This window comes from Poecilia latipinna, unplaced genomic scaffold, assembly GCF_001443285.1.
Source record: "Poecilia latipinna isolate Pla-1442-1.1 unplaced genomic scaffold, P_latipinna-1.0 Scaffold1927, whole genome shotgun sequence".
Taxonomy (NCBI): domain Eukaryota; kingdom Metazoa; phylum Chordata; class Actinopteri; order Cyprinodontiformes; family Poeciliidae; genus Poecilia; species Poecilia latipinna.
Genome location: NW_015114543.1, coordinates 1 through 69,154, shown reverse-complemented (window position 1 = coordinate 69,154; position 69,154 = coordinate 1). Strand labels below are relative to the sequence as shown.

Below are 69,154 nucleotides of genomic sequence, written 5' to 3'. Positions count from 1 at the left end.
GTGGACGGACAGATGGACGGACGGGTGGATGGATGGTTGGATGGATGGATGGACGGGTGGACGGACAGATGGACGGACGGGTGGATGGATGGATGGACAGATGGATGGACGGGTGGACGGACGGATGGATGGGCGGATGGATGGATGGCTGGCTGGATGGATGGATGGATGGACAGATGGATGGATGGACGGACAGATAGATGGATGGGTGGACGGACAGATGGATGGACAGATGGATGCATGGACGGACAGATGGATGGATGGACGGATGGATGGATGGCTGGATGGATGGACGGATGGATGGATGGATGGATGGATGGATGGACAGATGGATGGATGGACGGACGGCTGGCTGGCTGGATGGATGGATGGATGGATGGATGGACAGACGGACAGATGGATGGACGGATGGATGGGCAGATGGATGGATGGACGGACGGACGGATGGCTGGCTGGATGGATGACTGGCTGGTTGGATGGATGGATGGATGGATGGATGGTCTTGGTTCTGTGGTTCTCATGCAGCTGGACTCTGGTGGCCATTTTAAATGATCCCCTTCATCCTCGATAATCTCATCAGCAACCAGAGGAATCTGTTGAGCATCCGCTTTCTTTCCCCTGATCAGGACTAGCAGACTTAGAAAATACTTTGCCTCCTGTGACACCTGACCTTTCACCTCCTGGCTCAGGGAGAGGAAGATCAACAGAATGTGGGAGGAAGCCTTAGAGAATTAGTCATTTAGTCTACTGTTGGCTTAGTCTGTGCAATAACCTGCTGCTGCTTGTCTGTTTATTTGTCTGTATGCTTGTGTAAATGCTTACTGTGTGTGTAAGCATGTGAGCCGTTTGTTTGTGTGATGCTGTCCTACTGCTAGAGTCTTAATTTCCCAGAGGGAACATCATCAGGGTATCAATAAGATTTTTATCTCATTATCCTAAACTTATTTTTCCCTAATGTTATTTTCTTGTCAATCCTTGTCCAGACTTGAAAATTAAATCCGATTTCATTCTTTTCCAGACGGCGTCAGATGCCAAAATTAGAACAAAATTACAACAGGGACGAACACACAGTTTGTTTAGATTATAAACAAGTTACGAGAATCTCTAGTGGGTACGACAGAGGTCAGATTGTATCTAGATATACACATTACTAATACTTCACCGATGTACTTATCCAAGTGCATCTTAAAGGGACCCATTATGCTTCCTGGAACAGGTTAGGAAACGTCTGTGGTCTACCAACAGCTTTGAAAAGCAGAAGTAGAGCCTCCTGCACAACCAACAAGAATGAAGCAAGTGGTTTCTGGATGTAAATCAACAACAAAGCAGTCGTCTTTTCCAGCAGCCATTGTACATCTCATACAGCGGTAAAACCAGCTGAGCAGCTTGGAATGCTAGGTGACGGGATGACATTGCTAGGTGAGGGGCAGTGTCTACTAATTTGAACTTTAAGTTAGAGCTGCAGTATATAACTTTTATAAAAATAGATTTTTTTTACATGTATGTTAAAATTGTCACCATGTTGTAACAGTACAAGACAAATAATCTGAGAAAAATGTTGATCTCCGCCCTTTGGTCCAACTTCTATAATGCATAATTCAGTCAAAAACAACCAATCAGAGCCAGGAGGAGGGTCTTAGCGCTGTCGATCACCGCTAAGACCCAGATTGGGAAGATAAGAATTATGAAAAAAGTGACACTAAAGTTAGAAAACAGCTTTTTAAGATTTTTTTATGCAACATTGTTACTTGTGTAAATATTGCTTTCTTTGTGATTGTTTTAATTATTAAAGCTGACTACCTTTGTGATACAGATTTATCAAAATTGTAATGTAGTTTGCAGCTTTTTCTAATTATGTGAACTAAAGTGGATTCAGTTTTCAAAGATGACTGAAAAGTCCAGCTACTGTAAGCAGATGTCCAGCACATGGTCAAGCATGGAGGTGGCAGGTTGTCCTGTGGGAATATTTCCTCTAGTAGAGATGGATGAACAAAAGTAATCAGCAAGAACACAGTAAAGTTATGTAAACAGAACAAAACACACACAGACATGTTGGGAGTTTTCTGAAATGTGAGCAGGATTATAAAAGCTGTTGTAGCAAAATTAGATTTCTTTGTTTTTACAAAAAACACTGAGATGTTCCTCCCTCCACTCCAAATCCTTCTTCATTTCTCCATCTTTTTATTTACCCACATCAGCAACCTTTAATCTGCTTTTATTTCTCGCTTCGCTCTCAACCCTGCTCCTCTCACGACTCTCTTTACTTCTCACCCAGATCGTCCCTCAAAACACACACACACTCTCTCTCTCATACACACACACACATTTCTGCCTGAACTCAAGTGTTGTTGTTTTTCTCTCTGATTTGATGACACCAAATTACAGACTGGATGAAGAAGTTGCATTCCTTTCCTGTACTCCCCCCTCCGGCCCTGACCAGCTGAGAGCCACGCCGTCGAGTCGCTCGCACCAAAAGAAGTGCAAACATAAGAGCGGTTCACATAAAGACAAGCCACAAACACAATCACAGAAATGGCCATGAAGAGCGTGTCTAACAGTACTTAACTCTAAATTTAAAAGTCTCTGAAATTATGTTTTGAGAAAGAGGGCAACACTCCTCGGAAGCCAACATTTCACCAACATTGGCTTTACGGAAAATAGTTAAATCCTAGACACCAATTATACAGTTACAACCAATTTGTTTTTGCCTGTTTTTACTCACCAGTCGAGCAAATTCAATGCAATTAAAATGTTTGTAAAAGTCCGTAGTTTAATCACATGCTAGCTGACTGAAAAGACAGAGAAAAACGATAAATTGAATGCATTCAATTTGTTTCAAGAAATAATTTACATTTCTAATTCTGGTTGGGATGTTCAAAGATGTATCTGTAAATAAGATGATAAACTGCTATAAGTGAGTAAAACTTTACGATCAGCTTTCTACGCATCTGATATTGTAGCATACATCTTTATATTTCCAGGCTGCCACAGATTTTTGGGACATGTCGTAAAAAGTACTGCATTGTACTTTTATGACAGTGCATTGCTTCGGAAATCACATAGCAATGACCCAATTAAAACTTTCCTAAACTTATAATACAACTATGAAAAAACTCTGTCTGCATTGATGAAGATTCACTCACATCAGCATGTCGAATGCTTAAAAATGGCTGACATGTCAGCGGCCTAATTTATCGAGCAAACAGACCATCTCTCACCAAACATAAATTAGAGAACACAACACAGAAGTGTTAAATAGGGCTGCATTCCACTTTGGTATGTTTGCATGTTACTGGTGAGAATGTGTGCTAAACCATAACGTGACTGAAACAAACTCGGCACAAAAAGTAAGGAAATTTGTGTTTGGCAATTTTAATTTTTGTTAAAGCAATGCTTCTTGGTAATAAATCTTACACCGCTGCAAAACCCCATTTAATTAATTTTAAATGGTGCTGTATTTGTTAGAAAAATACATTCCGAGAGCTGAGTTGTAAGGAAAAATTTGACAAACCCTCTCTACTAATGTTAAACAGCTTCTGTTGGCAGTAGTGTGATGGGGTGGAGTGGCATCTTGCAAACTGGAGAAAGCAACGCCTGTCGTCATTTGACACAATCTAAATGCAGAGGTAGCAAGACGAATTTCTGCAACCAGAGAAAATCTATACCTTAACTCTTAAGGACCAAAGCAACCAAAACACAACGTTTATCAGAGACGTTTAACACTCCAGTCAAAAACTTACCCGTACAGCCACACTGGTGGCTCCCACCATCCCACAGCAGTGAGGAACTTTAACCATTTAGTCCACATGTGTCAAACTCAAGGCCCGGGGGCCAAATCTGGCCCGCTGTAGCTTTTTATGTGGCCCTCTAGACTCCAAATTACGTGAATCTCCACATTTTCTTGCTTGATGTCAAGTTATAGTCTGTAATTGATACGGCAAATATTTAACATGGTAGCACAAATATTGTAAAAATTCCTTACAAACATTTCTAAGTTGGCACCACAAAATCTGTAAAACAATCACAAAATACTGGAAGAGCAGCTATGTATTGATAATTTAACAGTTTAATTGATTTTATCAATATATTCTGGCACATGCAGCCCTGTAGGAACACTCAGATTTTTTTATACAGCCCAAAATAAAAATGAGTTTCACACCTCTGATTTAGTCCATTAAACGACACTCGAGCTGTTCACTGAATATTTGGCATGAGATGGTCAGGTGATCAAAATGTATGGAAATAAAAACGCAGAGTAAATAAAAATAAACTAACTTCTGCTGTGGGACAAAGTAAAATTTACACATTCGCCACAGTACATCCACAGGAGAATACAAATACTTGACTTGCACAGGACTTATTTCACAAAATGCTCCTAATTTATTTTACATCTTGACATCAATAAACATTTTTTATATGACAACATAAATGCTAAGAGTAATGCCAGCTTATGAAACAACCAGTAACGCATTGAAACCCCGGCACATCTGGTTAAAGGTGAAATTATTCAGCAACAGATTGACTTCTTAAAGAGGTGTTCCTGTTTTAATGGGAACTTTTATTGAGCCATGTCTGTTCGTGTAATCCTGTAGGGATAATATCAGGGCTTTTAAGAGACTGTTCTGAGTCACATGATGCAGAACAAGTTCGTAGCCGTTAGATAATTGAAGACCTCGTTATTTGGCTGGTGCTGACTGATGCGTCCAGGTGCTGTCGTGTTTACATCCCCAACAACCTGCCTCAAACCTGTGCAAATTTATACAATGTTTAATAGCTTACACATTGGAATTATATGGTAATATTGGTAAATGTTGGCCAAAGGGTGTCTCAGTCAACACAGTTAACACCTTTTTACTCCAGAATCTAGACCAATTGTTATGGTGGGACCAATACAAAATGAAAGCTGGTTGAGGCCACCGATGACCAAAAGCTTTTCCTGTAATGGTAAGTTGTTTTTCCACCATTAGCAGGTTGAGCAGCGTGTACACTAAGATGGTTGACAGCGCTCAGACCCTTCTCCTGGCTCTGATTGGTTGTTTTTGGTTGAAGGCAGTTAATTTCTTCATACAGCAACAGTAGCTCAGCGAGGAGGTGAAGGAGATCGATCTTTTTATAGATTATGTCTCAAACTGTCACGACATGCTGACAGTTTTAACAAATATATAAAAAGTTACATACCGCATCTTTAAGTTGGTGTGAAACGGTCCCTATTTACATTTCATCCGATGAGCAGAACTTCTCTGAGCAAACGTGCCTTCCTGCCTCACCAGTGAAAACTAGACAAGTACAGAACAAATTAGTATTCATGCATCTTTCCCAGCAGGCTGAGAGGGAACATGTGACGCCAAGTGCAGAAGTTTCCAGCTATCCCAGCACAGCCTCACAGGCGTGCCACTAATGCAGAGGAAGACACTGGTTTGTTCTGTATTCAGCTGGACTCATGGAAGAGGAAATGTTGTGCTGTTGAAAGAACTGGGGCCATGTTTTGAAACGGTGACCTCATCCCCAACACCACCCTTTCCCCAAGAAAGGAAAGCCAGAGAGAGAGAGACGGATACCCGATGTGACTGACAAGAAGGGGAGGGAGTTAGCAGCAACATCCTCTCTCTGACAGAAACTTTCACAATCTGGCTGCTTTACGTGAGAAAAAAAAACCCATTCAGAAACCTCAGCATGCACACATTCACAGAATCAGATCCAAGCCATGAAAACGCCTCCAGCTCCAAATGCATACCATCCTGTCAGTCATTTCTGTTACAACGGCAGAGTTTAACTGTTTCAAGCCCCCTCGATTCTTCCCTTCACAGTTATTCTAACTTTAATCCAAATGCTTTGCATAAATCTTCACATACAGATGAGCCACAAATTATTCATACCCCAGGGTAGAGTTATTAAAGTATTTTACCAACATGTTTCTTCTGGTTGGAAGTAATAAACGTTCTGGAGCAGCCCAGCTATTATTGAATCACATAGATAAAGATTAGGGTGATGACAAGGAGGCTTTCTGAACTCAGACTGGAAGCACATTGTGTAAAATGATGTTGAAGTTACCAGCGAAAGCCTTTATGAAGGTTTCATTGCTCTTATTTAAAATAAAAAGTTCAGTTGATTATTGAAAAGTTAAGAGAAGAAGAAACTTTATTTTCCTTTTTTCCTAAATTAACACTCCTCTAAAATTGTTTTCTTATATTTCCCATCAGAAACAAACTTCTTGGTTGAATGAAAAATATCTATTACCTATCAATCTACCAGGGTTTTCTCGTTGGGTTAAAACAAAACAAACAGCTGCTAATGCCGACTGTCTGCAGGTGAGGAGTTTCGTTTCATGTCTTCAATCATAAGAGGACTTTCAGTCCGACACTCAGCAAACACTCAGACAGGAGGGCCTCTCTGCTGCTGGGATAAATCTGCCGTTTCCTGAAGGAAAGCCTAAAACTCCCTCAATAAATCCCCCAACATCAGAACAAGCATACAAACATAACTCCATGCACCCGTTAGAAACCTCCCATTGTCTCCCAGTAGGGGATGTGGAGGGGGGTCCTGTCAGGAAAGGCACTGGGTCATCCTGAAAGCTGCTTCCTGAAAGCAGCAGGAAATCAGAGGAGAAGACAAGCAAAAACTGAGCACTGAAAAAATACTGCGATACAAAGACACACACACACACACATGCAGGCATCCTGCAGCCAGAAACCATCCAATACCACATGACGCGTCACGTTGCTGTTAGATAAAACACTTTCACATAGACGCTTTCAAACCTTTAAATAGGCCGCATCGATACCAATGTCTTCAACATAAACCAATGTCACATCGCTAATATCCTATTCCTCCTCCATATAAACAGGAAAAAAAATAACTTCATAATGACAATCAGGTTAAGTTTAAACATCACATGCATCCTGACGCTCCTCCTTCTTCCTTCCAGCAAACACAATCGGCCACATTCAGACCCCACAATGAGGCATTATGCCTCTTTAGTTGCTGCACTGTTTTCAAACTGTTTTTGTGAAGCTTCATTGTTTCCTCCAAAATCAGGCCCCCAATGCAGTCCATGCCGAGTCTGTGCAGGTCCAAAATGTCACCAAGTGAATTCAATAAAGTCACAGAGGAAGTAGCAGCCACTTGGAGAGTTTTAGGATGAAGAGGCACCATTTGGATGTAGAGTGGCTCCTGCAGAGCGACTGAATCAAAGGATAAAAAGAGGCCCTTTTCCAGGAAAAATGCACGTTTTGAGGTGTTTTACGATGAAATATTTTACTTTCCGTGTCCGGTCTGTAAGTGCAAAGTCGAGCTCCTTTAGTTTTTTACTGCTGAAGTTGTGATTACTGTACTTTTACGTCTATTTAACATGAAACATTATCCTGCTGCTTCTCGGTTAGTTGGAATTAAACTCAAATATCGCCACAACATTCCTTCAAGGCAGTGGTTTCCAAAATTTGGGGTCGGATCCCCACTGTGGGCAGAAAAACACCAAGTGGGGGGTCTGGAGATCATCTCCAGATATCTAATTAAATTTTTAAAATGAGTGCACATTTTATTGTAACCGTTAAATGAAATAAAGTGTGATAATCAGAACGCGGTAGAACAAACTTGATGAGTGTCGGGGCACTTTGTGATGCCGCTACACTCTTGGCATGCTGGTTTTTTTTAGTGTTTTTCCAGCAAAGTGGTGCTAGATCAGAGCTTGTGCCATAACTGGTTTTTAACTGGTTCTATTTGGGGGGGAAAAGGGCAAAGAACCAGTTTGGGTTTCCACAACCAAGTAGGAGCCACACTGTTGCATTATTAAAATCTCTCACACATTAAATATTTGATTCTACCTCAGTTAAACTCCAAGTTTGTCTTGAACTTTTCAGAAGCTTTACTTCCAGAAATCAATCGTTTATTAAAGGTTTTTATACCAGAAGTGCCGTTTCTGAACTGCCCTGACAATCCTGACCAGCATTTCCAAACCTTTTGCAGTGGATCTTCAAAGTGTGAACTGTCATTTTCATGTAAAAAATGAGTTAAATTGTTTCAAACATTTCAGCGTGAAGCAGCCTGTGATATGCAGAATGTTTCTCATCATAAGAGAGCCTTCCTCTCAGCGGGTGTTCGACTTCAAATGCACATTTTGTATATTTTTAAACTAATTCAGTTGCACATTCCTTTAGACTGCAACACACCATTTCTCTAAAACCACACAGTATTTATGTTGTAATTTTCCCCCTACTGTACAGGATTTTTATTCTTTATTATGTTTTTATTTTGTCTTTTGTGAGTTTATTTGCCCGTCACTTTGCTGCTGTTACACAGGAATTTCCCTCATAATCGGACAGTAAAGGATATTTTTATTTCTATAAAAATAACTTTGGTGTTTATTTAAACCTGAAATAGTCTAGGCAACAAATCTCAGCTGCTGGTATTTTGTACGATGGAAGGCTTGGAAGCCACTGCTCTAAAGTATGTTTCTACTAAGTTTAAACAACTTAAGAGAGTATATTAATAAACTCAGATATTTGAGACGGTGGCCCAGATTGTTAAACTGAATGCTCACAAATCAAAATGTTTCTCAGTGTGCTGTCAGTCATGTGAAAATGGGAACCAGATAAACAATACTGTCTTCCCCAACATGACAAACTGAACTGTCATGGATTATATTTATTATAAATCCTATCAGATAGAACTTTATTCAAATCTAATTGGTCTCATTTCCGTCTTCTCCAGTCACCTCCACTCTGAGGTTTCTGGCTGTATAAATAAGCAGAATAAATGAGCTTAAGGCCTTTCTAAAGTGGTTCGGCTGACCTAGATATCTGCTTCATACATTTGTATTTTAAGAGGAGACTATGACCCATTTATCTCCTTCATAACATCAGCTACTAGACTCTCCAGATGTTTTATTGTCGTAACTACAGAACAGGAACAGATGTCAGCCAGTTTCATGCCCAGAAACAACTGAGATGTTGCATCTGATATCGTGTTATTTCCTTAGCTGGTGGAAATTACACTGGTTCTGCCTCTGTTTGATGGAAGGGGTCAGGATAATGACAAGGCATGGGAGGTGTATAACTCTTTGAAATATCTCTTGGTGGGCACACCTTAATCTCCACAGAGCTGCTCCAGTGGAAAGTACATGTTTAAGGCTTCTAATTCAGTTTTCCAGAATGCGCTGATTCAATCAGCCGTTGGATTGGGCCTGGTAATTGCTCCTGCATTCACTGCAAAATGTGATTTGAAGTCTGCCAGGCATGACAACGTTTAATTGAACACATGAATGTCGCAAGGTTTACTCCAAGATTTTCAGATAACCTGAAATCATAACTCATTTTTAGCCGTTTTCAACTAACTAACTGTTTTTCTATTGAAAATCTTGTTTTTACTCAGTGGGATATTTTTAAATCATTCACTGGGGAACTAAAGATGCGGCCAAATTCACCATTTAGTAAAACGCAAAGGCAGACCTTTTAAATATCATGTAAACCTTTACTTGTTGTGTAAGCACCCCAATTTTTCTTTAATCACCAATGTGAAATCAATATTTTCACATTGAATGGATGCTCTCTAGTCTTTAAGATATATAATTTAACACATAAATATTTGGTATAACTATCATTTTCACAACGAGGATAATAGACAAACCAAGTGAACAGGGTGTTGAAGGTTTAACTGATTTTAGGTTTTTATCCACCCATCTTATTTTGAAAACTTTACAGACAAACTTCTATAAATCTCCCAATATATTAAATATTTTAACTGGGAAATTAAACTTCCCGAACTAAACTATGCAGAGCTTCATACTTCTGAGGTGATTTATCATCTTACTACATTTTCCTTCCTTCAGATTTATTATTAACTTTTAAAGAAGGCTTCATATAAAAACCTATTAATAAAAACTTTAAATAGATCAACCAAATGATACATTTTCTATGCTCTGTTGTGGAAAAGCCACTGGCTGGATGAAAAATAAATGAAAAAGCAGCAAAAGTTCAAAATATTACACATAACTCAGTTCGGAAGCAAAATGTAAAGAAATGTGAGATGACTTAAGACTTTTGCAGAGGACTTCCTGTCACTATGAGATGAATTTCCAACTCAACATAAATGCAAAAAATAAAAAGGGGGAAAACTAAGAAGTCAGTAAATTACAGGTTGAAGGGTAAACAGGAAGTTCAAAGTGGGACATAAAGACAGTTTTGTCCGTTTAGGCCACTGCAGGAACCGAGAGGCTTGTTAGGGCTTTTTATGGGACTTGGGGACTTCATCCGACAGGGAAGCATTTCCGCAATAAACATCACGTTTATTCCATTATGAGCCACCAAACAGAGGTAACCTCTGTGTTTTGACGGGTTTAGGCCTGGAGCCTGAAACAAGAGTTGTTGATCTCCCTTCACCTATAAGCAAAGTTTGTCAGGCGTCATAGTTACATGGAAAAAGCCTAACAAACATTTTTGAAGTGCTTTGGTTAGCAAGCATGTCATGAGATCCAGTTTGGCCTTTTCCCATCCTGTGATCAGAGGGCAGATTTCTACTGGTTTCCCATAGTGTCCCAGCAGCAGCTGATGGGAGGCATTTTCATCCTGTTGTTCCACTTTTTAAAGCAGGACAGTAAAAAGCAGAAGATCATCTTATGAGACCAAACTGTCTAGATGTCTTGCTCTGTTCAGCAACTCTTCCCTGCAAAAACGCAAAATCTAACAAAGTACTTTTGGTCTAATTTCTAGTAGGAATACTTGAAATAAGAAAACTATCCTACAAGTAACTTTAGTAAGACAGATGATCTTGTTTTAGGTAAATAATTCCTTAATACTGATGTGCTTGTTTCCACACATTTAGAAGAAATAGATCACATCAGTGTGTACAGTATTGTGATCACTAAAGACTGCTTATATTAAATTTGGTAAGTCATCAGGCAAAGGTTTGGAACCTCAGGCTTTATTTAAACTTTGAATGCAAATTTACATACAGATGGATAAATGTCCAACACTGTGGCTGCATGAACTTGATGTACAGATCCTTCAACAAAACCACCTAAAAATCACCTAAGCTCATAAAATGATGAGGAAATTGTAAGAAAGGAAAATAGGGAAAATGCAGGTTTATCATTTCTCAATTCTCAATCACAATCATGAACAACCATATTGCAGTGCTACCAACTGCCTTGTCATGCTGCAAAGGTTTTCATGCATTCATTGATTATGCTTCGTGTTTAAATTAATATGTGACTTCTTGGTCATAAAATCCAAAAGATAAATTACTTCAGATTGGATTTTATTTCAGAGTGAATGTCAATTATCAAACTAAGCAGATGTGGAGATAAGAAACTTCAAGTTAAGTTGATTAAGATTAAACTGCTTTTCAATATTTTTGAAAATTGAATATATTATAAAAAACACTGACTTTGCAAACGACTCAAACATGAGCTCCTAATTTCATTTTATTTTGGTAATTCACTCATGATCCCAAAACTAATCAACTTATGACCAACTAATGACTTATGACTAAAGGCTAACGTCATTATAGCAAAGTAGTTCTGTTTTTTTCAGCTTGAACTGTCTAAATCAAGCTGTCATAAAGCAGGGCATGGATTTAGTCCTGCTGTTTATTCAAGTTTATCCAGCTTAGAGTTAGAAAATACACCTAGAAATGATGACATGGTCAAAGTGATTGTGCACACAGTGTACAGAAAACCCATATTTTTAACAGCACGTTTTGAGTTCTTTTAAATGCTCCCACATGTTGAATAAAATGGAGTTCAATAATAGAGGTGTGGCTGATTTATTGTACAAATAAGCAACAAGCTGCTGCAGAACTTCAATTCAGATGGGACAAACAAACATTAAAAAGTTTGAATATTAAACTTTGGCTATGATTATGGACTGAGATTTATCTAATTAATATCTGAATTTAAATGTAATTTCTCAAGCTGAACTTGGGTCTCAAAAATATCAGGTCTGAGATCCTGATATTTAGGATATTAGTAAGAAAGCCTCCAGTTTCCACTCCAGATCTGACCAGTGTGCAGCCTCTTCTTGTAAAAACATACCGGTTTTATTTCGCTCCTGACACTCCAGCTCTCTCTGTCCTCACTGCATCATGTCACAGCCGTGCACAGACCGGCTCTCAGACCTGCTAAAATTAAAACCACTTGTAATAAAGCTAAAAATACGATGGCATGCAGCTTATCAAGCTACAGGACTCACGAGCACAGTCTCAGATTTGATTTTGCCCTTATTAAATAAACTGTCCTCCATCAACTCTGAGGTGTAAATAAGCTGAAAATGCATGAAGCAGGAAGATGGTGGAGGTTCTCATTACAAAATTAGAGTATGTTTGTAGCTTTGACCTGCAGACACCTCAGACTAAACTTTCAGGGAAGCTATTTTTGAGGCGGCAGCAGTAAGTCAAACCTCAGAGTCCTGTTGCAGGAAGACAGTTTCCCCAGAGTGAGCTCCAGAAAGCTGCTAATAGCTTAGCATAGATTTTCCTCAACTCTAATCAGCTCATTATTCATCCAAAAATATCTTAGACAATATACTTTAAACGTTTTATTTTTCTAGAAAAAGGCAAAGAAAAATCATTGTGACAAACTGATCATTTCTGAATGGAGACGTTCAATTGTTGAGGTATTTGGCAAATATGAGAAATGTTTAGGGATAAATTATAAGTGCTACAGAGAAATAGAAAGATTTAATTAAAATCGAACTCTTTGGCTTAACCACAGTTAACTTCACTTTTTGATAGCAGTCGCTTTTCCCCCCAGAGCTCCAATAATAAAGTCTTTATCCAAAAATCCTGATTTAGTAAAGGACTGTAAACTTAATTAATCGTCTAAATAACCAGCTCCCTCTAGGGAGATTTTTCCACCACAATAGTTCAAGGGATAAAAAAAAAAAACTGCAGACGTCACATTTGTTGACCCGCGCTGGATTCTGCCTTAAAGCAGATTTAGACTATAAACACAAAAAAGAAACTTGGTAAAATAAATATATTTTCCTTTTCAGCATGGGCTGGTTACTGGCAGCAAGATGTGTGGAATTTTCAAAAAGCTATAAACCACTAAATTGTTCTATTGCACCATTCTTACTGTTAAAACTCCACAGTAAGTACCACAGTCACTCGGGTTTTTCCAGCTTTTTAGGCCATAATTACCAATAAATCCCCTCCACCTCCCTGATTACTGCCAGCCTGTTAAATCAACATTGTGCCAAATATATTTGCTCCTTATCAGAATTTAAGTTAATTTCACTCTTTCAGAGTTTTTTCAACAACAGATTGAGCATTTCTAACATCTGTAAATTAACACATTATGTGTTCTCCAGGTAGAGTTTTATAGCACAATCAAGTAACTATGTTACCTTCAGTCAAATATGACTTTAAAGAAATAGGACTTTGTAATTTAATGCTAATTGGGCCTCTGTCTCTTTCTGAAACTCCACCTTCAGGAAGTCATCACAACATCGTTCCTCTATTAACCCTCTAACAATGTTTTAACAGCGTTTCACTGAAAAGTAGCTCATATAATGGGATCAGCAGTTCTACCAGGGGTTTGCCAATTTCTGCTGACTAGTCTGAAGGAGCCGAGCGAGGGAGTCATGCTCTGGCTGCTCTGTTAGGCGGAAGCTTGGAAGCTGCAGCTCCGAGGAGAAGCAGCTGATCAAGGATTCAAGGATTTCTCAAACATGCATGAAAAAATTCAAGGCAAAACTCCAGGTATGTTTTTGATGAAGGAATAACATAACATGATCTAAAGCTAAAAAAGTTGACTTTACATAATACTGCCCCTTTAAAATCCAAAAGCTGAGGAGATAACGTTGATATCATGACTACAGCGCATGAGAGTTGTAACATCCTGTTTTTATAAAAACAGCACAAATTTATGGATGCGCTGCTATAAAAACTACTTCCAACATAATATTTCATTGTCACACTGGTATTTATTCCAACACACCCACACCAACGCAACCATGCAGGATGTTTGCATTTAAAATGCAGCAGAGGTTTCTGCGCCTGCAGACTCTCCATCATCATCATCATGATGAAGAAATACCACTTTCACACTTTGTGTCAAGTAAAGGACACAAAGCAGCCTCAGGTTCAGCCGCCAGCCTCTTCTGGTCAGACTGAATTATATTCTACTGTACAACATCACATCACAGAACCAGTTAGAAGTTTACACACAATTATTAATATCATACTCCAGGTTTTTAATAATGGATTTTAAGAACGGAACTAGAAACTTCTATTGCCATCAACAAGTCTCATATATAACTCTGACTGGATATTCAACCACAGTTCTTGGTACAATTGTTAAAATAAAATCAGAATCAGTTTGTTTTCCGATCACGACTCGTCTTTCAAGAATAGCTCATATTTTTTCCAACAGGTCTGGTATATAGGGTCCGACCCAGGAACCATCAGATTTAAATTCCAGCAGGCAAAATCTTGTTTTTTATTTTTATTTATTTTTTGTATTGTGATTGTGCAAAAATATTTTTTTTCACAGTATAGGTGACTACTTTGTGTTCATGAAAGAGACAACCTGTGGTGGCTGGTTTTTGAAAATAACACTCTGTAGCGCTGACCGGAAGGTAAAATTCTGAACAGTTTGTGTCCAGGATGTGTGTGGTCTGCAGAGATGGCAGCTGCCCCTTTTCTGACCTGTACAGCTCCTGGATGGAGGAAAGGTCAGCATCCTCTCTCCTGATCTAATTGTTGGTTGAAGTTTGACCCTGTCATGTTTTGTGGCTCAATGAAACCACACCGTGATGGACGAACACAGGACAGACTGAATAATTCCTGTGTAAAAGATGACCAGCAACTCCTGTGGGGGGTTGTACTCCTTCAGTTGCTACAGGAAGTACAGTGTTTATATCTCAGGAAGTCCCAAAAAAGGTGGTTCTTAGGAACCAGAGGTGATCCAGTGTAAACAATGTTGTTGAGGAAGGTGAGTGGAGGTACTGTGTGGGATGTTCTTCCCCAAGTTGGTGTTAAACTGTTGTCACCGTGGCCAGTGATGCTGGTCTTCCAGTATCACTGAATTAACATCAGTTTGGAGCCTTGATGGTTCTTTGGCTGTTTTGGGACATCCTAAATATCGGATTTTATCTAAGAGGAGCAGTTTTGGATTAAAAGGTTAAAATTTGAGTAAATTTAGAACACTGAACCTTAAACAATGTGAAAATACACCTAAAATTGAGCCATTGTAAATCAACCTCCTTCAGTGCATCCTAATTGCACAAAGGAGCATTATCATATATCCTTCCTGCCAGCAAGTTGGTAGACTCTATACCCATCACTGCCCCTAACAAACTCAACAGCTGTTTAATGTGCAGCTATTAATTTTGCCGTAATTGTACAGTAGTACATTACTCTTAATTCTGTTTTCAATAAATTTTATATTTGCATCTTCTTCCACATGCTTTGATTGCCTGTCACTTTGAAGCTCTTGCATCAGAATTTTCCCACTTTCTGACAATAAACAATATTCCTTCTAGTCCTCCAGCTTAAACTATTTCTAAGTGGTCAATTATCTAGTAAATATTTTTGGCAAAGGAATTGCTCGTGACTTTGAAAAGAGTGTGGTAACTCTGCAGCTTTCTGAGGACCGTCAATGAGAGTTTGTCTATACATTTGGTGCCAGGCCTCAGAAGAGCTTGATGGGATGTTTAGACAGTATTTAGTCGCTGGTTTAGACCTTGTGGGGATTAGAGGACAACTTATTTTATATTGTATCATCAATTCATCCATAAAAAAAGAAGTGTTCAAAGGCATCATTAAAAAGACCAACATTATTTCATCCCAGTGATGAGCAGATGGGCTGTAGGTTCTCAGGAGAGAACATGATGCTATCCGTAATAACAGACAGGAGATCAGCCAGAAAACTTTAAGGATGTTTAACAACTCTGACAACAGTGGGAGCTGAGGGGGATTTCCGTCCCATGAAGCTGCCTCACCCACAACAGTGGTTGAAAAAAAGGGATGTTTACTCCAAATCTGCACTGCATTTACTTTACATTCACTCACTCAAAAAACGTAAGCTTCAACGACCTTTCAGCCGGAAAAAATTAAAGAGTTTAACTTGATTTGAGGCTAAAACTACAGAATAAAAAGAAATCAAAAGTAACAAAATAGGTTTAAAGATGCTAAAAACTAAGATGTCCCACTCTGCTGCTAAATATGTAATTATAAACTACAAAAGATTTATCCATGCCAAACACAACTTTTTTACATTTCTGAAATACTATTTAAGATAGAGAATAAATAAATGTGGAAAAACAGGGGGGGTTTGTCAAGCAGTTATTAGATGGTGGTAAGTCAACTTATAACCATTAATACCCACAAAGATGGCATTTAGATACACAAAAACAAAAGGTGTCACAAAGTGAAAACATGTTATTAATCAGAGTATAATATAGTACAATAAGATAAATACTACAGGATGACTGTAAAATATTACAGGAGCATTAACTTCTGTGGTTTTACTGCAGCAAGCCCTGACAATAAACAGCTTGTTTGGAAATAATGAATTGATAAAAGCAAAGCAGTGCAGAAAGTGAAGCACAAGGCTCGTTGCTTACCTCCTGGCTTGTCTCCGACCAGTCACACTGAGGTTTGTCATAACTTTCAGAGAAGGTAAGGAAAGTTTGGGAGGAGAAGCATGAAAAAGCCTCCCACTTCTCAGGCTTCAGCTCTAATGTCAAGTTACCTGAACTGGGAAACGAAGTTCTGGATTTTAAATTTCAAAATAAAAGCAGTTTTTCTCAGATCAAAGGCCAAGGTGAGATCCTGATGTAGGAACCAGGCATTTGTTTATGATAGGTAGAAAACGATTGAATATAATTAATACCATGGGATTGAACTTGAGAATTTGTATTTATTTTGTAAGTAAACATAGACTGTTATGAAATTCTCACTGTGAAAATACTCAGAAATACCTTTATTTGAAAAAGTTACAAATGTAAACTTAACTCATGACTAACATGACACTTGTGTGTCATATTGTTTTGCCAGTTATCATTTTAAAACAGTATTACCTTAATAAGAATGCTACTTTAGCTGCTTTCTCTTTCTTGTTAAATAAAATAACTTGTTAGAGACTTCTTTCAGTCAGTGTGAGTGAGTTGGTCCTTTAGTTATCTCCTTTTGGAATATCATATATCAGAAGATAAACATGGCTCCTTAAGTGATTTAAAACATTTGTGATTTTTTTTGGAATTTCTTCTTTTTCTTGAGTTCTCACCATTGCTGATGGATGGATGGATGGATGGATGGATGGATGGACTAACTAGTAAGTTTTGTTCAAAAATACATTTATTGAAATCAAAATATCTCCAGTGAAAGTCTGCTTTCATTCTAACTAAAAACCGTGTTAATACCAATTTGGACAATAAAATAAAATAAAATAAAATAAAATAAAATAAGTAAAACTTCCAAAACGATGCCCAGGCCTTAGTATTTTACATCTGCTGTATCACAATTTCCAGAATATTCTTTTGTAAATCTTGTGCCACATGATTTAAAATCGCTTTGGTAGTGATTTCAAAAACGATCTGATGGTGCTGAGTTAAGTTTATTGTCATTATAGTTTCGCTTTAATTTTATCTTTATTTCATTCAATGTCAAATACTGAATATGCTTTTATTTTGAAGTTAAAACCTTATGTGCTCCAGTGACTACGTGTCTCACCGTGTGGAATGACGTAGATTGACTGTTGAACGAGTCTCTCAGAGACGGGTAAATCCTCCAATCAGAAACCGGAACCTAAGCACGTGAGTGGAAATATGAAAGGGGCGGGGCTTGCGCTCCAGTTTGGTCAAATGGCGCCAAACTGACGAGATTATTAATTGCTTCCATAATGTTGACTAAGGCATGTAACCACCAACAGATACTTTCATTGAAGAGTTCCTGTTTTTCAATAATAAAATCAAAATAAGGTCCGCTACAGTTTCATTCTATACTACAGGTCTTGAATTATTTATACCAATAAATGTTATTTATAACATATTACACTGAATAAGGAGAAGGACCCGGTGTTTAAGGCACTGAAAAGGCCCAAAACGTCTACTTACCAGCAGATGGTGCTGTTGCCTCAAATGAAAGCAGTAAGTTTTTCCTTGAAGAAAGGAGGGTGATTTAACTGAAGAACATTTCAGTACATACACAGAAACAAATATGACTTTAAAGCACTGAAAATGTTTACTTTATCCAACTATTTTAGAACAAGGTCTATCTACATCTTCTTGTACATCTATAAGATATACATCTTCTAGTATCTACAAGATATCCATCTACAAGATGTATATCCCTGAATAAAAACGTCTTAAAAACTTGATCCTATTACACATATTTCCTTGTTTCTTTAGGCCACTGCAGATGTCTCTTGATCAAAGAAATAAAACTAGTCAGAAGGCCAGAAAGTAGGAACTAACTGTTCCTACTTTGAGTTGAAGTTTGGCTAAAAGCTGCAGGAGAGTTGGTAAAAGGTCAAGTTGACCTCATTGTGCTTAATATAGTGTTGAGTAAGTATTTTTAAAGACAGTGTATAAAAAAGACATGATATGTAATTGCAGTATTAGAACTGAAATTTCTAAATGTTGTTTTCGTTTTGAAACAACACATCAACAGCCATCAATGCTTCGGCTTGGGATTTCCGTTTTTAATTTGGAAAGCACCACTCACACTGTCCACTTTTTTATAACTGTTTTCAAAGAACCAACTTTTGTGGTACCAAATGAAAAACATTTGGTAATATCAACCTGGAAATAAATACTTTACTCATAAGGCCTAAAATACATTTGGTCACTTTACAAACCAGCACAATATATATTAAAATACAGAAGATATAAAAAGTAACAATGGAGCTAAAACTCATGGATCAAATGTGGCTTTAAAATAGATGGGTGGTTTTATCTGGAAATATTTAAAGAGCTGATATTATAGATATTTTGACATTGGGTCAAGTTGGCTTAAATCTTTTCCTCTTCATAAATGAAGTCACTTGAAAACTGCAAATTATCAGTACTTCTACATAAGTAGAGAATGTGAGTACTTGTGACACCTGTACATTTAATCAATATGCTGCTAGCAGAAATAAAACTAACAGAGAACACACAGAGATTCAGTAAACAAACATTAACCAAAACGTGTCTGCATCTTAAACTTCCAACATAACAAAGCAAAAGAAGTGGACTCTAAAGGTCACTATTCAAAATGAAATGCTTTTCCATTGAATATAGTCATGTTTTTTAATTAACATGCTTTTTGTTGATGTTGTTTTGCACAGTTTTCGTTGAGAAAGTGAGTAAGGTGCTATTGATGTTTTTGGTTACAAACCAGCGTAAAGGTGGATTACCACCACCTAGTGGATATGATTGAGGAAAGCGGCTTTACAGTGTGAGCTTGACTCATATGAAAAAAATATGGAGGGATTCACGTAATTATATTATTTGTTTATCTTTTGTGAACCCACAATGGTAATTGATTTTATTAATGTTACATTGAATAATAAGTGTTGTCATTATAATATAAATTTTGTTTTGAGGAAAAGTAAAAACTATTAAAACTAAGACCACCCCTTATCGGTGACAAAATGGTGTGATCCACTCAATTAGAATGGCCTCAACTACTAAGGCTTGTGTGGCATTTGTTCAGTTTACCCCGAAAGTTCCCATCGTCCTATCAAAACTTTGAGTTGGGTTCAGGTTAAATTTCATTTGATTTTAAAATGTTTTTATTTAAAGAGCATTCAGCCATCCTGCAGCAACATGTGGTAACAGCAGACAGTCGCTGGCATTATGCTGTTGGCTTTGTCACAACCTGTCATGCACATGGCAACAGTGGAGAGGAAAACTCCCCGTTAACGGGAGAAAACCTCCAACAGAACCAGAACCGGCTGCAGAACCATAAAGACACATGAGGACAACCTGAACTAAACTAACCTGGATCAGAACAGAGTTTTACAGATTATTTTTGTAGTTATTGGCATAAAGCAGCATTTTTTCCTCATCAGCTGTAAAAACAAATAATGTAATAAAACGGATTTGATCATCGGTTGTTCTTGGCTGCTGATCTTACCTGGAAATCCAATCTGGACTTTTGAACATCAAGTTTCAGATGATTGAAGGGAAACACAGATGTTCATATAATAAACTGACAGAGGTCTGTTGGAAAATTAAACTGTTTTAGTAAAATATAACACATTAAAGCTTTTAAATCTACAAAGTTTTATTTCAGCTTTTAATCAGAAAATCTCAAATGGTTTCAGTGTGAACAATATTTTCCACCTGGACTTCGCAGGAAGGTCAGGTCATTTCAGCTACAAACTGGTGACATCACAACTTAGAGCCATCGTCATGGTAACCAATATTATTTCCTGTCATAGCCTGAGCCAATGGGAGCATATCCACCTTATTCCTTGCTGCAGCCACAAATTAAACTTGGTCTGATTTTTAAAGTACTCCACGAACAGCAGAACAGTTTCCCGAGTTCCGCAAAGGCAGGACACTTTCCAGTGGCGAGTTGCTCTCTATAAAAGGTTAATAAACGGGTCGGTTCGGTTCTTGTCCAGTAGGGAGATTCTCCATATTACGGTCTGAAGCGCAGCAGCTGCGGTCATTTCTCCGTTGATTTCCAGCGGCACTCAGCAACGGAGAACCTCGAGGTTCTGGTTGTGATGGACTAAATAAACCCAGATATTTTATTTTGTCTTATAAAAAATATTGCTGACCCAAACATAGTGATAAAATACACTTGCTGCAGCCACTTTATTAAGTTTATTTATTTATTTTTTTAATTCAAACGAAAAATAAAATTCGCATCGCACCAAGCTAATATAATGTAGTTCAGGTGTTTTTACACTGTCGGCGCAAAGCCAGTAAGCCTCCCAGGAATAAGGTGGATAGACAAATGAAATAAAGTTTATTCAGAATCAGTGAAACAAAAATTAATTAAGTTTGTGAAAAACAAAAAGATTTCTTAACTATATTAATATAATTATGCGATCAATTTGCTGTTAATAGAACTAAAACTAAAGGAGAACACGCATATTGTCAGTGACCAAACTCCGTGGCCAAAACGTGTGTTATGTTGGAAACGTTCAACATAATAAAGCGAAGAAGTGAAGCTTAAAGATAACAAATCCAAAAGGTTTTCATAATGGATGTTTTTATTACTGAAGCTCTAAAGCAGAATCTCAAATGGATAAATAATCACTCAAAATATCCCCATTCACTAAACACAAAGAAAGCAAAGCAATAATACACCAGCACACACTCCTTTGTTCTTATTGATCCTACAACGGTTGAGCTGCAAATGTGGTCGTGCACAAGCTTTGATCCAAGCAATGCATTCCGTTTCAGATTTTGGAAATCTGTGAATTTTAGTTCCACAAATATGATCAGATACCCGACATCGCCTGAACAGATACCCCACTGACAGTGGAGAACCATTCTTTTTTGAGTCCGGATGCAAAAACTTTCTGCCGGTCTGCTAGTCCACAATGTACATTAGCATGTGTTTACTACTGTAGCTTGTGTTTGTGAGACGGTCAAGCACGTAGTAGCTGCGCTGTGACGTGAAATGGGCATTAGCCAATGAAACGCGGCCCCTGTGGTAAGGTCCATGGACCTGAAGTAGCGGCTTTGCAGTGGAAGAGTGACCATCTGGAAAATATGGTGAGGGGATTCATACAGTTATATTATTTATTTATTTACTGTGAATTCACAACGGTAAAAGATTATATTTACTTAATTTTATAAATAATCACCATTGCTATTATTATCCTATTAATTTTTATTGGTTGTTAGACACGTAAAAATGATTAAAACTAAGACCACCCCTCAGCTGTCATAAAATGGTATGATCCAGCCAACTCAAATGCTCACAACAACAAACGGTTCTTGTATTTGTTGTAGTTACGCGGAAGGCCTACCTCCTCTAAGTCTACTCGTTTATAGATTTCTGCCTTGTCCTCGCATATCCGAAAAATAAAGAAAAATGGTAAGAATATTTCAACTTTTTTCATTTTAACTTTTCTCAGAAAGGGAAAAGTTAAAACGCTGGCATGACTTTAGCTCTCCAAATTTGTTCGCTCATTTTAACATAAAGTGCAATTTATTATCCAGGTTTTTATGGGCAGATATTTTTAGCCCTGTTGTAAATGTAAGTTCATTTAAAAATGGTCAGAGGGATAGTTTATTTTATTTTTTTTACCAACCGCTAACTCAGTCGCAGTTAGCCGTTAGTTGACAGTTATCTTAATGACTGTTGAAGGACTTTGGTAAGCATTTAATATTTATCTGTCTTCTTCTGAACACATTAATGCGTGAATCTATGGGTGTAAAAAAATAATTAAAAAAATAATGTTTTTAATAAAAACTGGCGTATGGGCTCCCTTTTTGTTTACTATTGTCCGTTTAACGGAGAGAAGTTATTTCAACTGGTGTAACGATCCAGTCATCTTTTTGTTATTAAATACAAACATTTGGTAACCAAGCCAACGGACAATTTAGAATGAAGTCCTTCATTCTTTCACAGTCACTTTTTGGGCACCGAGGTTCATCAAATCAGTGTAGCTAACTGATTTTATTGGGATAGGGAGGATCACCAGCTGTCTAGGGAGTCATTATTTGTTGATGTGCCCTTTGCATCCATTCAATTAGCTTTATTATAATAGTCCATCCTAGAGCACTTTGATGCAAGATGACATGTTTTATTTGTGTCCCAGATTAAAATGTAGCTTTTCTTCCTGTCCAGCGTGAGTGCATCTCAGTCCATGTCGGTCAGGCTGGCATCCAGATTGGTAATGCCTGCTGGGAGCTGTATTGCCTGGAACATGGCATCCAGCCAGATGGACTGATGCCAAGTGACAAGACAGTGGGAAGAGGAGATGACTCCTTCAACACTTTCTTCAGTGAGACCGGTTCTGGAAAGCATGTTCCCCGGGCCGTGTTTGTGGACCTGGAGCCCACTGTCATTGGTAAGTCTCACCACTTGCTGGAGAGCAGTGAATTTAGTTCAGTTTAGTTTATTTGATGTGTGACTATTTATTTTCCACCCCTCCATAGATGAGGTGCGCTCTGGGACCTACCACCAGCTATTCCACCCTGAGCAGTTGATTAATGGTAAAGAGGATGCTGCCAACAATTACGCTCGTGGGCACTACACCATCGGAAAGGAGATCATCGATCCTGTTTTGGATAGGCTTCGCAAACTGGTAAGATCATGGAATGAAATGAATATAAAATCATCTGGAAAGACAAAAGTAAATTTGTGTGACATGTGGATTCTGTCGGCCCTTCTCTGTCTTCAGGCTGACCAGTGTAATGGTCTTCAGGGTTTCCTGGTTTTCCACAGCTTTGGTGGAGGTACTGGCTCTGGTTTCACCTCCCTGCTGATGGAGCGCCTGTCTGTCGACTACGGCAAGAAATCCAAGCTGGAGTTCTCCGTCTACCCGGCCCCACAGGTGTCCACAGCCGTGGTGGAGCCTTACAACTCCATCCTGACCACCCACACCACCCTGGAGCATTCGGACTGTGCCTTCATGGTGGACAACGAGGCCATCTACGATATCTGCTGTCGGAACCTGGACATTGAGCGACCCACCTACACCAACCTGAACAGACTGATGAGTCAGATCGTGTCCTCCATCACGGCTTCTCTTCGTTTCGATGGGGCGCTCAACGTGGATCTGGCCGAGTTCCAAACCAACTTGGTGCCTTATCCACGTATCCACTTCCCTCTGGCAACTTACGCTCCTGTCATTTCTGCCGAGAAGGCTTACCATGAACAGATGACCGTATCTGAAATCACGAACGCTTGCTTTGAGCCAGCCAATCAGATGGTGAAATGCGACCCTCGCCACGGCAAGTACATGGCCTGCTGCCTTTTGTACCGTGGAGATGTGGTGCCCAAAGACGTCAATGCTGCTATTGCCAACATCAAAACTAAACGTGGAATCCAGTTTGTGGACTGGTGCCCCACTGGTTTCAAGGTGGGCATCAACTACCAGCCTCCAACTGTGGTTCCTGGTGGAGATATAGCCAAGGTCCAGAGGGCTGTGTGCATGTTGAGCAACACCACAGCTGTTGCAGAGGCCTGGGCTCGGCTCGACCACAAGTTTGATCTGATGTACGCCAAGCGTGCCTTCGTTCATTGGTATGTGGGTGAGGGCATGGAGGAGGGAGAGTTCTCCGAGGCCAGGGAGGACATGGCTGCACTGGAGAAGGATTACGAAGAGGTCGGAACCGATTCTATTGAAGGGGAGGGTGAGGAAGATACAGGAGAATATTAAAATGGCCTCCTAAATCTAGTCCTGTGTTTTAAGTCTTTCTCAGTCCGTTCTGATGTTTTTCTCTTGACGTTTTGCATTCAAGTACTTTGAAATGTTTGCAATCATCGGAAATACTATGTGTGTTTTAACTTGTATTTCCACTTCTCAAGGCTGTTTCATAAAAACAGGTTTCAGAAATCCAGGGTAAAAGATAAAGCCAGGCATCATCACTTCATCCTGGATTTTGTTGCACAGAGGCTGAGTAATTCAGGTGAAAGGGTGTACATAGACTCATTTAAGAGACCATGAGAGAGAAGTTTTGATGCTTTTATTTTGAAAGGATAATTTCCTGTTTGACTGACAACTTGATTCCAACACCTTTGCTTCTTTACCGCCATTTCTTGAAATCCCTCAACTCACGCAATAGTCTGAAAGATCTTTATTCTGTCAAACTTGGAACAGCAGTCTGCAGTAACACAACCAAACAGTAACAAAGCGCACATGAATAATTAACATCGTAATATTAAAAGAACACCGCAAAGATGATTAAGTCATATTATAATGCAGGCTGATTTTTTATTATTTTTTTAAAGGCAAACAGAGCGATAAGAAAATTTAATCACTGGTAAAACATATTAGTTTCTGATCGGGGTAACCGCTGACTGAACAGATAAAGATATAAGTTGATCATTATCAGTAACGTGCCACTGGAAATTGTAGGTTTTTTATTTTTTTGCTTTTGTTGCTTCAAAATATATGAAAACATACGAGTATAACATACAATATTTGGGAATCATATTCTCATTCAGTCAATAAAAACAAAAAATTTAACTTGAGCCTGTTAAAAGTGATTGTTTACTTCAAGTATATGCGTTTGATCATGGTATAATGTAAAGTTGCTTCCTTGTGGCGAATGTCAGTGCATCCGCATGTCAAATTCTGTTACTTCATCGGAAAATGCCATCAAAGACAAATAATGTAAAGATAATACTAAATCATACACGACTCTTTTTATGTGTGTGTGAACGAATATACAAAAATAGGGTTTGGAAATTAATAAAAACAGTTATTCATGTTAATAATTTTTTTAGAACATTGAAGAAGAAACCCCCGGGAAGATAAATAGTGTTAGGCCATTTGCCTTTCCAAGTGTATTGTCTAAACTTTTGGAAAGTTGGAAGTTGGAAAGACTTTAAGAGTGTATAAAAACAACCAATCAATTTGGTTTTAAACGTAAACTCAATACTGATTTATGTATTTACTCACTGAAGGAAACTAAGTAAATATAAGATGCAGAGCATATGACATGGATTTAAAGCTTTTGACAGATTTAAAAACTATATGTTTTTTTATTAAACTACAGAATAGAGTGGTCCCTGCATATTTAATCAGAACTTTACATTATTGGTATTCTCATCAGTCTATGCGAAATAAGTGGGATTCGGGGGTTTCTGAACCTCTGATTCCCACTTTGGAGGTTCTCCTGACTTTTTTTTTACAACCATCTTGTAAATCTTGTAAATCATTTAATGTACGCAGATGATGTGGTCCTCTTGTCTCCCTACAGTGTACCATATGTACAAATGAGGGTAAAGTGTTTCTTTTTCTGACTTAATGCACCTCCTTGAACACGGCTTACCTGTAGTGTAAGCTACAATGAAGAAACTGCAAAATCTTATCAGGATGCTTTCAGAATCCTCCTCAGATTTCCAAGATGGATATCTGCACAAATGTTTGTCAAAAGCAACATTCCAACTTTTCATACCTTGCAGAGGAACTTCATGTATACATTTATGTGCTGCTTGGCTGTATCAAATAACTTAGTTAGAACTCTGTCAACTGCAATATAGGGATATACCTCAAGCTTTTTAAAATATTGAAAGAATTGTTTATGTACTTTGTGATGGACATGTTTTTTTTTTTAACTTGATTTGTTTTATTTTATTTTTTCTAAATGGTGTGGACCATTTTTTGTCTCAAAATAAAGACTGTCTATGTCTGTTGTGGAGATGTTGACACCCCGATGCCCCATGAAGCTGTTTTATAATGAAGTATAATTCACCTTTTGTTTACTTGTGTAGAACATTAAAAATAATTTTAGAACAAGTCATTTTCATCTGATCCAGCTTCAGGTTTCAGTTCTGTTTGAGGTGAATTCAGGAATATTGAGACATCAGCTTATTCAGAACAGGATAGATAAAAATACATTTGGTTTTTATAGATGGCACACCCGGGTGAATTTCACTCAGTATCTGTATCTTAGAGACTTTTTGTTATTTTTGGAAGCCAGGACACATAATACTTTCAACTTAATAATGGAAGTGGAATTTAAAGATATGTATTCAAAAATAATTTCTTTCGCATAGAATTTAGTCACGTTAATGTTTATGAATTAAAATGTGTTTACTTTTCACACAGCATAAATAAAATTAGAAGTAACAAGTGAAGGAGGTGCGTGTTGACATTTGTTGTTGGAGATCAGCGTAAAGATGCATTTCCGCCGCCTACTGGATTGGATTGGGAACAGCGGCTTTGCTGTGAGCGTGACCATCTGGAAAATAAGGAGGGGGAATTCATGTAATTATTTGTTTATCCGTTGCAAATCCACAATGATCACTGATTATATTTACTTTGCTTGAGAAACAATTATCAGTTTTTATTATCAGGTTAATTTTGTATTAGTTGTTAGGAAAATTAAAAAATATTAAAACAAAGACCACCCCTCGCTGTCAGAAAATGGTATGATCCAGTCAACTCAAATGCCCTCAACTATTAACCGTTGTGTGGCAGTTATTCAGGTTACGCCGAAGGTTGCCTCGTCCTGAAAATCTACTCATTTCTAGATTTCTACTTCGTCCTTGAACGTCCATAAAATAAAGAAAAATGGTAAGAATATTTCAGTTTTTCCCATTTTGATTTTTCTCAGAAAGGAAAAGCAGTCGAAAACTGATTTTAACTCTCCCAATTTGCGCGCTAATTTGAGCAGACATTGGATTTTTATTATCCAGGGTTTTGTGGGCAGAAATTTTCAACCCAGTAGTAGATGTAAATTCATTTAAAAATTTCCTGAATTATATTTTATTATTATCTTAAGCAGTGAATATGACTCAAACTAACCGCTAACTTGGTTGCAGTTGGTCGTTGGTTGACAGTTAGCCTAACGGTTGTTGTACTTTGGCGCGCATTTAGTATTTGTTTGAAATGTCTTCCCTTTAGGACAAGTTGATGCTTTGGGTTATACTTCTCACTCCCCACCAAAACAAACACAAGCAAAAAAAAAAAAACATTTTTAGCAGAAACTGATCCATCTGCTGCTTTTTTTAATTTGCTGGTCTTCGGTTATCTGAGAGAAATTAACACAACTGATATAACGGTCCATTCATCTTTCTGTTAAAGGCAAACGTTTGGTTCCCACTAACGGGCAGTTTAGATTTCCCACTCTTTCACAGAAAGCTTTTTGACACAGCTCTTAATATTTGAAGTATAAAACTATAAACGGTTCATCAAATGTTTTATATCAGACTGATTTTATTAGGTTAGGTTGACTCACCAAATAATTATTTATTGATGAGTCCTTTTCTGTATTGATTCAGTTAGCTTCATAATGGTTTTGTTTCCCACAGATGACATGTTTTATCTGTGTCCCAGATTAAAATGAATCTTTTCTTCCTGTCCAGCGTGAGTGTATTTCCATCCATATTGGTCAGGCTGGAGTCCAGATTGGCAATGCCTGCTGGGAGCTGTATTGCCTGGAACATGGCATCCAGCCTGACGGTCTGATGCCGAGTGACAAGACCGCAGGAAGAGGAGATGACTCCTTCAACACCTTCTTCAGTGAGACCGGCTCTGGAAAGCATGTTCCCCGGGCCGTGTATGTGGACCTGGAGCCCACTGTCATTGGTAAGTCTCACCACTTGCTGGAGAGCAGTGAATGAAGCAGTTGACATCAAGGATTTGAATATGTGTTTATTAAAGTTTATGTAATGTGTGACTATTTGTTTTCCACCCCTCCATAGATGAGGTGCGCACTGGGACATACCACCAGCTATTCCACCCTGAGCAGCTGATCAGTGGTAAGGAGGACGCTGCCAACAATTACGCTCGTGGGCACTACACCATCGGAAAGGAGATCATCGATCCTGTTTTGGACAGGATTCGCAAACTGGTAAGATCATGGAATGAAGTAAATTTCAAATCATCTGGAAAGACAAAAGTAAATTTGTGTGACATGTGGATTCTGTCTGCCCTCCTCTGTCTTCAGGCTGACCAGTGTAATGGTCTTCAGGGTTTCCTGGTTTTCCACAGCTTTGGTGGAGGCACTGGCTCTGGTTTCACCTCCCTGCTGATGGAGCGCCTGTCTGTCGACTACGGCAAGAAATCCAAGCTGGAGTTCTCCGTCTACCCGGCCCCACAGGTGTCCACAGCCGTGGTGGAGCCTTACAACTCCATCCTGACCACCCACACCACCCTGGAGCACTCAGACTGTGCCTTCATGGTGGACAACGAGGCCATCTACGATATCTGCTGTCGGAACCTGGACATTGAGCGCCCCACCTACACCAACCTGAACAGACTGATGAGTCAGATCGTGTCCTCCATCACGGCTTCTCTTCGTTTCGACGGGGCGCTCAACGTGGATCTGACCGAGTTCCAGACCAACTTGGTGCCTTATCCACGTATCCACTTCCCTCTGGTCACCTATGCTCCTGTCATCTCTGCTGAGAAGGCTTACCACGAGCAGCTGACCGTGGCTGAAATCACCAACGCTTGCTTTGAGCCAGCCAATCAGATGGTGAAATGCGACCCTCGCCACGGCAAGTACATGGCCTGCTGCCTTTTGTACCGTGGAGATGTGGTGCCCAAAGACGTCAACGCTGCTATTGCCAACATCAAAACCAAGCGCACCATCCAGTTTGTGGACTGGTGCCCCACTGGTTTCAAGGTGGGCATCAACTACCAGCCTCCCACTGTGGTTCCTGGTGGAGACATGGCCAAGGTCCAGAGGGCTGTGTGCATGTTGAGCAACACCACAGCCATTGCAGAGGCCTGGGCTCGGCTCGACCACAAGTTTGATCTGATGTACGCCAAGCGTGCCTTCGTTCATTGGTATGTGGGTGAGGGCATGGAGGAGGGAGAGTTCTCCGAGGCCAGGGAGGACAAGGCTGCAATGGAGAAGGATTACGAAGAGGTCGGAACCGATTCTATTGAAGGGGAGGGTGAGGAAGAAGGAGGGGAATATTGAAATGGCCTCCTAAAACTAGTTCTGTGTTTTAAGTCTTTCGCGGTCTGTTCTGATGTTTTTCTACTTGCTGTTTTTGTGCTCAAATGCTTTGAGATGTTGACAACACTTTTAAAGAGCAGAGCCAATTTTGAAGGGGAATTTTTATAATTGCAATATACTTGTCTTTGTTTCAACTTTGTATTCCCATTTCTAGGAAGAAACCAATTCTATTTTTATTGCTTATCCAATACATGTTTGTGAATGAATAGGAAACAATCTTAAGTCTTTTCAGTAATCAGTTCTCTGTTTTGCTTTATTAAATTAGATTTAACATGTGAAAATAGTCAAAGACTATTTCTGTTCTGTGAAATGTTTGAATTGTTGCCTTGTGCCTGTTAACAGGGAGTTGCTGTAATTCTCTGCAGAACATGCAGTGTTTGGTGAATTGGAATTTTTTGTAATTTATTTTAACAATAAAAATTAAAAACTGAGTATTTGAGTTGGTTTCATTCATTTGCTATTTTATGAACATGGCAGATAAAATACAAACATTAAAATGTTCTCCACACAAAAAAAATGTTTTAATTGATTGTTTTATGTTTTCCACAAAAAAAAACAACAACATTGGGACCTGCTATAGCTCATGGCTAAATTCTCACAAATAAATGAAATTATTAATCATTAGGTAGAACAGGATCATAGTCTGGCAAGTAATTTAAGGAAATATGATGAAATCATGAATGTCAGATACAATAATAAAAACTTTCAGAGCCTTGTTAAAAGTGATGTTTGTTTACATCAAGTATTTACATTTGATCAACGTGTAACTTAATACTGCCCCCTTGTGCCGAATGTCAGTGCGTTGGCATGTCTCATTACGTCACTTCATCTGAGAATGCCACCAAAGATGCAGAAATTGAGTGTAGAATAATACAAAATCATACACCACTCTTTATGTATAACGAATATTCGAAAATTTTATTTGGAAATTAATGTAAAAGTTATGCATGTTTATTTTTGTGTCATTTTCAGCTGAAACAATTCAGGTTGCAGTTCTGTTTGATATTTGGTGAATTCAGGAATATTATTGGCTTCTTAAACTGTTTTCACAAATGAATGGACGTGCAGACAGTTTCTGCCACATCTATTATAGAACAAAGATTAAGATTTAGCTTAATCTTGTAATAATAGTATTGCAAAATTAAGTAAAATTCATTTGCTGCTAATTTATTATACTGTATTGCATAATTCTGTGGGTCACTGTAATTTATAGTAAAAGATTACTATACATTTATTACAGTAATTTTCTCAGCGCTTTAATGCTTTACTTATAGTAATTAAAGCATTATAAGTGCAGACAAATGAAATAAAGTATTCTAAAACAGTGAAACGTGATTCTCCGAGTTTATGAAATAACAAAAAGAATACATTTTATTTTGAATTGAATTGATATTCACTTAACTAAACAATCAGTTTGCTGTTAGTGGGAATAAAATTAACAGAGAACAGACTGCCAGTGACCAAACCCTGTCTGTCTGTTTTAAACCTTCAACTTAATAAAACAAAAAAGTGGAATTTAAAGATAAGTATTGTAAAATAATTTCTTTCACACTGAATCGTGTTAGTGTTGTTTCTGAACTAAACTGGTTTTACTTTTCACGCAGCTAATCATTTACAATTATAAGTAAAAAGTGAAGGTGCTTCTTCATCTTATTTTTTGTTTTGCTGGTGTTTTCATACCAGTTTAAAAGTGCTAGATTGAATTGGGGAACAACGCATAATAATTTATGTTAAAACGGCTTGCCATAGCCTGTTAATCGAGCCGAGTCGAACTGAGAAGAGCCACAAGCGAGCCGAGTCGGGCTGAAAACCTGACGTCAGAACACGTCACTCCATCCGATCCTTTATGGATCAGACTGGCCATCTGTGGAAACCCGCAGAAGGCATTGATTGTGCTTTAAAGACAATGGAAGTAGTGTCATGGATTCCGTGGTCCAACAGCGAGGTGCAGACATTTTTGTGCTTGGTGGGCCAGGAAAGGATCCACAGGGATCTAGACGGAGCAACTAGGAACGAGAAAACATTCAGAGAGGTTTCCCAGCTGATGGCCGCTCACGGCTACCAGCGAACATCACGGCAATGCCGAGATAAGCTTAAAAAAATGAAAAGTGATTACAGGACCATCAAGGAGAACAGGGAGCGCAGTGGTCCGAACAGCCTGAAACATTGGAAGTGGTTCGAACAAATGGACGCCATTTACGGGAAGCGACCAGTGAGCATTAAAATGGAGAGTGGACTGGACTCGACCACTGCGGTACTGGACCCCATGATGGATAACAGTGAGTATTCAGTGACTAGGTATGGCAGGCCGTTTTAACATAAAATCTGCTTCCCTACACCAGGGCTTTGTTAGCTGCGGCTCTTTGGACTTTCCAGAATGGCTCTTAAGAGCTTAAAAATAATAAAGAACATGTTATTGTTTGTAAATATGGATAGCAGATATAAAATAAATGCATGTCAGTTTATTTCATGGAACAATTGCATTGAATTTCCTCAACAAAATGACACTAAAATTACTTTTAAAACATGTTTTATTGTCACTACGTTGGCAAATGTGTGCTTTAATATATTTACATATTTTCCGTAAATGTCAACAACCCATAAAATAAACTGTATCCATCCTCTATTTGCTTAAGGGTTATAATAAAAAAGAAAGCAGACATAAAAAGTCATATGGTAATCTCTAGTAGATGTTTATCATCAATTATAAATTGCCTTTTTTTTTTCCCAAGCGGTCATGCAAAATGTGTAACCCTAAATTATACTTTAGCTTGACTGACGGTAAAAATGGCTCTTTGGATTGTAAAGGTTTCTGATCCCAAATTGGTTTATGACCAATGTAGCAGTAATTTGAGTTATCTCTAATTATATTCTGACTTGTATAAATGACATCAGGCCTGCAATTAATTTGTATGTAAGCTTTAATTCAAGATATCAACAAATAGCCAATGGCCTGCCATAAACTTAGAACATCTCCTTGGTGTTGAGAGCATGTTGACACTGGATAAGTGCAAAATCTCCATGTTTGTTACCTCCTGACTGCAATCACATGTTTTATGTTTACTTCAGATCTTTTTTTATTGTTCCAGAATGTTTTTCCTCATGCGATGGTTTTTCTACCACTTCTCATCTTGCTAACGGAAGCGATAACAAACCCGCCGCAGCAGCGATGAACACCAATGACCTGAACCTGACACAGTGTGAAGTCTATCAGGTGGTTGGTGAGTTACTAGTTTGAATTTTACATTATTGTGGGCATTTTCATATTTACATGGTAATCTGTCTTTGCTTTTCAACAGTGACTCCAAAGGAAATGATTAAAATAGAGAATCCATGGAGAACTTTAATCTGGAACCCCGAGTAAGACAGAGACACACACCTGCATATGAAAAGCAGTTGTGAAGTAACTAGTTACATTTACTCAGTTACATTTATTCCAGTGGTGATTTATCATTACTAATAGCAGCTTATAGTTAGAATTAGCTGCCAAGAAATTAAATTAAAATGATTTTTTAAAATCAATAACTATATATTCCATCCCATCTAAAAATATCATATTCTCCATTTTTATTACAGAATATTTTGTGAACGATTTATGGTCCGTTATTGATCAATTTCAAATGATTTCTGAAAAATAGTATGAAGATTCAATGTGCATGCTCAAAGTGTTTGGCAATATGTTTTCATTATTTTATTTCTACATTTGTACAGGAAGAGGATTGAGCTGATGGAGAGCATCAAAACATACAAACCCACAGTCAGTTCTGTGTCCCAGGCTCGGGTTTTACTCATCGGACCAGTCGGCGCTGGAAAGTCCAGCTTCTTCAACTCCATCAACTCTGTGTTCAGAGGCCATGTCACCAGCCAGGCCATCGCTGGTTATTCCTCCAGCAGCCTCACCACTCAGGTCTGTCTCTGCTTCTAATTCATTGAGTATCCAGTGTCTCAACTTAGCAAAATCTTTCCAATAGTATATTTTTAAAATGTTTTCTAGTTTCGGACCTACTCTGTGAAGGCAGGACGAGAAGGCAAACCTCTGCCAATCATCCTGTGTGACACCATGGGCCTGGAGGACAGCAAAGGGGCGGGGCTTGATGTGGAGGACATCAGCAGCATCCTTGAAGGTCATATGCCGGATCGATACCAGGTCTCTTGATTCTCTTGATTCCAAACTGAGTAAAGGAGCATGACTGTAAGCTAATGTAAACAAACCCCGTCTTTTCAGTTCAACCCGTCTGAACCGCTGCATCCTGACGCCTCCGGCTATCGCAAATCTCCAGACCTCAAAGAGAAGATCCACTGTTTGTCATACATTCTTGACGCCACCAAAGTCTTTGTCATGCCTGAGAAGCTGGCAGAAAAGCTGAAGGCCATCAGACAAAAGGCCAACCTGTTGGGTCAGTAGAAAGGAGTTCTGCCTCCGTGGAATGATGTACCAATTCAGTTCAGTTCAATTCAAATTTAAAAAATACTTTATTGATCCTAAAGGGAAATTAAATGTTGCTGTAATTTATATTAATTAAAATTCTTCAAAGAGTTATTGTAGATGGTGATGGTTGTTGCCAGGGAAGGTCTCTTGTAGCAGTCTGTATTACAGTGAGTTTGAAGAAGCCTCTGACTGAAGACACTCTATTTTCCCAAGACAGAATCATGAAGAGGACGATCTGGGTTGTCCATGATTTTCTTTTTTTTTATGAAGAATCCTTTGCATCTTCGTCTCCAGAGGTTTCACTTTAGTGGAACGCACCATTAGTGTATCAGAGTGAAACTCACTAGATTCAGTTTGCACTAAAATATGTTTATTTCTAAACATAGAACCTGTTTTTTCATGTCTCATTGGTAAGGAAGCTGGATGATGATGTTTAGGTTTAAATGATGAATGGGCCCCCTTGATGAAATCTGGATATTGTTCATGAGGATGAATCAAACATCTGGAGGTCTAAAGTCATCCTCCTGATTTCTGTTCATTTTCCTGTTATGTCACTAAAGTGATCAGTGTGGTTAATGAGCCTCCACTTACCTCAGATGCTTCAGAATTTGATGCCAACATTTGTGGGACTTCACAAATTGTTTAAAGGTAAAATACAAAAAAAAAAATGTTTTGGAAGACGTCTATTTTTTTTTTTTACTGAATTAGGATTATTTTGCACCAAAGTTGACATCCATTTTTCTCAATCAGGTCAGGTTTGTATTCTAATTTGATTTAGAGAAATCCAATTGATGACATTGTTGGGACATTATCAGTTCATTTCTGTTGATATTTCTCATCCAAAAAAGTTTTAGAGGAAAATCAATGTTTTCTAACAAGATGTGTTAATTAAATGTTACAAACGTGGATTTCTGTAAATTGAATAATAAACGCTGATAAGGTTAAGTACATGTGAATTGAACATTATGTCTTCATCTCTCCTACTCATTACTCATTGGTCCCAGATTATCAGGAAATCGATCCAGATGTGAGAACAAGTCGTGCTTTTTGATGTTCATGTTGTTCAGAAAGTTCACCTGAATGAGCAAAGCCAATGTGATTTTTGGATTCAGCTCATCAAAAACAGTTGTAATTTTTAGGCTGTTGACCAGTGTAATGTTAGTATAAGTCAACATCTAACAATAAAACAAATAATAATTCACATCATTCTGGCATTTAGCAAATAGACATAGTTTTGCTAGGTCTAATTGACTGAAAACAGGAAGGTTTTCTGATCTAAAGTCAAACACTGAGGGGAAACCAGGTTGTGTCGTCTTACGCTGTGATTGTAAATATCAGCTTTCAGTTGTATGTGTGACCAAAGTTTCTCCATGTTTAAGTTGTCCAGATGCCTCAACAGGTCTTTAAAATCGGTTTTATATCTTCTTGTGTTTCCAGGAGTTCCTCAGCTGGTTGTACTCACCAAGGTCCATGAAGCTTGTCCCTTAGTGAAAGAGAATCTGACAAACATTTATAGGAGTGTCTACATTAAGGAGACTGTGAGTGTTTTCACAAAGGTAAATGTTTTATCAGATTATCTCTTTTAAATTGTGAAAATCTGAGTCGAAGAGTTTGTGACCCAGATGCAGGAGGCCAGCTCTAAGCTCGGCATGCCGCTGTCCTGCATTGTTCCGGTGAGGAACTACGTCGAGGAACTGGATCAGGACCTGAACACTGACATCCTGCTGCTCAGCGCCGTCATCCAGATGCTCCGGTTTGCTGATAACTACTTTGATGAGATCAGCGACCAACTCAGTAACATTCAAAACAAAGAATGAAGGTTTTTATGGATAACCATCGCTGCCCAGATTCAATGTTCTTGATATTATCAAGAAGTGGAGAGAGCATTAGAAAATAAATATTAAAAAAACAAAAACGTTTGGACATCTTCTGCTCTTTTAAAAAACAGGCCACATATTTTTTATTACATTTAAAATTTTAGAAAGCCAAATATGTAATATGTATGATTAAAATAATTACTGCAACTTTTATTCATTTTAATTGTCCTGAGAGAAATGTTTTTAAAATGCTTAAACTGTGTCTGCTCCCATGAAGTCCTACTGTGGCCAAGACTCTTTGACAAATAATGTTTTGTAACAAAACATATTGTTGGAGCAACAATTAAATCTTTACACTTTCTTAAAAGTTTTTTTAATTGATATTTAGAGCTATTTTTTTAATACCTGCGTTAATATGTACAACTCTGGCTAACAACATTAACTCTGTACAAAACATTTCATTTTCTCACTTGTTTCAAAACATTTTACATTTAAGTCGCTCTTCAACATTTTTTGGAGGAAAGTCTAATTTTTGTTACTTATGTATATTTTCCAGCTGGTTCCACCAGCTCTACTTCAACAACCCAGCTCGGCTCGGCTCTGTTTCGGATCATTTCATGCTGGCGTGAGATTTCTATTCTTGTGCTTAACAGTGACCTCTACTGGTTGGAAAGGGTAATAAAGATTTCAAATCCACCACATAAACTTTCTTTCGTTTTCTACAGCAATAATAGTTTGAAGTTGTTCATGTTATGCAACCAGAGTATTGTACATTTTGTACTGTGAAAGATTTTGAGAGCCTTAAGGCTCCTAAGCAGCTTAACTATCTCTGCAAAATACAGGAATCTAAGATGATGAATCACAAATAACTGATGAAATGGCTATGTGTATCAAGCCTAATGGTCACTGATAATTAGAATTTTTACAGATGTTAAAAATAAATTAGCATATCTTAAAAATGGATAAATTTAAATAATATGTGTGTGAGCCAAAGTGTTTCTGAGATGATGCAGCTACTTTCATCACAACAGGATGACAGTTTATTACTCAAAATCTCTGAGAGTTCATATGCATCAAAGCTATTTTCTAATCTTTGTATATTTACTTTATGTGATTTAATTTTGTCTCAGACACAGAGCAACTAAGTGTTTGGAAAGGGCAAACACTTAGTGATGGCATATATATGCCATATATATATCTACAATAACTCTGATGAATTTTAATTAATATGAGTTACAACAGCATTTAATTTCCCTTTGGGATCAATAAAGTATCTTTGAATTTGAATTGAATTTGAAGTGAACTAAAGATTTAGCAGAAATCTGAAAATAGAGAAGGAACAGAAAAGAGCATATAGTAGTTTGACTGAAAATGAAAGTCTGAAAAGATGCTTTTCAGACGTTTAGAAAAGAACAAGCATGAACAAATACTGGTCTAAAGTTTTTACTGGATTGTTTCAGTTTCTGTATCTTTTGACTGAAGCTTGACTGAAAATGAAAGTCTGAAAAGAGCATTAGTTCTTTTCAGACGTTTAGAAAAGAACAAGCATGAACAAATACTGGTCTAACAAGTTTTTACTGGATTGTTTCAGCTTTCTTTTGAGTCCCTTCCCAAGTTTTCTCAGATATATCTGAGTACAAGTAATTCTGTCACTATTAATTCTTGCTATGTAATTCACAAAATGTAGACACAAACAAGCCTTATTTTTATGGAGTAAAAATAACGGGACATCATCTTGTTAGTCCCATGCTGAAGATTGTAGTTTATCTATGAAAGAATGCAGTCTGAAGGAGTATGATCTGCATATTGTTATTTATCTAAATTTATTTGAGTGGGGACAAAACATAAAACTGTTACATTTAAAAGAAACAGTTGTCCTGTCTGCAGGCACTCTAGTCAAAAGCTAATATTGAGAGCTAGAATAGCCTAACCTAAAGGTCTAACCTGCTAAATGTGGAGGATCAGGAGAAGAAACAAACATTTTAGTCAGAAAATTTGGCAGAATGGTATTTTCTTCACATGAGATGTATTTACATACTTAACAAATCCAAGCATAAGGCACAGCAGCCTCAGAACAGTTCATTCAGCTTCTCTAGAACTGAAACAATTCTCAAGTTCATATATGGAGCAACACAACATAAAACATTTACTGCATCCTAATAATTTTTTATTAGCCGTCAGTAGACTGATCATGATTTTAGTTGAAAAACTCTGGGATTGCAGAAGTTGTGAAAGCAGAAAGATTTTATGCTTAGTGCACGCCCAAGTCTTAGACTTAGTTTCACTTTTGCTGGGTGCAGTAGGATTTATTACGCTTTGAACATCTGCCTCACAGTTACTGAGCTCTGCCCGTCATCCTGCAGCTGTTTCTAAAAGAAGCAAGGTAAGTTTATGATTAATGACTTCTTCTACTTTTGTTATTAGAGGTACATACCTACGAGTTGAAATTACACTTAGTTGCGAGCCAATAGAGTTTGGAACTATGCACTTTTAAAACTATCAACTAATATCTTATTTGCGGTGAGGTATTTTAGTGAAGCACAACGAAGCAAGCAACAAAAACTTTATGTTCAACTGAGTGGGGATTAAAACTGAATTTCAGTTTGAATCACTTAAAAGTAGATTAACTTTTAATTCTATCCATTAAGTTATTGAAATGTGAATCACAAATAATGAGGCCTCCTTTAGATGGTAGAAATACTGATAAAATAAATGTTTAAGACATCTGTAGAAATGCTGCTTGTGCTCCTTAACGCAGAATAAAGTGTGGTGTAAATACAGCCATTCACCACTAGGAGGTAAAAGAGAACAAGCAGGATTACCAACATGCTAACAGTCTGAGCACATGCTTTGTGATTATCAATGTTAAACACATTATGCTAACTGGAACAAATCAGATGTACATTTTAAGGGGAAACAACAAAAAAATAAGAAAAATCAAAAGAAAAATTGCTGGAGGTGGTCCAAACTAGCATAAAAGGTCACTTTACAAAAAAATAAAATAAGACAAATTACATTTTTTATGTTTGGCGAGATTTTATGGCGTTGACTCATCCTCAAATGAACTTGACCTTTGGCCTGCATCTATTTCTGAGAAGAAATAGAGGGCAGTGAAATAAACGAAGCTGCTGCTGTAGGGAAACTGACTTCTCACTTCTAAGTTTGAGTTTGCTGCCACCTGCTGGCTTTAAAGAGTTGTTTCAGTCTGTCTGCAAATACTTAACCTTTGCTTTAAACTGCATTTTCAGAAAAACTTTTAATCTGATTTAAATTGTTATTCAGTAATGAAAACAAAAGACGAATCTGTAAGAATCCTTGAAAACATTTAATGAGATATAGGAAGCTAGAGCAGATGTGGACACAGATCCTTTACATATAAATGTTAATAATGAGATTATGCAACCTGTGAAATGATTATCTTCGCTCCCATGGATTCACATTGACTAGAGCAACAAACTGCAGATGAATACTATTCTTTTTAATATTATGTGTGTTTCTGTTTTAAACTTTATTCAAATGGATTTTGTCAGTTGGTTTACATTTTAGTCCAGAAGAGGTTATTTGCTGAATCATTACTTCATTCTTCTTTTTTCCAGAGTGAACGAACGTCAAAGGTTCCTTCGGCAGTTTTAGATAATCAGTTCAAGCAGTCCATAATGAATTCCAAACTCAACAGTACTCAACAGAACATGATCTGCTCTCAGCTGGGACCTTTTGAACTGAAGCTGCTCTACAAAGCCACTATTCATGGTTTTACTGGTGCTGCTTTCCACCAGAAATGTGACAACCAGTCACCCACTCTATCTGTGGGCTATAACGCCGGTGGCTACATATTTGGAGGCTACACCAGACAACCTTTTAATCAGTCTGGACAGTATGTGAATGATGACCAAGCATTTGTTTTTAGTTTTGTTGATGGAAAACTAAAAAAATATCCAGTTGTTAGTCCTCCACATGCCGTCAAAATGAATGGAAACTGCGGTCCGTACTTTGGGGAATCCCTTGTTCTTGTCAACGGAAACCAACCAATAGTCTACAGTAATCCAGGGATTCAATACAACTTCAATGCTGCAGAGATGCACGGAAATAACCTTAACCTGACAGAGTGTGAAGTCTACCAGATTGTGTGTGAGTTGTACTTGTGTTTGAATAAACTTCGTTGAGGGTTTTTTTTCATATTTTACATGATGATTTACTTTTGCTCTTCAACAGTTTCAACAAAGGGAAAGATTAAAATCGAGAATCCTTGGAGGACTATAATCTGGAATATTGAGTAAGATGGAACAAGACACATAATATCACATCAGCATATTAGTTTTGGGACATGTCATAAACAATAGAGTTAGTAACACTGGATAGCAATATAAGAACTATATTGGTAACAGACAATGTTAGTCCTTTTTTAATAGAGCTAATATATATATATATATAGAGAGAGAGGTCTAGTTTCAGAAGGTTTTGTATTTAAAGTATGGAAACCTAAATCATTATCAGAAAGCTTGGGCTTTTAATTTCTGCATTTCTGCTGTCAGTATCTCCTAATTTAAATATGACTGAAGTGGACTTCTTGATGGAAGAAACCCTCAGTTTGGACGAGAAAGTCAAAATAAAACTACTTTGTGACCACCAATCCAGAGACAGACACCAGTCCAGCTTATGTTTTGAGAGAATAAAGGTTAGCAGCAAATACAGTGGGAATCCAACTTCTTCAGTGACCTATTACTTAAATTATTCAAGTTTTTGCAGTACTCTTTCGGTTATAAATTATTTTGAGTATAAATTCTTTTAAATTTACATTTGTACAGGAAGAGGGCCGAGCTGATGGAGAGCATCAGAACCTACAAACCCACACTCAGTTCTGTGCCCCAGGCTCGGGTTTTGCTCATCGGACAGGTCGGAGCCGGAAAGTCCAGCTTCTTCAACTCCATCAACTCTGTGTTCAGAGGCCATGTCACCAGCCAGGCCATCGCTGGCAGCTCTTCCACCAGCCTCACCACTCGGGTCTGACTCTGCTTCTCATCTGCATAGTTTCCTGTGTCTCAACAAACCAAAATCTCTCCAACAGTATATTTTTAAAAATCTGTGTTTTCATTTTTTCTAGTTTCGATCCTACTGTCTGAAAGCTGGACGAGAAGGCAAACCTCTGCCAATCATCCTGTGCGACACCATGGGCCTGGAGGACAGCAAAGGGGCGGGGCTTGATGTGGAGGACATCAGCAGCATCCTTGAAGGTCATATGCCGGATCGATACCAGGTTGGGCTCTTGATTCCAAAATGAGTAAAGGAGCATGACTGTAAGCTAATGTAAACAAACCCCGTCTTTTCTTTAAATATCGACAGTTCAACTCATCTGCTCCTCTTCATCCTGAGTCTCACGGCTATCGCAAATCTCCAGACCTCAAAGACAAGATCCACTGTTTGACATTCATCCTTGATGCCACCAAGGTCTCCATCATGCCTGCAAAGCTGGCAGAAAAGTTGGAAGCTATCCGCAAAAAGGCCAACTTGTTGGGTCAGTGGAACAAAATAATGGATTTTTAAAATTGATTATGTATGTTAAGCATTTTTTTTTTACAGATGAAACCAGATGACATATTCTGAATAAGAAGATAACTTTTAAAAAATTGGAGTGTATTTTAAATGAAACTAGACTGAGGCTCTAGGTGAGATAGGATTACAAATTTAATTCTATTTGCCGAATTCCAGAGTAACGACAGTGATAATTGTGTATTACTTTCTTCAAAATCAGAAGTGAACATACATTTCCACAGTATTTGTTAGAATGGCAGTGAGAATCAATTTAATTACAGCAACCTTGAGGAATCTATAATTCAAAGTTTCCTTCTGTAGAATTATGAGTATGCCGAGGTCAAGGCTTATTCCTTCAGACGACATACAGACAATGGATGAACGTTCAACTGACCGTTTGACTACAGAGCTCCTGGTAAGGAGTGGGCCTTCCTTCACCAGTGAAGAAAAAATGAGTGGGGATTGGTGGTCATGCAATGCCTCCTTAATGACATCCTCACAAATGACAGATGCAGAAGAAGGCTCTTGTTAATATAATGTCCCATTCATGCAGCAAAACTCCTCTTCCTGCTGAAACTGAAAGTAATGCAGTATATTGTAGAATTACAGAATCTTGAAGTTCAGTCCTTAATGAACTACAGGAGGCCCAATAATCTTCTTACTTGTCATAATCTGATCCAGCAGGGGCATGTAGATATTAAATATAAGGGACCCCAGGATGGAATAACAATTTTCTCAAATTATTATGGTATTTAGCAAGTAGATATACCTTTGGTTCCCCCAAGACATGGAAGGATTTGTCTAATTTAATGTCAGGCATTGAGGGAAAACGAGATTTTCTTAAGAGATGTATGTAAATATCTACTTTTAACTGTGTGTGTAAAGGAAAAAATCCTTAAAGTTGCTTTACAAAAATGTATTTGTTTTCAGACCAGTTGTACTTGGTTTGGAAATGATGTTTAGGTCAGCCAAATACTTGACGTGGGCACATATTAAACAGATCTTTAAATTGTTTTACTTCTGCTTGTGTTTCCAGGAGTTCCTCAGCTGGTTGTACTCACTAAGGTTGATGAAGCTTGTCCCTTATTAAAAGAGAATCTGACAAACATTTATCAGAGTGTCTACATTAAGGAAATTGTAAGTGTTTTCACAGATAATTTCTTTTAGGTTGTGAAAATTTGGGCTGAAGAGTTTGTGCTTTGTGACCCAGATGCAGGAGGCCAGCTCTAAGCTCGGCATGCCGCTGTCCTGCATTGTTCCAGTGAGGAACTACGTCGAGGAACTGGATCTGGACCTGAACACTGACATCCTGCTGCTCAGCGCCGTCATCCAGATGCTCCGGTTTGCTGATAACTACTTTGATGAGATCAGCGACCAACTTGGGAACCTTCGAACCAAAGAATAAGGGTTTTATGGTCAGCTGGCCAACTGCTGGTTCCATTAGAATGATGATTGGGGTCTTTAGCTTCTTGGAAAAAAATGGATTACCCTCTGTGTATATTTTTGTTATAATTAAAACATAAAAAAGCCAAACATGTAATTCTATCCATCATCATGTCTGTCAGTTAGCCATTACATGGAGGAATTTTTTCAATGCTAACCAAACTGGTGAATCCTATGAAGTCCCACTGTGACCAGGACTCTTTCACAAGTAATGCTTTGGAACGAAACAAACACCCAACCATCATCTCCACTATTATTGGAGCAACAATTAAATCTGTGTTTTTTTTTTTGTTTGTTCTTTTTTTTAAATTGAACTAAAACTATATTCATCAAGCCATATTTGCATACTCTGGTTATTTTTGCAATTACAAAAGGTTATTTCCTGCTTTTTCTCTATAGTTGCTACCTCTGCTGTCTCTTTGTTCATTATCTCAACTGTACAAAAAATATTTTAACTTTAAGTTACACTTTTTTGGAGGTAAAGTCGTTTTTACTTGTTTTGATTTACATATATCTACATCTTTATTCTGCTGGTTTCTTAAATTGTGATCATTTATATCCTGGTATGAGGGTTTTATTCTTTTCAGTGTTTAACAGTGATCCTAACTGGTTATATATCGCTGGACCAAAATAAGCTGCAGGTTATTACAGTTCACATCTATATAATTGTCAGAAGTAACAAAATTTGAAGTTTTACCCACAAATCTCTCCACAGTCTTGATCACCTCTCTGTCTTTCATTCACCTACATATCGGTTCTTCCTGTTTTTACTTTCAAAACTTTATTTTATGGAACTGAAGCCACAAATCTGAATGTGATGACCCATTGGTACAGTTGTTACAGACTATAAGGAGATTTTCTAAAGACTTTTTCACGTCATGTAGAGTAACAAATAATTTCCTACAGTAAACCCATCAAGTAGAGAAACGAGTTTAGGTCATTCCTTTTATGGCCTCTAGGGGGCCAGTACAGGAAGTATGAGCTTTTAAGTTTCATTTCTGCTGCGAACAGCGAGACACATCCTTTGGTTGACCTGCCTTTAACCAGATATCTGCAGAATATAAAGGAGGTAAGTCTTAAACTATGACCGAGCTTAAATATGTATAAATGTATCCGTGCTCCACTGTCACATTTACTGTCTTCTTGTGGGATTTATTAAACTACGCTTAACCTATAAATTCAATCCAAAGCTTCAGTGTCAAATATGAACAGACACTAAGACGTAATGTTTATCCAAAAGTCTGTTTCTCGTAATGTCTGTTGGGGATTTATTCTCCAGTTCCCTAATATATATTTATTATTAAATTATTGTTGTTTTTATGTGTGGTGTTTCAGTCAGGCAGCCAGGAAAACAAAACTTATCTCTCTGCGTTATTAAACGATAGAAAGTAAGACATTAAGCCGCAGTTCGGAGGTAACGTGATTATTTTAAGAGCACACAGGTCTATCTCAGTAAAAACGAAAATAAGTAAAAAGTAAAAAAAATGTTGGTAATCACTTCCAAATATGGCACTCAAATATAAATTCACTACACATACTGAAACATATTTTATTCATTGTGTTTTGATGTAATTTGTGTGTTTATTTCGCAGATTCAAACTTGAGTTTACTGTAAAAGTTGAGATCAGCAGCTCAGATGGCCACTCTGAACCCACTGCTCTCCAGGAACCACCAGAGAACCATCTGCTCTCAGCTGGGACATGTCAAACTGAAGCTGCTCTACAAGGCCTCCGTCCACGGCTTCACTGGTGCTGCCTTCCACCAGAGATGTGACAACCGGGCGCCCACTGTGTCTGTGGGCTTTAATACCTCTGGTTATGTGTTTGGAGGCTACGCCAGCCAACCATTCAGTCAGTCTGGGCAGTGGGTGAATGATAACCAGGCTTTTCTTTTTAGTTTTACTGGTGGAAAACTCCAGAAATACCCCTGTATTAATGCTGCTTATGCACTCTTAATGGATGGCAACTCTGGTCCTAATTTTGGAAATGCTCTTGCTCTTCTCTACGGAAACCAACAAGTGACACACAGCGCTCCGGGGAATTATTACAACTTCAATGCTGCAGAAATGCATGGAAATGACCTGAAGCTGTCTGAATGTGAAGTTTACCAGGTGGAAGGTGAGTCTTTAGTAAAAAACGTATGTCACGGTCAAAAATTTAAAAACAGAAATTCTCATACATTATGTGTTCAGTCTACTGCCTGGTGCACATTACTCAACATTTCAAATATGTTAAATATGCTCTTTAACTACATTTAAAATTTGAATTTACATAATATCTACAAACTCTTTTGGACAAGTAATGTTTGCAAGGCAAAAACTGAGAAAATTTAAATTTAATTAAGTTGCTCTTTACCAGAATCTACTGAACTTGAGAAGCCATGGAGGACAGTCGTCTGGGAATCTCAGTAAGTGTAAAAGTATTTACTCCCTTTCAACTTTTTCAACATTTTGTCAAACATAAATTATTAAAATTTATTTGTAAAAAAAAACATCTGAAAAGTTATACATGAATATGTTAAACCCCTAGTTACTCTGACACCCATAATGAGTTTTCAGTGCAACTCTCACCCTTCAGGAATCAGTGAATAAGTAAACAGAGGCCTCATCTGTTAAATTTAATTTAAATCTCGTTGCTTTGTGAAAATATTATACATTTGTTAGAGATTATTAGAGGTTAAACAAACAATATATGTGGAAGTTTTTATCTTTTTGCTTAAAACAATTGTTCATCAGGTTTACTGTTGGCAGTTTCTCGGTAATTTGATGTTTCTCTGCAGGAAGAGGGCTGAGCTGATGGAGAGCATCAGAACCTACAAACCCACAGTCAGTTCTGTGCCCCAGGCTCGGGTTTTGCTCATCGGACAGGTCGGAGCCGGAAAGTCCAGCTTCTTCAACGCCATCAACTCTGTGTTCAGAGGCCATGTCACCAGCCAGGCCATCGCTGGCAGCTCTTCCACCAGCCTCACCACTCAGGTCTGACTGCTTCTCAGCTACATGGTTTCCTGTGTCTCAGGGAAAAAAATCTTTACAATAGTATATTTTTAAAATGTTTTCTAGTTTCGGACCTACTCTGTGAAAGCTGGACGAGAAGGCAAACCTCTGCCAATCATCCTGTGCGACACCATGGGCCTGGAGGACAGCAAAGGGGCGGGGCTTGATGTGGAGGACATCAGCAGCATCCTTAAGGGTCATATGCCGAATTGTTACCAGGTGGGATGTTTGATAACAGTTTGTGAAGCATAACTTGTGTGTTACATGAAGTAAATTTAACATATTCTTCGTTTACGTCGACAGTTCAACCCCGCTGCTCCTCTTCATGCTGAGACTCATGGTTATCAAAAGTCTCCGGCTGTCAAAGACAAGATCCACTGTGTGGCTTATGTTATTGATGCCAGCAAGGTCTCCATTATGCCCCCAAAGCTGGAGGAGAAGATGGAAGTTATCCGCAGAAAGGTTAACCTGCTGGGTCAGTAGAACCAGTCACTGAATCATTTTACTGATGAATTTGAAAAAAGTTTAAACTTTACAGCATGTTGGAAATGTTTGCAGGGATTCCTCAGCTGGTTCTGCTCACTAAGGTAGATGAAGCTTGTCCTTTGGTGAAAGACGATCTGAGAAACATCTATAAGAGCGGATACATCAAGGACTTAGTGAGGATTCTTTTAAATAAATTACTCTCAGTGTTCATGCTAAGCTTGATAAAACTGTTCTGAACCGCTGTGTGGTCCAGATGCAGGAGGTCAGCGTCAGGTTGGGCGTGCCGCTGTCCTGCGTTGTTCCAGTCAAGAACTACAGCGGGGAGCTGGAGCTGGACCTGAACGCTGATATCCTGCTGCTCAGCGCCGTCATCCAGATGCTCCGGTTCGTCGATAACTACTTCGATGACCTCAGCGACCGACTGAGCAGCGTCGAATGCAAAGATTAAGAATCTGTATTCACAAAACCTGACAGCTCAGGCTTATCCACATGTCCAGATGTGTCAGTATTTATGCATTTATCCAGAACAACTGTAGAGTTTAACATATTCAATGCAGCAGAATGTATTTACTTCATACAGATTGGTTGAAACAACTACGTGTTTCTTTTTTGAGTTTTGGTCTTGGGAAGTTTCACCACAATCTCACCTAGAAATTACTTTACAACTCCAGTCTGATAATTTTGTTTCTCATCGGTTCATCTTTAAATCAGTGCATGATGTTCTTGAAACAGTTCTAAAAGTTTATTCTGCAGGTTTGGCAGTAATCATAATCTGAAACTTTTAAGTTCAACAAAAAAAGATAGGAAATCAGGAAGTTGTTCACTTTAGTGAGTTTGGATAAATCAGTCTCTTTTTGCTTCTGATAAAGTTATTACCTTAATGGTTTTGGTGACTTGGTACTTGTTGGGACATTTATGCAGGACGGATTTTCATGTTAAACTCCTGCAAAATATAGGAGATATATCTGTGGGCATGAAACTGAAGTAAAAGCTAATTAGCAAATATCTGATATTATAGCTTGCATGTGTAAAGATTTGCTTATATTTGACTTTCCTGGATTCCCTGGAATGTTGAAAATGATAACGCTATTTTTTCCTTTGTATCTTTGTTTTGTCACCCAAGAGGAGTTGTTTACAGTTTACTTACTTATGCTTTTTTGGGTAAAAAAACAATCTGAGACAGATCTGACTTATTACTTGCAAGTGTTTATTTATACAAGCTGGAAAAAAATGCAAACACTAATAAAAATGTTGAGAAAACATGCCTGGCATTATTGATATTTATTGAGAGAAATTGCAATAAAATCCATAGTTTAAAGTATTTTGCCTTGTCACCTAATATTAAAGACTCTTTTGTTTTTTTTACTATTTTAAGAGATATACTGTTATGAACTGTGCTATTCTGTGAGAGCTCTGGTGGAAACAAAAACAAACCATCATCCTCCTACTACTTCCTGTCATCTTTGTCATTTTTGGCAGTAGCAACGTCTGGCTGGTGATCATGTGACTTGTATAATGTGAAAAAAGTGTTTACATTGGAGTTGCAAAATCTTTTTTATTGAATTTTGTTTGTTTTTTTTCCAAAATTGGCAAATTAATTTTCGTACTTTGAATCTGTGCAATTTCATGGTCAATAGAAACGCAGCCACTGACAGAAAAATGTTTGGTCAACACGATGCCTGGTTTAACGCTTTGCTTTATGTTCAAAGTGTTTTGTTTCAATAAAAAGCTGAGACTTAATGAACAAACTGAAGTTTATTAATGCAGCTGAAACAGTTTCTGTACATGGAAACAGTGAAGTCAGACCAGCTGAGGAGCCGTCTGTAACAAGACTGAGATCTCAACAACAAACTGTAAACTACACAACGACAGCCGCCTCTAATCTGACTCATCTGCTGCTTCCGGGACTCTGAAATGAACTGAATTAGATTAGAAACGGGCCGATCTCTTCTCAGCAACAGTCATGAGATAAAAACAAACATTTTAAAATAGTGTTTAAAATATCCACGTTTGGTTAGTGCACATAACAGACTGGGAGCTCTCTCCACCCGATTCAACCACTTCCACTCCCAGACTGGCAGAACGGGAATGTCATGGAGAAATGACGCGAATCCTGGGATTAGGTCGTAATCTGTCTGGTACAAAGTAACGTTCAGGGTGGTGCAGACGGTCCGCGGAGCAGAGGAAGACCGTGGAGAGGCTCTTATGGCACAGCTGATGCTCTCAGATACTCAGATGGCTTTTCGTCTCTCCAGCCAGCTGCTTCAGTCATCAACAGAAAAGGCAGCAACGTGAAGATGAAGAAACGACTTCAAACGTTTGAGTTACAGCAAACACACACATAACGAACACGTGGGATTGGTCCGAGTCCAAAGGCCGACTTCAGTGTCAACCAGAGAGAGGAATAAAGCCAAGCAGCTTCTCTGACATGAAGCTAAAGTGCATCGAAATTTACATTTTTGGCAAGAAAATCATCCTCAACATGTACCTGAATATGAAATGTTTTCTGCTTTTGTGCTTTAACCAGATGAATTAAAATAAGTGTAAAAATTCAAGAACAAACGGGATGTTGGCACGATCATACCAGACGGTTTGGCAATGACAGCAATACTGCAACCGCATGTTGCTTATTAGTATCATGAGATAAAATCTGTTTACCTGGGGATAAATTATGCAAAGTAGCAGATGAATGATAATCTGAGTGCTCAGCTGTTTGGAGTTTCTGGCTTTATGGAGATAATTTTAGCTTAAATAAAGATGTTACAAGGAAAGTTTTGCTTTTTCTATTGTGGATTACAATAGTTAAGTACCAGCTTAAAGGTTTTAAAATTTTCTTAGATCAATATTTGAATTTGTGTTTCTAAAAACTTCTTAGAAATTCTGCATCATTTCTAGAAATCTGATCTATCCAACGAAACGAGACAAAACATCTTGTTTCGTTTGTCTATTTTGACTAATTTCCATTTGCACTAAACTTGAACAGTGAAAAAGAAGAGCGCCACCTATCACTCCTACTGAAGTATTGCCGTTTTGAGAGTTTAATTGGCAAGCAGCTGACTGCAGACTGGCTACAACTGCAAACAGCCCAACTAATCAATCAGCTAATATCAACTCTTTAAAGAGAAAAAAAGAGAATTTTCTAAAAATCTAGCAATAATTTATTCCATATTTATGGATCAAAATAACATAACATGCTACAGAACAACTGGAATAATTAAAATGTGAGATTATTTTAACAACAGCAGGAACAATTGCTGTGTTTCTGTTTTAAATAAAAGTGATTTGATCACGATCTACTTTTTGATTACTATTTTTTGAAACGTTTTAAGAGACCCATAAGGGTCAACACCTACAGGCTTCCACTCGGCTAACTTTTAAGGCCAACAGATGCTGTTATAAACCTGTTTGAAAGAAATTTGGCCTCTTGGTGCTTTAAACTTAAAATATTAAGTGCTAACTATGAAAAAATAGTCAAATTGAATAATTAAAAGTTGCAAAATATAAAAGATAAATGTTCTGAGAGCAGAAAACATGTTGGACACGGTTCGGGGTGAGCAGAAACTCTCTGCAGGTCGTCACTTTTTGGCTCCTCGGCGTTTGGACCCGAGCCGATCCGTCACACACTGTGCTTACATCAACATCTACAGAGATGAGATTCAACTTCCAAACAGTAGAAAAGAAATATAAGAGCTTTTCTGTGTCTTTTTTCTTTTAAGGAACTGTACAAGATTATTTAAAATAAAAAAAGTCAACAATTAGTTATACATATTTATAAGACAACATTGTTTACGTTATATTACTATAAAGAATTGCAACTTGTGTGATATTTTAATTGACTACAGTAGGCAGTATTCCTTTCTTTAGAGAGCTGGGTGTTTATGTTTTTAATAGTAGATGTATAAAACTATTGTGATGGATTTAAAATCATTTCCTATTTTGTGGTTTAAGTTTCAGCTACTAGAAAAATCCTGACCGTTATTTCTCTGCAATAGCAACAACTGCCCACAAGATGGTGCTAATTGACCTGTAAGATGCCTGTGACAAATTAACTTTAAACTAATTTCGGACTTCATCTTCACCAGACTGAGTAGCTGTAGAGCAGAGAACGTCTTTCCCTCCTCTTCATCGTCCGCAATTTAAGGAAGCTCATCTTTTTCCAACCCACTGAAAAAAAAAGGAATACTGCATTTCTCCTTCACTACTTTCTTCAGCCTTTGTTCGCAACGCTAGTGTGCATCCTGCAGGGGAATGTTGGAGGGGCAAAGTGATGGAGGTCCGGCTAGGCGGGCCCGTCCTTCGGAGAGGACGGAGTCTGAGACACGGAGCTGGAGGACGAGGAGGCCGAGCTCTTCAGAGAGCCCAGCGTCTTGCTGAACCACGAGTTCTTAGCAGCTTGGATTTCCGTCATCAGGACGCCTCGCTGATGCTCCAGCTCCTGCAGGACAGAGAGGGGAACAGAGTAAACAGAGAACAGAACCAGAACTCTGACCGGGCTTCCTAGTGTTTCATTATGGATGCAAATTTAGTTTTTATTAAATTTGCAAACAAATAAAAATTTGCATTTTATGCAAATAAATACTAAATTTTTGCTTGGGATTTCACAGACATGTCAGTAGTTTATAGAATAAAAGAACAATGTTCATCTTACTCAAACATAAACATATAAAAAGTTTGTGAAGCTGGATAAGATCAGCTTCACATATAAGTATCAGCCTCCATAGATTTAATGCATTAGCCTGTGTAAGAAAAATGAGGATTTTTATTGTAATCGTCAGCAAATAAACCTAAAATTTTATTTATTTTTTCCCATTTAATTTTTCCCAGTGAGGAACAATGATGCACTGCAGGAGAGGGTTACATCCCTTTTCTTAAAATAGATTTCTTCTCTCCCTGTGGATGAACGATTATTTTAAGCACGTTTGGTTCTGCTCACCTGGATTCGGCACTTTGCCTCCACCAGCTGCAGCTTGGTCTGAGCCAGCTCCAGCTCCAGCTGCCTGAGCTGCTCCTTCAGCCCGTCCTTCTCCTCGTCCAGAGGCTCGCTGGACGTCCCGTCGCCGCCGGGGGACGACGCCTGCAGGGAGCCCACGGGGCTGAACAGGTCTCTGCAGTGTTCGCAGCTCATCACTTTATTCTGCACAAACAACACATCTGCTTATGGCGCTGATGTAAGAAAGATGAAGAAATTCTGCAAAGCAGAGAGATTAGATGCAAGACGCAGAGAAAAACAGCTTCAACTTGCAATTGATATTTATTGTACAAAATCAGGAAACAACAATATAGACAGTTTTAATATCTCATCATCTTCTGAGTATTGTCTGTGTAGCAACTCTTTAAAGACTGCAAAAACACTAAACTTTACCAAGTACTTTTTCATCTAGTTTCTACTGCAAATAACTACAAATAACCACAAAACAAAAACACCAAATCTTACCAAGTGTTTCTGGTGCAAATGTCACTAGAATAAGAATGAATTCACTTACAGGTAACTTTTTAGCAAGACATAAGAGTAGACCTGCTGCAATAAACAATAAATCAACCAAATGCATGATAAATTGAAACAAGCTCCATAATTTCCATTTGCATGATTTATCATTTTTCTCTTTTCTCTCTTTCTACCAAAAACTGGAAGACAAAACTCTTCACTTTCATGTTTTGGTCTGAACTAACCATTTTTTGAAGGAAATTTTTGTTCACAGAAACTTCATAATTCACTTTAATTACTGTTTCTTTTGTTTTGTTTGTGTTTTGACTACTTAAAATATCTACCAGTTGCAGTGTTAAATGTTTATTAATGTTTGACTATATGTTCTTATGTCCTTAAAATGGTCTCAAAAAAACAATATTAATCAATATTAAACAATTTATCGTCCAGAAATATTATTTATCGTGATAGGTTGATGTAGGAGATTGTCTTGAGTAAATAATTCCCAAATATTGATAAATATACACAAGTTACACTGACCACATATTTAATTAACAACAAGACATTTTACAGTGTTATAAGTGAAGTAATCTGCCAGTGGAACACGTACTTTTTAAATCAATATTAAGGAATTATTTACTGAAAACAAGCTCCTTTATTTAGCTAAACCGTAACTTGTAAGGTAGATTTGTCTTATTTTTAATGTACTGAGGAAACTAGAAACTAAACTGAAAATACTTGGCAGGTTTTTGTGTTTTTGCAGTGTCTCGGTGTGATCAACTGTTGCAACACATTAAAGTGTTAAGAATCAAATTTAAGAGTCTGCTGCCTCCCAGCGCCTGTTTAATGAGGACTAAACGTTTGTGTGGGATTATTTCTGCATTGAAGCTCCTTGTTGCTGTGATGGTTCACAAAAATCCTCGCTGTCCCACTCAGCCCATATGTGTTTTTTTTAATCTGAAATTTAAATGTCTCGTAGCTTTCATCTGTGCGTTAGGCGTGTATAATCTCACCCTGACGATGTCGAGCTCCTCTTTAGTCGCCGCCTGCTGTTTCTCCAGCCTGGTGCTCAGCTGGGAGCAGATCTGAAACGAGGCGAGGAAGATGAAGGGGAGTTACACAAGACATGACACGGCCATAAATGCAACACTTAAGTCTCTATTGCTCATCTAAATTATGGATACTTAACATAAACAAATCCTTATGCTTGTGCAAATAAACCCAAAAAATGTCTCATGAATCTGCAAACGTTCTCCACAGTTGCAGTAACATTTTATGCTTCTCCTGTTACCTGTTTGTACTCGGCTATGATGGCGGTGGTTTTCTTGATCTCCATCTCTGCTTTCTCCAGTTCCCGCCTGAAAACCTCCTTCAGCTAAAGGAGACAAAGGGGTGAATAGAAAAAAACTAAAACCACCAAAACAAACAAAAAAATACCGTTCAACTGATTTATGTACAGAAGCTTTATTTATTGGTGTTAAATTTGTTTTTTTGTTGAAGCAAACCAACAAATTAAACAGATTAAAGGATAGTTTATCTGACACGTTTTTCTCCCCTCTAGATTTTTAGTCTTTTTTCACCACGGAGAATAAAAACTTCCCTTAATGAAACATCAGACACAGAGTGAAACAGGGTCAATTATATTCAATACAAAAGATGCTCAAATGCTATAGTGGCTTGCAAAATAATTGTCAAAAGTAATTTCATCTGTGAAGAGGGAAAGAAATCTGTAAAGTGTGGCATGTATTTATTTTTCAGACTCATAATTTTAAAGAACCACCTTCTGTCTCAACCATCTTGAAATTCTTGCCCATTCTTCTCGACAAAAGTAGCTAAAGCTCAGGAAGTATGAATGGAGAGTATCATTTAATTGTGTCTCATATTTATATCTGGGCTTTAACTAGGCCACAGAGAGATGCATGTGTAGGGTTGCTGAAATGTGAGTCTTTAGCTCATCCACCGTCTCATCAACTCTGATCAGCTTCCCTGTTGCAGCTAAAGAGAAACATCCCCACAGCATGATGCTGCCTCCACCCAGCTGGAGTCGCTGCTTTATAATGTCAATTTTATTTATAAAGCACTTTAAAAACAGATATTAACTACACCAAAGTGCTGTACAGCATTCATTAAACACAGATAACATAAGAATAAAACACACATTGAAACAGACAAGGGAAGTAAATTACAATGTCAGGCCTTTTGGAAAAGCTAAAGAATAAAAACTAAGAAGTGATTTAAAATGTTCCCGACTGTTGGCGGATCTAATGTCAACAGGTAAGTTGTTTTCACACCTGGTAGTTCATTAGACTGGGTTTGATTGACTTTCACACTGAACTCTGCCAAATGAAACAACAAGCCATTTGGAAAACCTGTTCCCCTCCTCGCCTGTGGGGGCGCTGCACCAAGATAATCTCAACTGAACTAAATTAAAATCAGTAAAACTTGACTGAGATTTTGAAGTTGCAACCCTTAATTTATCAAATCCTTGATCAAACTAAGAGCAGAACAGTCTGCATAATGAGAATATCTGATTTCTGGCTGATTTTGTCTAAATGTCAGCCGGAGCGATAACGTGACCTTTAGTCATCATCCTTCACCCGAATCAGTTTTCTCTGCTCACTGACAGCAGCTGAATGCAGCCATTAACGGACGTTCTCCTCCTAAAGATGGGAACAGGGAGGCCATTCATGCAGCTTCACATGAGTAACTCTGATAATGCCTGAGAAAACAGGCTTTGTTCAGCGAGTTGCAGCCGTTGGCTGAGGAGCTGGACGGTAACCCAGGACGAACGCTACCTGAGCGGTCTCCTCCTCATGCCGCCTCTTCTCCTCCTCCGTCTCCACCAGCCGCTGTTTGGTGCTCAGCAGCTCTTTGTTCAAAACATCGGCCTTGTCTTCAGCCTGATCGAAACAACACCACACACGTTATATGATGTCCAGCATGAACTGCAGGGTGACACTGTTTTCCTAAAACCAAGTCCAGGTGTTGTTACCTGGTCCAGATCGTTCCGCAGGGCGATCTTACTGGTGACCAGCTCATGTGCCAGATCGTCATTCTCCTGCTCCAGCCTCATACTGGCTTCTTGTAGACGCCGGTTCTCTCTCTACACACAGCAACACACACACACACACACACAATAACACACTCATTTAGGATCAATATCAGGGCATCTTCAGGTCTCAGAAAGTCAAATGTAAGATTTTATGTCCCATTAGTGGAGTCTCATGACTGCCAGGCTGGCAGTAAACGTGTCACATGACACGGATCTGATGAGAGCAGCAAGAAACTGTTGTCCAGGATCGGTCATCTGACCCTGATTTCCCTGTCACTTTCAAAATAATTTCATTTTCTAATGCTTGAGTGACACTAAACTTACATAAATATTCACAGATATATGCATGAGAGACCTGAACTGATGGCTCAGCTTTCATATATATAAATAAGTGCAGGGAGATCATCAACCAACACCAAACTTAGTCATTTTTGCTGCAGATACACATGCATCAAATTGATAATTTTTCATAAAACTCTTGTTACCACTATCTAATCAAACCATTCTCCTTAACTAACAAAACATAAAATTATATAAACAGCAAATCTCTAAACATTTAACATTAACATTGAATGAGAAGGTGTTTTGGAGCAGAGGAGGCTTACCGAGCGCCTGTCCGCGGTCAGAACGTCCACAGATAGAGCGACTGGAAGCGCTGACTAAACTTCAACACATGATCCTGACAGCCTCACTTTCCTGTCACACACTTCCCAGCCACGCTTTCTCTCTCTACAGACTCTTTTCCATTTATAAATGCTTCTATTTTCCATTGGTTTGAATACCAAAAGCATGACGGAAGAGGAGCAATTTACCACACTTCACATTCACACATGCAAAAAAAACAGAAATACATAACTCACCCTTGAAATCTTCCAACTCCAAAGAGTTTTTATTTTTTATTTTAATTAAATTCTGTTATCTGCACCAATAAAGCAGGAGGGTTCTGGATTTTTCTCATGAGCAGTAAAAGTGATTCCAGAGCAGCAGGTCAAGCCTAACATCTTATCTGCAACTAGACTCTTCCTTCCTTCCTTCCTCTGCTCCACAAGTAGGTGTTTATCCTGCAGCGCATCGCCCTCGTCTCTGGGAGAAAATGACCACAATCAACTCTGGATGTTTGTCTATTCTGGTTGTTTATGTGTTGCTCAAAGACGATTGGTTCCAATGTAGAAAACATGTCTGCACTTTAGTAACTTGTACTGCCTTCTCTCAGTTTAGTCCGACGTTCAACCAACCCTCAACAAGCAGATTAACAGTTATTCCTCTTGAAAATCTTAAAAAATGTTCATTGTAACAGAAGAACAACAAGTTTACCAACTATAAAATGAGTAAGAAATCTCTCTAAATACACTTTGCATCCAATCTCAACATATTCTTGAAGGTTACCTGACAAGCAATGAATTCAAGTCTACATTTCTTAAAAGATGTACCAACAAAAGATAAAATAACTTATCTTTATTAAGTTATTTTAATAAAGATAATCACAATAAGTTATTTTAATAAAGATAATCACAATAATATTTATTGTGATTACAAAATTATTTGTCTTGATCAGTTCCGATGAGTTCACACTTTTGTGGATATTAAAATCAGTCAGTAAATTATTGTTGATGAAGGCTGATGAACTGTATCGCATTTCTAGTCACACTTATCACTCCAAGCATTTTACACTAGAGCCACATCCACCCAAACTGTCAGTTTTAACCAAAAAAAGTTAAGATCGATCAAAACGGAGACAAATGTAACTCAGATGCACCACAGGTTTGCAAAAATCCATGACCACCGACATGCATACAGGTTTACACATAAGGCTTAAATCCACTGAAATTACTAACCAACAAATTCATTCTATACTTTAACAAAAATACTAATAATAAACCAACAAGAAAACAAACAAAATGAATAAACCAATAAGTTAAAATCAAAGACTTAAGCAAAACAAGCAAATTAGAAGCTGGAATTGAACCAGCAGGTTTTGGATTCGCCTCCCGTTCAGTGGTGCTTTTAACTAAATGGTTAGCTGGAGGTGAGGATGAGCAATTGGAAAGAAGGACAGAGAGAAGGATTAACAGAAGGATGAAGGAATGGATGGACAGAATGATGGATGAATGAAGGCACAGATGGTCGGACATACGGACAAACGACTGACTTCTGAACAGAGAGGTAGACAACCACGTAGTAGCAAAAATTCAGTTTCTTTGGGTCTGCCAAGATTAACTCAGAAGTTTTTTCTTTATATTTTGGAACAACAAACAATTTCCAACATGGAGATATCATGGCTCATCCTCCACTTTGAGATTCTGCTCTTGAATTTAATGACAAACCAAGCAGAGTGCCTTAAAGCATCAGCAGTTCGAGCTTCACTGAGATTAAAAGGAAATTAATTAATCCCATCAAAAACCTCCTCATGAAATCTTCAGGTTTGTAGTCGGGATAAAAGTTTTTCCCTTTCTCCGTGTTTAAAGGCTACATTTTATTTTCTCTACTTATCCAGACCTGGAAAATATTTAAATCAAATTTTATAATTGTACAGAGTAACTCTGGTGGTGAGTCAACCAGTATTACTTGCTTTAATAAAAACAGAGAAATTATTTGGAAAAGTAAGAAAATCTATGAACAGAACTAAAGCATCTGCCTCATCATGAACAAAGATGTTGCTGCTGTGCTTATCTGACTCAAGGCAGAATAATCTAAAACCTATTTTTAAAGATGTTAGCATCATTAATGACAAGTGAGTCACTGGAACCAAAAATACTTTCACAAACACCGTCTAACAAAGCAAAGCTGTTTCTAATATTAGAAAAAAAAAAAGATTTCCAGTATAAACCCAAAGATAAAATTAGCAGCGACAGAAACACCTTCTCTGTCAGCGTTTAGATCAAGTTGAGTTTTCAAACCTGGTATCGATCGATGGGGTCTTCTTGTTGCAGCTGGCTCTCTCTCAGCGTCTGATACTCCTTCTCAAACTTTTTCAGCTTTTTGGTTGGAACCTGAAAAAAATAATAAAGTTGAAAATGTAAACGTTACTCTATAAATGCTGTTTTATTAAATGTCTGCAGGCTTAATAAAAGGTTAAATGTGTCATTCAGATTTATTCAGAGGACTTTAACTTTGTTCTGAGACATGATTAGTGATTTTATGCGAACATTAAGACGATTAAAGTTCCAGTTTGGCTTCTTCCTCAAAGTGAAAGTCGTCTCTAAGTTCCCACCATTTTAGGCCTACAGTAATGGATCTTGATGCTTTTCTTCAGCAGTGACAATAAGTTCATGTTCAGGTTTGAAGAGCTGAAGATTCAATATCAGTGAAATCAAACCTGGAAAAACTTCAGACTTTGGAAGAAGTTCAATCGATTGAAGGCTTGCATGATGTGTGCCTGATCCAATGCGTCTGAATAACATGGCTGAATAAAAGGTTAATAAAGATAATAAAAATCCACATAAATTTTTATTTCTAAAAGAAAAATGCTGAAAATTAAAACCTTGCATCTTCCTTGATAATTGTGAACCAGTCTGGGTTTGTATTTCCCAAAAAATTAAAATAAAACCCATCAAAGTACGAGGTTGTAAAATGTAAAAAAGTTTAAAGTGTATTTTCTTTATCTTCTGACTGTACTCCCATAATTTTGAGTTGAATGTTAAGAAATTTATTTTTCACAAGTATTTTTCACTCATCTTCATAGCAACACTTTTGGGTTATACAGACATTCAAAAGTGGAACAAAATAGAGCTGAACTCTAAAATTAAAGTTTTTGGCTCTATAAAAATCAGCTGTACATCTCGGAAACAAAAATAAAACAAACACAGGAACCCAAAATTACCATAAAACACCTCAAATCAGCTAAAGTCAAACAGCACAACACCGGTACCTGCTTACATCCACAGGGAAATGCAAACATCTACCTGCAGATGTTTCCACTGAAGCCATTTCACACTAAACAACTCGCAGGTGTAAAATCCGGCTAAACACAGATCATAACTTCTCTACCCCGCGCCTCGGCCTGTGCTGCAGGTAGACGGTGATGTCATCTCCCCTGAGTGGAAACAGCGTTGCCACCGTCGAGGTTTGGGATTGCATGGCCGACCCGGTCACATGACCTCTCTTTTGAGACTGGGATGGGTTTCATTTCAGCCTCTCACAAGCTGCATTTGAACCCAAGGAAATGATCTGTGTTATATTTTCTAGTAGGTTCTTTGTCCTACAGTAAATTTCATCGAACATCTTGAGAGCAAGAGAAGTGGTTTCATTTAGTCAGATGAATTTACCGAGTGTTTGTTGCTCTCTACTTCACCTGTTTCCAACAAACAAAAATAAAAATGATAGCTAAATTTCACAGATTCGCCAAGAAATCATCTGGCGACCAGAATTGGTGCAGTTTAGGAAGATGAAACACTTTGGCGTGACGCTATTTGACAGATTATAGGTTGTTGTTTACAAAGCAGCCAATCAAGGAGTGCCATTCATTCGCTGCTGATTGGCTGCAATGCAGATACGAGGAAGCTTCTGTGTTAGTGCTGAGATGGTTTCCACTGAGGGAAATAAGTAATTTTTATTATTTACCATCATTATTATCATTATTTTTTCTCTCCGATTTATTTTTACATTTTATTTATAATTGTATAACACAGATTAGGAAGAATTTATAGTTGTACATTGGCAAGGAATTGGTAATTTTTCTGATGCTGCATGTTTGATTATTTACAATTGTCATTATTACCATTATTATTATTATCCATAAATTTTCTTACCTTATGAGTTGGTTTGTAACCATTTTATTATAACATGGTTTTAATTACACATTTTTGATAATTATTGAGTCAGCAATAAATATGTCAAATTGAGATAAGGGGTGGGATTAAATAAGTGTTCACATCTTCCTGTTCCTTTTCAAACAGAAAAGAAGTGGTAAACTAGTTATTTTGTTAAAAACTATTAGCATTTTTTGAGGGGCTCTATAATCTTTGTGGATTTTATCTATTTGTGGGCAGCTTCCAGGATATAAACAGCTGAACCTTTTCAAGGCTAAACCTAATTGTAAACTTTAAAAAAAAGTCCTAAAAACTAATGCTGAGATGTTTGTTTTCCAATGAAAGAGCACATTGTGCACTTCTAATATTCATATTAAGGTCAGAAACTGTTTCTCTGACTTAATAAGATTAATAAAAGTCCTTGAAATGTCTCCTTTGTATAAATTTACATTTATCTTTTACATTAGCGTCCTAAGAGATAGACTCAATGATAAATGATTCCACAGTTTCACTCTGGAGTTAACAGCTGAAAAACTTTTTCTAATCACATTTTGTGTTTGTTTTAAGGTTTGTATCTACTGCCTTGTGTTAACGCAATACTTTGCAATGCAGACGCCCTCCACTGATAAACCATTGAAGCAAAACACAGTGTGCAATACGTGGGGCTCCACACTGAGCTGCTAGTTCACCGTACAATCTAATGATCCGAATCAAGTGCTAACATCACAGCTCATAAATCAGACAAACAAATTCCCCTCAGATACCAGAAAATTCAGCCTCTGCTGGATGACTGACTATCACTTTCTTCTGCATCATTGGTGATAAACTGAACAGAGATTTTCCCAGAAGGCATTGGGACTACTACGGAGAAAAAGGCCTGACTAAAGAGAAGTTTTGAACAACCTCAACACACATTTATAAGTACGACCAGTTCAACTGACTCTTGTGTTTTGCCCTCATGGTCTTTTCCATTTGTTCCTGCTCAGGTTTGTTTACCTTATTGAGTTGTGGCATGCTTGATCTACATGCAACAATATTTCAGTGTGGGTGTCTACTAAATGTAACTTTATTACATTTATTTCTGCATGTTATAATGTGACCTTAAAATAAAACCCAAATCATCCCTGCCATGCTTTTAATTGGGACCGGCTGCTTTATATTGTTGATTCAAGATTATATTTAAATTGTGAAGATTGCATTTCACAGGAAGTGATACCAAAGGAGCCTTTTAATGATGAGCAGATAACATAGTTTGTTTATCAGCGCTTAGTTTCCTTTTGTGAAACACAGCATGACAAAACTAAATTAAAAAACAACCAACTTCCCTTCGGCTCATTTCTTCAGCTGAAAACTTTGACTTTTCCTCCTTTTACGACCAACTTATCAGGATTCTTCTGCAAACAAACTTCATGAACCACGCGCAAGTCTTTTCATATTTTACAAACTTTAAGCGCTTTATTTTAAAGCTTGTCTTCCCCTCTATGGGCTAGAAACACATAACTATATGTTTCACATTTTATCTAGTATGAGCTGCTCTTATATGACTTAATATAGTTACAGGAAGACAACATTACATTTAAATACATGCATTTAAATGTATTTACAAAAAATCTTACATTTTTCTAAAGAAACTGTTTTCAGGCTTGACTTTTCTATAATTCTTTAGTATTTATCTTTTCCTTTTACTGTTGCAGCTTAATGATAATTTGGTTAAATAATATTTATGTACAAATTTAACTCATATCAATTATATTTGAATTCATGTCTTTGAAACTAGGAAAAGGAAAGGAAAAATCAACAAACAATAAAATAAGCTACTACAGATAGCTTGATGGCAGAAGCATATGCTGGTGTTGTTTGTGAGCATAAAGTTTAATTATAACGTATGAAAATGCCTTCTTTTACGGTCAATTTTCTCATTTTATGTGCACCTTTAAGCATGAAATACTGGCTAATGTCAGCAGATTGTGCTAAATTAGCATTTGCTCTCTGTGAATGATTGTCCTGCATCTCTTGGCAGGATAATTTGCTTCAACTACAACTATTTTTTTTAAATTTGGTTTTAAATAAGAGAGAAACTGTTTGCAGCCGCAGCCTGATCAATATTTTAACCTCTTTTTCCACTACGTGTGTAAGATCAGCCTAATGTTACTTTTTAGGGCTCAACAACATATTTTAAGGAATTGTAGCCGTATTTTAATGCAATGAAAGATGGTGTCACAGGATGCTTTGAAAGCTATACAACTGTAGTGCAGTAAAGCCTTTATAAACAATAGACTCAGTGGAGAAAAGGAAAACTTTATTCTGTAGTCTTTTTCCTTTCACTGCTGTGCTGAATTACAGGGAGACTATGCTCTCCACAGGGACATTTAAAGACCATGCAAGGCTGCCGGTTTGCTAGGTCTCCATGCTCATACATTCAGGAACATTTCCTCCTTCTCACTGGATAAATCTGGAAGTGAAATCTTCACTTTATGAACTCAAATTTTAGATTTTGGGAGAATCCTGCATTCCAGATGTGTTAAGGTAAGGTAATTTTATTTACTCAGATGACAGAGTGTTGTCATCGCTCTGATTCAAGGTTTGTTTTCAATGTAAAAATTAATTCAGCCATCATGACACACAGGCCTGAACATAACTGAAAAAGTTGTAAAAATAATGAAATATGTATTTTAATTTTGAGTTATCATGAAGGCTAGAACAAATTCGGCACATCTAAGTGGATCTGTTGTTCTGTGCTGCAAGGAGGGGAAATCTCTCATTAGGAGAAACATCCTTTAGTGAATATAAGTGGTATTTTTTTCCTTTGGTTAGAGGTCTGGTGACTGCAAATCTCTTAACATGTGATTGTTACACATCTCATACTTCTGTTATGCTATAAATAAAGGATTTTCAATTTGATTATGTTGGTATTCTTTGCAATGGTCCAACCCTTTAAGGGGTTTTTGGGATAAAAACAGCAAAAAGATCCCAACAGAAACCTATTAACTTATAATCAAATGTGTCACTGACTGTAGGGTTCCAAGGTTTTTCTGTCATTTTTACCAACATGTTCTAAATATATAATAGCTAAAGTATTCACTAAGACATCCTTCAAATCTCTGACATACTTCACAGAAATGAAGCAATTTCATGACGTCATTTTTATTTAATTTTTAGCCCAGTATTTTTATCCACAGTGGATGTATATTAGTTTCATATGAGTCACGCAACAATTGACCTTCAGAATTACACAGGAAGCGACACGTTTCTTAATCTTTACTTCACCACCAAACTTTTCATTTTCAAGACATTTCTAGATTTCCATGGACAAACTAGATTATAGCTGCACATTTTCAGCAACTCACATGACATCTATATGCACGTGTAGCTTCAGAGGATAAAAATGCATCCTCAAATGCTCCATTTCCAGAACATTTGGTGAGATAATGAGAGGTCAGAAGGTCAGCACTGATAGAGGACACACAATTAAAAGATAGAAAATGGTACCAGGACCACTTTTAGCTTCCTGACCTGAATCCCTGATGCTGAAAATGGAGCTTTAGTCCCAAAACTCCTGGCTCAGATCTCAAATCAGGTAACAAACAAAGCAAAACAATATGAACTCACTGCAAGGAGAAAAGCTCCGACATGACAGAGAAGCCTGAACGTTTGAATATTAAAATAAGGACAAGCCACCTGGAGATTAGAGGAAAACGAGGTCAAAGAATTAAATTACCCACGAGAAGGAGGCTCAAACCCGTGCACACAATTACTCAATTTACCCCAAACGTCAGAAACGGTTCCTGAAACATGAACACCCACACATTCATTCAAGAGCATCAACCACGTGGAAAGAAATACATAGTTTCACTAAAAATGCATCTTTCTAAGAGCAGCTCTAGTGCAGTTTTCTGAATTAGATAAAGAGAAAGACGAGAGAGAGAAGAAAACGAAGCAGACCTACCACAGGTCTGAAAGATCGCAGCGGTTTAGAGTGAGCAACCAAACAAGCCAAGGTGTCCTCCTCGCCCGGACGATCCACTACATGAGCGTCATAGGCCACCATGATGGACACCTCCTGCATCATCTTGGTTCCTGCTTGCTCCGAGCAGCGAGGAGGAGGAGTGGACGAAGAGGAAGGAGGGAGCGCGCGGCTGAGAGGTTTTGTTTCTCTCTGAAAGCGCAGAAGGCAACTGGCTGCCTTCAAGAGTCCCACAGAGGCAAAGCCACGCCCACTGAGGAGGAGGAGGAGGAGGGAGAGCAGCACAACACACCTGTTTGTCTCTCCCTCTCCGTAACGCTAGAAGTGCGTGACAGAGGAGGATGAGTTTGCTATTTCTTCCTCTCCACTGAGCACTTCCCTCTTTCTGCTCACTCTCTCTTGTTTGTGCTCCTCCCTCCTTCAAACGCAGTTTTTTCTGTTTCCTGCTGCTAGTGAAAATAAAGATAAAGGCCTGTTTACACAGTTACACTCTGTGTAAGTGTGTATGAGCGATAGGAAGGAAGTCGTCACATCAACCGCAGTGACTTCTGTTACATTCCCACAGAAGAAGGCGAAGAGAGAGAAAATTCAAAGCTGTCAGAGCTCCTGCAGGATCCCAGAGGAATCAATTAAAGCTTTCAATAAAACTCCTTCAAGAGATCTGGTAACAGCTTCCCAATCAGCTGTAAGGAAAGAAACATTTAAGATTAAAGAAACGAACCGCGAGAAATCATTTCCATCACCAACATCAACTTTTTCCATCATTAAGGCTGTGTAACTTTTATAGAAAATATTTCTTAACCGATTTATTTTCTTTACAAATCTTTAATTTGTCCTCCAACCTTTGCAGCTAAATGCAAAACAAACTTTGGTTGCAGCTAATAAACTAAAACTGATCACTTTAAAAGTGGTTAAATGTTCTGTAATGATCCATATTAGCCTAACTTTTTATGGAACAAAAAACCTGCTACCCTTTTTATTGCCAATGTAAATTCTAGTTATTACAAGGTTGCCCAACGTGTGGCTCAGGGGCCATTAGTGGCACCTGGTATTATTCTTGACTGCAGTTCAGGAATATTAAAAAGTTAGCTCCTGAGCACAGGTGTTTGGTGCAGGTGGTTTATTTTTAATCGTGGCAGAAATCTTGGTAAATTATAAAGTATTCATCCTTAAATAACCACACAAATGTATTTAGTTCCAACCACACAGTGACCTAAATCTGACTCTTCTGGCTCCAGACTGATGAAACTTTTGCTAAATTTTTCAACAAACAACTGATAAACATTTCTTTAAATAATGTAAATCCACAAAAACTTTCTTAAGTTTTGGGTCTACAATTGTTTACACATCTCTACAATAAAAAACAAATCTGACATTTATTTAATTAAACTACCAAGTCGGTAAAATAAAAACATCATAGTGCAAGTTTTTATTAAAAATATGGCAGATTTTATGACGATTTTGGCACGTGACAAAAAGTTTGTGCACCCCTGAGTTAATAGGTCAAAATGGCTACACACGTTTCAGTGTGACATTCAATGTGCTACACTATCTTTCAATATTAAAGACTTTCAAAAGTAAATTAGCATAAAAGTATCTTTAACTGGCTACCTGTGAGTTTGGAGTCGCCTGATTCCTCTGCATAGTTTCTGACTAACATTCTTGACCTTTCCTACACGGGGTCAAACTAAAACCGGCCTCCAGCTCCCTCCGCATGTTTGTAGGTTTACATTTATCTTTAGATCTTGGAAGTTTAAAATATTACCACAGCTTCTGCGTTTTCACCCATGACTCAAAAGTTATGCTTTAAGTTGACGGTTTTTCAACACTCCTGGCTCTTATTTTGCCTTAGTTTGAAAAAGATACAAAGGTTTATTGAAGTTTAGATTCTCAGCTGGTTGATAAATCAACCCTATAAACAGGAAATAAATGCAAAGACTTTCATCTGCTATTTTAAAGTCGTCACTCTGGTTGTGGGTATGATGGATTTTTCCAAAACGGCTGAGAAATTCAAATTCCTCCGAAAATCCGCAGAAAGCTTAAGCCACTCCACTACCCGTTGTGTTCATCAAGCAAAGGTGCTGAGAAATTCTTTCGCCGTTTTAAGCTGCTTATGGAGTTCGGCTGATCCGATTTAAATGCTGACAGACAGAAATATGGGGAAGAAACGGGAGGGTGAGGAAAAGCAATGCATCTTGTATAAGATGGTCTGTCTTCTAGTAGGACGATGTTTGAGTTTTACATTCATTCTTTATGGAAAACAAAGGTACAGCTACATAAGAGATTAAATGTTATTTATTTTCCTTGTGAATTAGTGCTATAAAAACTGAACTAAATAAAAAATTATTGTATATATTATTTTTGAAAGTAAAAGCAGACAAATCTAACGATATTCCTACACGCTGTTGATAAAAATAATAATACTAAAGTCGCCCTCAGCAAGGCAAAAAACAAGGAATATACAAGAGTAAAAGGTAGAAAAGAAGGAAAGGAAGGAAGGATACATAGGAGGATGTGAGGTAGGACACAAAGAAAAGTGCATAAAAAAGGAAATGAGGAAAAGAAAAGAAAGGGAAGAGAAAGGAGAACACAAGGAAGGAAAGAAATGAAGGACATAAGGAAAGTAAAAATAAAAAAAAAGAAAGAAAGAAAAGCAGAAATGAGTCGGGAAGTAAGAATGATAGGCAACAAGAACTATATAAGTATATGAATGAGGAAAGGAGAAAAAATGAATAAAGGAAGGATGGACAGATCATTTCGACATTGGGATAAAAATAAATTCTGGAATACAATCCTTTTATTTTTTCCACACTTATCCAGACATGGAAAATAAATTCCAGATTGTTCCAGACAGCAGATTATAATGCATGTGAAGCTTTCATAGACAGGAAACGTGTGTGTGTGTATGCGTGTGTGTGTGTGTGTGTGTGTGTGTGTGAGAGTGTGTTGTGTGTGTGAGAGTGTGTGTGCGTGTGTGATGCTGTTTCACTGCAGGCTGATGTGACCTGCTCTGACCTGCAGGGGGCTGAAGTTAGATGGATAAGACAGAAGTGAAAGAGTGAAGAGAAGCGCATGAAACGCATGACAGGCATCGTTTCATCTCCATCTCTATCCGACGCTTCATGCCGTTGCATCCACAGGGAATATTCTATTTAAAGCTTGAAAGTGGTTTAAAAATATAACAGACGAGGGGCATAAATTCATGAGGAAAGCTTCAGGCAACCACAGATGTTTTTTTTATGTTTATGTCATTCAATATGTGTTCATGATCTGTATTTTTTTAACTCATGAGTGCAAAACTGAAGACTGGTTTTGGTTTGTGATTGTTAGCTTATGTTCCTTTGACTCCACAGATCCTAAACTATTTTTCTGACAAATTCCACTAGAGCTCTCTGCGGATGAGTACAAAAATCTACCGGCTCCAAATTAAGCAAAATTAGCAAAAAGTTTTCTACCAAACTTTAGTTTAGAATAAATTCAGGCAAACAAAAATAAATTGTTAACCAGAATCTGACAATTATCTGCCAGCTTGGGATAATTGATATATAACAATCAGGTTGGAAACTGAAAAAATTGATCTTTTTCTGCTTTACCAAGTTGCACTAACAGTAACAACCCTCAGTGTGGAAGTTGTTACTGAAGTCTCAAACTTTGGCTTTTTCATTATTTTTGTGGTGGTACCGAGATGGAAGAAGCTTTTTTTTTTAAAGAGAAACAGTATTTTTAAAGATGTATGTTAAACGTATGCACTCCCTTAGGCTGTGAGAGCGAGTAAAACCTCTACACTTAACAGGAACACCAAACAGAAAACTGCCCAGCTGCTTTCTTTTATTTCAGCTTTCAACCTCTGTCTGTTAAGGAACGTGGAGGATTTGAATATCCTGGCTCTTTGCAGGGATTGCATTTCTATAAACAAGAAAATGTCTGCAATAAGGTCCTAATTTAGAGAAACAATAAAACTAATTTCTTTTGCAATTTCCCCTTTTTTAGCGTAAAATGCAACGCCCTGTTTTATTTAGAAAAAAAAAAGATGAAGTTGTGTTTAATCATGCAGACGGCCTTGCTTAAGACAAGTTGAATAAGAATGAAAAAGTTGGACAGAAAATCCTAATCATCCAATTGCATGTTATATTTGCATTTCTGTTTGAGAAAATGGCAAAAAATAAACTTTAGTCAAAAGGAACTCATGTTTCAGGAGTCAAGGAGGAAAAGATAAATAAAGAACAGATACAAGAAGAAACGGAGTACAGAAAGATAAAGAGAACGAGATACAAAGTATAAAAGATACAGCTTTTTCTTTATCTCACCTATTAAGTAGCAGTGAGGAATCAGGAAGTGCTTTTAATGTTTGAGAATCCAGAATATTGTTGAAACATTAACTTAAGCAGTATAGACAAGTTAAAACCTCAGAATGAACCAATATTTAACCAAATCAAGGAAGCAGGAACTGCAGGAAGGCTTGGAAATGGCATGATTTGACTTTTACTATAATTCAAAAAAGGAATGTGAAAGAAAGCAGCATTTGCTTCTCATTCATGAGAAGAAGGCTGACAAATCTGCATATTTATGCATATGTAATATGTTTTTGCTTTTGTACACATTGTACTTCTACAAGATTTCACAAGTAAGCCAGAGATAAGAAGTGAGTCACAGAGTTGACATCCTGTATGTACTAAAACTAAGACACAGTCACACAGTGGGTGAAACAAACGCCTAGAACGTGTTACTCTAGATTGCAGTCTTGTACTTTTGTGTCTTGCCTAAAAGGGAGCAAAAATAATCCTTTAAAATCTAACAAATGGAAAACCTTCCTGGTTATGTACCTTTTTCCTACTCCTATCCCATCAGTCCCCTGCTGACATACACACATGCATACATATCAAGAACACGCTGTGCTGCTATGGTCTCTGGTGATTTCAGCAAATTCCCTAAATACCAGCAGCCTACTTTCAGCAGCAAGATGGTAACATGTGCCTGAGGAAATTTAACGAAAACAGACACTGATGTTCTGAGAAAAAATAGGTCTCCTATTTCCCTGAAGAACAATTAAATTATAAAATGTAAAAGAAAGACGGTAAAGAGTATGTCTATTTGTTGTTTTTTTTCTGCTTATTCTAAAAGCAAATGTTAGATTTTCAGTTTTTTTCTTTCCAAAAGCACTATTTTCTAACGGCATTTCTTTAAAAGAGTCACTGCACTAAAACTTAAAGGCTCCAAAAGAATGCACATAAAGCCATGTGAGTTATGAAGTAAGAAGTCAGGACGGTATTTAGAGCGTGCCGAGTTTTTATTTCTTAATTTCATAGTTCAAAATGAAGTTGAGCACCAAACAAAAGCATTTTGGTTTCCTGTGGTACCTTGATGTTGCAGGCCTGCTCCATTAGCCGCCGCGCGTTCTCTGCAGCTCTGTAGCGCTTCGGTAGCTGGACCCGGAAGAACTTGAGAGCCCCCTCAAAGTCCGCCTGCAGGAGGTCTTCTTTGGACGTCTGGGGGGAGACAAGAAGAGGTGGATGAGACACAGCAGCACAAACACCAAGCACAGAGACTCCACAATGTGTCTCCTTCTGCATGCAAGCTGATTAACAACAAGGTCAGAGTCATGCAGGTAAATACATGAGGCAGCACAGTTTCTGCTAACATGAACAGCAAATACTTGATAGAGTAGAACAGTAAAAATGAGAAATGTAATCTCTTTTTATTGAGAAAAATATTAAAATTTTACTGACAACATAAAATTT

The 69,154-nt window shown here is 37.9% G+C and overlaps 7 protein-coding genes across 13 annotated transcripts in view; 5 read left to right on the top strand and 2 right to left on the bottom strand.

Moving 5' to 3' along the window:
• The window catches only part of kank3 (KN motif and ankyrin repeat domains 3), a 49,991-nt gene extending 31,868 nt beyond the window's left edge, over positions 1-18,123 (bottom strand). For 2 of the 3 annotated variants that reach the window (XM_015015556.1, XM_015015554.1), the window contains exon 1: positions 16,560-16,657. The gene's annotated coding sequence lies outside the window, so the exon portion shown is untranslated. Of the gene's footprint in view, positions 1-16,559; positions 16,658-18,050 lie in introns of those variants that run through there. The other variant, XM_015015555.1, reaches the window with a different exon arrangement.
• Positions 18,124-21,869: 3,746 nt separating this feature from the next.
• On the top strand, positions 21,870-24,289 carry LOC106935206 (tubulin alpha chain-like). The gene is made up of 4 exons (XM_015015563.1): positions 21,870-21,978; positions 22,735-22,957; positions 23,046-23,194; positions 23,291-24,289. Exons 1-4 carry the CDS (start codon positions 21,976-21,978, stop codon positions 24,269-24,271), a joined length of 1,356 nt encoding a protein of 451 aa, XP_014871049.1. The 5' UTR covers positions 21,870-21,975; the 3' UTR covers positions 24,272-24,289.
• Positions 24,290-27,118: 2,829 nt separating this feature from the next.
• On the top strand, positions 27,119-29,524 carry LOC106935207 (tubulin alpha-1B chain-like). The gene is made up of 4 exons (XM_015015564.1): positions 27,119-27,136; positions 27,928-28,150; positions 28,267-28,415; positions 28,512-29,524. The coding sequence occupies exons 1-4, from the start codon at positions 27,134-27,136 to the stop codon at positions 29,490-29,492; spliced, it is 1,356 nt and encodes a 451-aa protein (XP_014871050.1). The 5' UTR covers positions 27,119-27,133; the 3' UTR covers positions 29,493-29,524.
• A 1,700-nt stretch (positions 29,525-31,224) lies between these two features.
• Positions 31,225-36,476, top strand: LOC106935205 (interferon-induced protein 44-like). 4 transcript variants are annotated; one of them, XM_015015561.1, is made up of 9 exons: positions 31,225-31,810; positions 32,621-32,752; positions 32,831-32,891; positions 33,243-33,438; positions 33,526-33,678; positions 33,757-33,928; positions 35,398-35,498; positions 35,583-35,779; positions 36,334-36,418. In XM_015015561.1, exons 1-8 carry the CDS (start codon positions 31,378-31,380, stop codon positions 35,775-35,777), a joined length of 1,443 nt encoding a protein of 480 aa, XP_014871047.1. In that variant the 5' UTR covers positions 31,225-31,377; the 3' UTR covers positions 35,778-35,779; positions 36,334-36,418. The 4 variants fall into 4 exon arrangements, with proteins under 4 accessions (XP_014871047.1, XP_014871048.1, XP_014871045.1 ...); XM_015015559.1 differs by having other exon boundaries at positions 31,226-31,810; positions 35,583-35,713; positions 36,334-36,476; XM_015015562.1 differs by lacking the exon at positions 35,583-35,779 and having other exon boundaries at positions 35,398-35,516; positions 36,334-36,476.
• Positions 36,477-37,833: 1,357 nt separating this feature from the next.
• On the top strand, positions 37,834-43,084 carry LOC106935208 (interferon-induced protein 44-like). The gene is made up of 8 exons (XM_015015565.1): positions 37,834-38,160; positions 39,374-39,905; positions 39,990-40,050; positions 40,583-40,778; positions 40,879-41,031; positions 41,118-41,289; positions 42,343-42,443; positions 42,517-43,084. The coding sequence occupies exons 2-8, from the start codon at positions 39,434-39,436 to the stop codon at positions 42,709-42,711; spliced, it is 1,350 nt and encodes a 449-aa protein (XP_014871051.1). The 5' UTR covers positions 37,834-38,160; positions 39,374-39,433; the 3' UTR covers positions 42,712-43,084.
• A 402-nt stretch (positions 43,085-43,486) lies between these two features.
• On the top strand, positions 43,487-47,489 carry LOC106935209 (interferon-induced protein 44-like). Its single transcript, XM_015015566.1, has 8 exons — positions 43,487-43,818; positions 44,342-44,866; positions 45,107-45,155; positions 45,528-45,723; positions 45,808-45,960; positions 46,045-46,216; positions 46,300-46,400; positions 46,481-47,489. Exons 2-8 carry the CDS (start codon positions 44,386-44,388, stop codon positions 46,673-46,675), a joined length of 1,347 nt encoding a protein of 448 aa, XP_014871052.1. The 5' UTR covers positions 43,487-43,818; positions 44,342-44,385; the 3' UTR covers positions 46,676-47,489.
• A 477-nt stretch (positions 47,490-47,966) lies between these two features.
• Positions 47,967-69,007, bottom strand: LOC106935210 (rab GTPase-activating protein 1-like, isoform 10). 2 transcript variants are annotated; one of them, XM_015015567.1, is made up of 8 exons: positions 68,774-69,007; positions 57,602-57,694; positions 54,645-54,755; positions 54,448-54,552; positions 52,944-53,027; positions 52,666-52,737; positions 51,161-51,361; positions 47,967-50,662 (listed from the first exon to the last, which is right to left on the bottom strand). In XM_015015567.1, the coding sequence occupies exons 1-8, from the start codon at positions 68,984-68,986 to the stop codon at positions 50,507-50,509; spliced, it is 1,035 nt and encodes a 344-aa protein (XP_014871053.1). In that variant the 5' UTR covers positions 68,987-69,007; the 3' UTR covers positions 47,967-50,506. The 2 variants fall into 2 exon arrangements, with proteins under 2 accessions (XP_014871053.1, XP_014871054.1); XM_015015568.1 differs by lacking the exon at positions 68,774-69,007 and adding an exon at positions 63,399-63,604.
• Positions 69,008-69,154: the final 147 nt, after the last annotated feature.

Bases quoted from the DNA above. Each gene is read 5' to 3' on its own strand.
- LOC106935206 (XM_015015563.1), top strand. The intron at 22,958-23,045 runs GTAAGTCTCACC...ACCCCTCCATAG, and splicing joins CCTGGAGCCCACTGTCATTG to ATGAGGTGCGCTCTGGGACC. The intron at 23,195-23,290 runs GTAAGATCATGG...CTCTGTCTTCAG, and splicing joins TGGATAGGCTTCGCAAACTG to GCTGACCAGTGTAATGGTCT.
- LOC106935207 (XM_015015564.1), top strand. The intron at 28,151-28,266 runs GTAAGTCTCACC...ACCCCTCCATAG, and splicing joins CCTGGAGCCCACTGTCATTG to ATGAGGTGCGCACTGGGACA. The intron at 28,416-28,511 runs GTAAGATCATGG...CTCTGTCTTCAG, and splicing joins TGGACAGGATTCGCAAACTG to GCTGACCAGTGTAATGGTCT.
- LOC106935205 (XM_015015559.1), top strand. From the start codon at position 31,378: ATGGATCAGACTGGCCATCTGTGGAAACCCGCAGAAGGCATTGATTGT. The intron at 31,811-32,620 runs GTGAGTATTCAG...TTATTGTTCCAG, and splicing joins GGACCCCATGATGGATAACA to AATGTTTTTCCTCATGCGAT. The intron at 33,679-33,756 runs GTCTCTTGATTC...CCGTCTTTTCAG, and splicing joins ATATGCCGGATCGATACCAG to TTCAACCCGTCTGAACCGCT.
- LOC106935208 (XM_015015565.1), top strand. From the start codon at position 39,434: ATGAATTCCAAACTCAACAGTACTCAACAGAACATGATCTGCTCTCAG. The intron at 40,051-40,582 runs GTAAGATGGAAC...ACATTTGTACAG, and splicing joins ACTATAATCTGGAATATTGA to GAAGAGGGCCGAGCTGATGG. The intron at 41,290-42,342 runs GTCAGTGGAACA...TTGTGTTTCCAG, and splicing joins CAAAAAGGCCAACTTGTTGG to GAGTTCCTCAGCTGGTTGTA.
- LOC106935209 (XM_015015566.1), top strand. From the start codon at position 44,386: ATGGCCACTCTGAACCCACTGCTCTCCAGGAACCACCAGAGAACCATC. The intron at 45,156-45,527 runs GTAAGTGTAAAA...GTTTCTCTGCAG, and splicing joins ACAGTCGTCTGGGAATCTCA to GAAGAGGGCTGAGCTGATGG. The intron at 45,961-46,044 runs GTGGGATGTTTG...TTACGTCGACAG, and splicing joins ATATGCCGAATTGTTACCAG to TTCAACCCCGCTGCTCCTCT.
- LOC106935210 (XM_015015567.1), bottom strand. From the start codon at position 68,986: ATGCAGAAGGAGACACATTGTGGAGTCTCTGTGCTTGGTGTTTGTGCT. The intron at 53,028-54,447 runs GTAGCGTTCGTC...TGTCTCCTTTAG, and splicing joins ATGAGGAGGAGACCGCTCAG to CTGAAGGAGGTTTTCAGGCG. The intron at 51,362-52,665 runs GTGAGATTATAC...TTGTTTGTGCAG, and splicing joins AGGAGCTCGACATCGTCAGG to AATAAAGTGATGAGCTGCGA.